Genomic DNA, 71,025 nt, shown 5'->3' with positions numbered 1-71,025 from the left:
TTTTCCTTCAGGTTGTGAATTGGATGGAGATATTATTTCTTGCAAACTTGTTTAGAAAACATTAGTTGCTTATAGTGTAAGACCCCTTATGAATTGGTTTGTAAGTTGAATTTGTCTCCTTCTCTGTGATTTTAGAGGATACATTCCCCATGCTCTCTCCTTTGAGAATCTAGATACAAGATATTTTCACTAATTTGTGCTGTGAAAAGAGAAAGTATGTTCTGGTAACCAATTAAAATGGTTACTGTTTCCTTTTCTATCCTTGATTTGGTATCTACTTCAACAAAATTCTTCTGGAAGTAAGTTGGCATCCAATGTTTGTATATGACCATAATTTTTAAGTGCAATATTTTTTTAACCTCTCGTGTCCTCTTTTCCCAAAATATATCTAGGCTTTATGTATTTTGAATGGACATGTCTTACTCAGGAAAATAGACAAACCTCTTATTTCTTTTTCTCTCAAGCATATTCTTAATGCCAGGAAAAAACTGGGGGAAAAATCATTTATCGAGTTGGTGGTGTTGTTTATCTTTTCCGGGGCCGAAACTATAACTACCGTACTCGTCCACAGTATCCAGTGATGCTTTGGAAACCAGCTGCTCCAGTCTATCCAAAACTTATCCAAGAAGCTCCTGAAGGATTGACAAAAGCTGAAGCGGATGTGTTGCGGAAGAAAGGGAAATCTCTTCTGCCTATATGTAAACTAGGTAAATCAACCATTACTCATTTTGGGATGCATTACTGGCAATCTTGTAGATTTATTAATTGGTTTTCATGGGGGGATTTTACTAGTATGCATTTGCCTTTTCGAGAAGTAATTATTATCTTTGTTTACGTTGTAGCAAAAAATGGTGTATATGCTTCCCTGGTGAAAGATGTTAGAGACGCTTTCGAAGGAAGTCCTTTGGTGAAGATTGACTGCAAAGGGATGCATGCAAGTGACTACAAGAAAATAGGTGCTAAGCTCAAGGTCTGTAAAAATTTTTTTGCTATTCCTTAGGTCGTACAGTGTTTCTTGATTTTAATGCCTAAATTGACTAAAAATTGTTAGGGACTCATCAAGGTTAATTAACCAAAATAATCTAATACAAAGTGAAATATTCTAAGAATGATTAATCTGGCAGTAGTTTAACATTGGTGTCATGCAAACATGGCCCTTATCAGGGATCTTGAGTTGATCCTAGTAGATTTGACGTTGTAATAAAAGACTATATATAATGATAATGCTAGCTGAGGGACTGATAAAATGTTGATCTATATTCTAGTACATCTTTGAATTAAATAATATAGCTTAATTGAAGTATTCATCTAGCTAGTATGAAAAGTTGAATTTTGATGTTTGTCATTGGCTTTTTTATTCTTACTAAGATATTATCTTTGATGCCGATTTGTATTAGTCCCGAATTAGGCAAGAACACAGCTTGGGGCTGGATATAAAGTTTTGTGGTTTATTCAACAGCATGCCTGAATGAGGGACCTGGTTTGCTAGTTGATGTAGTGTTCAATAGGTACAGATCCAGAGATCGGTTAGGAGAACTTGAGGGGGGATGACCATTCTCACAATTCTCCAGAGGTTCTTTAGGAAAACTTGAGGGGATGAGCATTCTCACAGTTTTCTGTTTCCCACGCTTATGAAACCACAACTATTTGCTTTCTTGCAGGATAGTTAAATCTCTGATTTCAGTGATGAATTAATTTCTCCATGTAATGTTCTGATTGAATCTTCTGAACAGGTTGCTTAAGGGATGTGATTTATTGTTCTTTTTTTTCACTTATCTTTTGATGTAAGCCAGAAAGCTTTTGAACTGGATGTTTGCTTAAAAGGATTTAAGGCATTAAAGAGTTGAGATCTCTTATTTTGGTTGAATTTTACTGAACATATGCTCCTATAAGGCAGCCAAGCTAAAATTAGTGGAGCCCTCCAAGAGTAGTTAGCTCAGGTGAAGCCAGTTTGAGAGCCTTCGAAAATGTTCCCCTTATATCTGGTGCTTGGTTGAGCACCAAATATACAGAGAAGATACAAGTCCGGATCTCCACAATAATATCTGTTATACATGTTTGTTGGTCATTTTACTAATTTCTTTATGAGTTGCCCTGGTAATTGTGGCTAGTCTCTTTGTCTTCTAACCTTTCTTCTTCTTCTTTTTTGGCAGGAATTGGTTCCTTGTGTGCTATTATCTTTTGATGATGAACAAATTTTGACGTGGAGGGGACAGGATTGGAAGTCAATGTACCCAGAAGCTCCTTCAACCTTACTTCCTGCTAAAGCTGGCATTTCAAGTGGTTTAGATGATTCAGGTATGCATTAGAGAGAGTATTAGGATACATTTTTATTAGTTTTCTTTCAAAAGCTTAATTTAGAGTGCAATTGAGAGTGCATAGTGTGGTGATAAAATCTTTTAATCTTTGGTCCAGTAAGTTATCATACAATATATTTCTATACATTGTAAAATGGAGATGGTAAGGATTTTGACCCAGATAATTTTGTGATTGTTACAAATTCCTAAGAGATTATTTTGGTTACTTGGTTCTAGAATCAAGATATTCAGATGAAACTTTGTAATTGTGGCTTCTAGATAATGCTGAGGTGGGATATATCATAGGCTTACATGTAGGGCCTACCACAAACAGTGTCATGAATGGTAAATATACAGTTGTAAAGAATGGTTGATGATGCCCATTATTTTTAGCTGTTTTAGTGTTTATGTGTTTCAAACAAATTCATGGAAGATTCTGTTGGCCATTATGTGTCAGGGAAGCATAACTCTACTGGCATTCAAAGTTAAGTAGACAATTATTGGGGACAAAATTAGCTAACCGGACAGTTTGTTTGGATTTTGGGTAAAGGCAACAAGTACAACCTACTAGGGAGGAAAATCTGTGATGGTGCATATTAGATGTGGCAAGGACGGGAGTTTCCTAGAAAGTGTGTTGTCGACTGTCCTTGCTCCATATTTTGTCCTTTTGTTTTTTTTTTCTCTTCCTTTTTCCCTTCATTTTCTTCTTTTTGAATTTTGAGATTGATGTAGACATAGTTAGCTTTTACCATGTGGAGAGGGTTAATAGTATTGTGTAGACTGGTGGTTCTCACTAGTGGCCACCTTTTTTTCTAGTTTTCCTTAGTAATTTGCTTGATTGTGCAGTTTTGATCCATTTTGTTGCAGCTTTTGGAATTTTTTGGTCAACAATGCAGCTTTGTTGGTTTTTAATGAGGTTTATTTGGTGCACTGCAGCCAAGTCTGCTGATGATTGTCATACACCAGACATCAAAAATGTTATATCAAGCCCGAAAATGATGTCCCTTTGGAATAATGCGATCGAGTCAAACAAGGCATTGTTGCTGGATGAGATTGCTCTTGGTCCTGATGCTCTTCTGGAGAAGGTGGAGGAATTCGAAGGCATTTCTCTAGTCACAGAGCATTCCTGTGAAGCATTAGTCTTGTCCAGTGAAGATGGTTCTGGTAGTGCCATGGCAGAGTCAGAAGCTGGTTCTTGCAGTGAGGATTTTGGTGGTGAAAATGAGATTTACAGCGATGATGACATCATTAATGATGAATATTATGATGTTGAAGAGGTGAATTCATCTATCCCGCTAGGGTCATTACCTGTTGACAAGATAGCAGAAAGGCTCAGACGGGAATCAAAATGAAGGGTCAATCTGCTGGGCTGCAATTTCTCTAGTCACCTATTTATTTTCACCATCACAAGCTGGGTAGAATGAGATGTATGATCATGTTATATTGTTGTCTTCTTTTCTTGCTCTAAATGGCAATGGAAACGTCTGTGTCATCCTCTTCATCTTCTCGCAACCCGCCTAGCTTTTCATATTGTACAGCTGTAGCTTTAAATGTAATATTTACATGCGTACGTATATGGTCCTTAATTTCTTATAAATCGTAATTTATTCTTTGAAGCATATATTTAACGTTTACTAGGTTTTCCATCATGAGAAAATGGACGCATCCATGCAGAAGTGTACAATTGACGGTTATGGCTGGCCTCGCTTAGTACTAATTTCGCTTATCATTGTCTCCTGTTAAAAAAAAAGAAGACAAGGAAAATTCAGTATTCTTTGATATTTATATTATTTTATCTACTAATAATAACTAAATTTTCTACGATTTATTTCTTGTGGTTGGTAGTTGCCCAGTTTGGAAACGTGTCTTGTTTCTCAGATATCTTTGTAGTCGACAAGTCTTGGCTTTCACTCTCGTATTCAACTTCCCTAAGCCTAACGAAAATTGATTGGTTTTTTTTTCTACAAATCGCCTCCTTTGTCCCAATCCCACCAAATCCATCCCACCCTCCAAACAAACCCATTACCTTTTTCCTAAATAAAAAAACAGGGAAACTTCTGTTTAAGAATGTATCCATCTTACTAACTGATGAACAAAAAGCGTTAGCAGCCAAGCCATTCTCTAGAGACTGAAGAAACAGAGGGAAAGACAATAAAGTCCCCTGCCTGCCTTGCTCTCTGCGTCGCCTCATTAACTAATTCCCTCGAGACAAAGGTAAACCGTACTGCTTTTTTTTCCTTGCTATGAAAAAGAAAACTACGATACAAAGAAGAAGCAAAGCATATTCTGTTTTCAACGTGGAGTCTTCTGTTCAGTAGAATCCTCAGCATTCTTATTCGTTAAGTGTGAGCGCCTTAAAACCCGTCTTTCTTTTTCAACGATATCGACCCTTCTCTCATCCATTTTTTTGTCCCATTTTTAATGTGATCATATCTTTATGGGAAGAACCCATCTAAAGTAAGGAATCTCTGTTTTTCTTTTTTTCGTTCTAAATTTATGTTATGATGTTTAGTTCTCTAGTATTCCTTCCTTTGCGTTTGCTTTCCAGTGTTTCCCTGAAAAATTCTATAAACATTAGCCCAATGATCATATATATGTGACTGACTTTGGGGATTCGGCTTCTTAATTGTTTTAGTTCTTTTTAAATATATTCGTCTGATTTTTCCCCTTGATCAAATGGAAGAAGTGTTCTACCAATCAAATAGTATACCCCATTGTTTTTTAAAAGAAAGAACTTCTTTATTATTTTTTCTTGTTGAAGAAATTATTCTATTGGTCGCTGAAAATTAGTTCTTTGCCTTAAGCTGTTTGGTTCTCAATTTTTATTTGATTTTAAGAATTACCCTTTTTGAACTTTTATGTTGGTAGTTAGTTAAGCTGAATTTTTGGGTAGAGAGACTTGCATTTGTCATCTGAACATTGTGCATTGGAATACAAATAAGAAATTATGATAACCAGTGGGGCAAGTAGGAGTAATTTCTTGAGTTTCTTAACAGGATCCTCAACACATACCTGGCAGCCCGTCATGACTACCGATACTGCCACCTTAAGTTACTGGTTGAACTGGAGGTTCTTACTCTGTGCACTATTCATCTTAACCTCTATGGTTGTGTCAGCAATTATAATTTGGAAATTTGAAGGTCGGAAAAAATCAGAACATCAGGACAGAGAAAATCAGAAGGAAGCACCAGGGTTTTTATACGAGGATGAAGCTTGGAACACATGTCTTAAATCCATTCACCCTGCTTGGCTGCTTAGTTTTAGAGTATTTGCCTTCATCATACTTTTGGCATTGCTCATGGCCAATGTTGTTATTGATGGAGGTGGCATATTTTACTTTTATACACAGTGAGTGATATATCTCTACAGCTTTCTCTTTTTATTTTATGTTTATTTACATTTTTCAATAGAAAGTAAACTTGGTTGTATTTAAGGTGATTGCTTGAATCATGCACTTGACATTGAACAGACACTCCTACAACTTGATGATGGTTTGTCTGTGCATCATATTGTTCCAACTTTATATACTCTGCATTGATTCTAGTTTTACCATTGTGGATGTACGAGATGATATTTGTCTAAAAATGTTCCCACTTAGTTATTTTTAGGTTCGTTCCAGAAGCCATTGTGATTTCAGCATGCTTAAAATAACTAACTATGTAGTGCCCTATATTATAAGTAAGCATGGTTTTAACCTATGCATAATAATGCTATGTTTTTTCTATTTTTGTAAAGAAAGTTCTCCATTTAGAGGTTAAAACAGCTTGGAATTATTTGACCTGCTTGATTGCATGAAAGTTTCAAGTTTCCTACCTATGAGAAAGATTAAAAAAAATAAGTAAAAAATAGTTTAAGGTGATTTGTTGTTAATCAAGATGCTATCTTTGTGACCAGATTTCCGATGATCTTAATGTTTGGTTTGTATTTTGTTATAACAGATTTGTTTCTTTTCCCTAACAGGTGGACATTTACTTTGGTCACAATCTACTTTGGGGTATGTCTCTTGTACGATTTTTGTCATCTTTTTTTGTTTTTTGGAAGTATGCTTCTCCCTCTGTTTCAAATTACTAGGATTGCGTTTTTTCATAACTTGTTGATATTCTCAACCACAATTGTAGGTTGGATCTGCAATCTCCATAAATGGATGTTGCAAACACTGGGGAAAGGTTGGTGGTGATAGGGCTGATCATGTAAGTTTAGATTCTGAGCAAGGCACCTACATACCTCCCACTCTTGGGGAAACTGCAGATGCGACCAACCAGTCGAAACATTTGGATACCCATGAAGCTCCTTATCATCCTTCCAAAGCAGGTGCATGGACTTATGCCTTTCAAATTATTTATCAGGTAAGTTTTCTCCTAAAATCCACTTCCATAGTTGAACTTCTACATTTTACTTATCTGACTCCTGCTCTCTGTTTTGTCTTCCATTGGTCATTACTTTGTTATATTCTTTGTACTTCTGTTTCTTTAGCAAAATCTGGGATGTAACTAGTAAAATAAGTCTTGAAGAAAGAAAGATGACTATCAATACTGTAACAGAAAGTCTTGTGAACTTTGTTCAAGGGAACATGAAGTAATTATTATATAGTGAAGTGAAGGAAGTATGTTTAAAAGCCTAGATGCATAGATGCGGTTATTTTGGTGGGCCTATTGATTATGTGGCCTTGATTGTGCAGATCCTGGGTGAATTGACTGTATGATTTCTGTTTTACCTTGAATGATGCACTTCTGGGATTCTAGTGCTATCTGCTGTTGATTTTATCCTAGTTATTTAGGTCACAATATAACTGCCTATGACCTGATTTTTTATTCTTTTGCTGCCTACCAATAGACTTGTGCAGGTGCAGTAATGCTTACTGATTCTGTATTTTGGCTCATTCTTTTTCCATTCCTAACATCCAAAGATTACGGTCTGAATTTTGTAAGTATGAGGCTACAAAATTTATTCTCCTGGTTTTGCTTCTTTTTTTAATTGGAATTGATTTTGCTGTACGTATGGTCAAACCCCTTTGCTCTATTAACTGTATCATAACTCGTCAAAATGAAGGTGATCTTACCTAAGCTAATTGGATAAATGGAGGTAGTGTAATTTGAGAAGGGTTTTATCTATCTTATTTTCTTTTAAGTTGAAAAATATTTTGTAACACAGATTGTCTTAGCAGTGCATTGCATTTTGAAGTTTACCATTGTGCCTAAATTTCTTCACCACAATGCAGTGTAAACTTGGGAAGGTGATCGAAGAGCTTTGTGGCTAGTGCTGTCAACTTCTTAATCTCATTCATACTTTCTTCTTCTTTTGTGTGCATGTGTGCATGTGTGCATGGTGGGCTAGTAAACCAGCACTGAAACTATGAACTGCAACCTTTATTTGTGTTCTCAATATGAGCACAGAAATCCATGAATAAAGCTTTTGTTTGTTGACTGTCTTGAACCCTTGTGAGAGTGTAACTTAAAATTTTGTCAAAATATTTGGTTAGATGTCATTAGATTCCGCCGCTTATGAGCAATTACCATCACATGCCTTATGTAGTAGTAGTGCCTCAATCTATTTGTTTTACTATGAAGTAACTTGGGCTATAAAAGGTGGAAAGACTTTGCTGTGTTTTGACTTGTTGCCATTTGGATTATCATTTAAGACCAGTTGAATTGCTCCTCTGTTATTTATACACATCTTTTATCCGGGATTTATGTCTACCCTTTTGACTGCAGCTGATTGTCTGTATGCACTCAATCAATGCTGTTTTCCTACTCGTTGACACAATTTTGAATTGCATAGTAAGTTTATTTTTTTGATAGTCCCGGTGGCATTTCATTTGCTGTACCTTCCCAAAAATTGCAGATATAAACTAATGTTTCCCTTGCAGCGGTTCCCTTTGTTCCGGATTGCATATTTTGTTTTATGGACGGGCACATTTGTTGTTTTCCAATGGATCATCCATGCTTGTGTTAATCTTTGGTAAAGTTATATTTACATTTTACAGTTTTACCTACTAGTTCAGATATTTTGTTTTATTGTCTAGCTCTCTCTCTCTTTTCAAAAGGCGTTATTCTAATAATGTGACACCCCTCTGTTTGCAGGTGGCCATATCCATTTCTTGACTTGTCATCCACATATGCTCCCTTATGGTACACGTTTAATCTTTTATGAGATATCTTTGTGGTTATGGTTTTTTCGGAAGCGCACACACACACACACACACACATATTACAAAACTTTTGTTTTAGAAATTTAAGAAACCAATTGAAGGCAATTCTTTGAATGGCTGAATTAACGAACATTTAGAAATTTTGGGCCCTTGATATTTCAAAAAGGATTTTAGTAGGCGACAGTTTTTTTTCCAAAATTATTAGAAGCGAAGGCTTTATTTGAGACTTGTGTCATCCTAAAGTTATTTGCAGCCACCCTTTGTTGCTAGCATATCTCTGAAACCTAAAGCACATGCATTTTTAGTTTGGTGCTGCACGATGATTTAATACTTAAATATTATAATATTTACATTAAAATTTTATTTTTTTAGTGATAAAAATAATTCTGCTGTAAATAAGTAATGATAAATGGTTTTTAGTATAAAACATATTGTATGGATAATTACTTACATTTGTTAATGATTAAACTAAATTAAAGTTCATTTAGGTCCATGGTATATACAATATGTTCCAGGAAGAGAAGCATTTAATGTATCTTTGAAAAGTTTATTTATTTATTTTTTTGAGCATTGTACTATGTAACTAATTAATAATAGTACCAACAAATGTGAAAAAGATCTTTTTATGAAAACAAATTTATAATCAAACTAATAGTTTAGATTAATTTGATTATATGCTTAACTTATATTAATAAGTAGGGTGATGATCAAGTTTGTGAATCATGATAGTTAATATTTATTCAAATCAATATTTATTTTAGTAAGGATTTGGATTAATCTTAGTGAATAAATTAATTAAAATGAGTCAATATTATAATTTAATAAAAAGATCATTTATGAAAGAAAAAATAATTAATTTAATAAATTATCAAAGATATATATATATATTAATTATTTGGATGTGTAGCCGGTAAGTTGTGGTGAAACTGATTAGCATGTGGTGCGGGTGTGCTTACCATCTGTGTTGCAAACATGGCCTGAACAGGTACCTGGGCGTAGGACTGATGCACGTTCCGTGCTATGGCATCTTTGCTTTAATAATTAAATTCAAAGACTTTTCATTGTCAAGGTCTGTCCCGGAGTCTTATCGAAAATGGAGGTAGAAGACAGATTGCTTTGCTGGGGTTGAGATTGGAATTGGGCCGCCACTGCATTCTATCAGATAGCATAGCCGGAAGATTACTAAAATCAGGTGTCTTCTTACTAATTGTCGTTGAACCGGAATCTACAGAGTCCAGTCCAAGGTAGCTCAGTTAAATCAATAAATGATTGAATTTGTATAGAAGCTATTTAGGACATGGTAGATATACAACATTCTTCACTTAAATTCCAACTGTCCAACATTGCCCTGCTCGCATAGTGTAAGTACATAATAATTGAAACACCCTAGACTTTACGACTTACTGATAATAAGTAGCCAGTGGGAGGCCTTAACTGCTACGAGAAAACACCGTCAATAAACGTAAGTGCCCCAAAGAAGTAAAAGAAGCACCATACTTGGATTGGTCCCATTGGAAATTGCCCCTGAAATTTAACTTGGGACATTGTCAACGACGTTACAGAAATGGCCCTCTTGGTCACCGCCCGAGCAAAGTGACAATGTACCCTGATTGGTGACGTTGGCTAAACGGGTCGACCAAAACTCTTACCACCTAGGAAAAGAAGGCGTGCACCTGTTGCTAATATCTTACACAAATATTCTTAACAAATGTAAACAAAGCGTATATCATCCCAACCCAAGTATGAATGCTGAACATTGACTCGGCCATTTGAGGGATAGTAATACCAAAAAAACTAGGTAGTACAAAAAAGATGACTTTGATCATATGTAATTCTCAACTCTCCAAACTTGGAAATACAGTCCGTTGAATGGAAGAAATTAAAGCAAACAAAGGTCAATACTGTCTGCCCATGAAACCCAAAAACAATTTTCCAAAGCAAAGGCTTAGAAATGTGCCATGCTTCACGGGGTTGGCAATGACTCGTGACTTGTGTGCTATGCAAAGCCTTATTGAATATTTTGTTTATTGATGGCTCCGTGGAACTCAGGGTGTTTCTCGGCAAAGATTTACCAAGCAACTTGCAAAACCAAGTCAACCAGAGAGACAGAGCAGCTGTCCAGTGTTGACTGGGGGTTTTGGCTTCATCATGTGTCAAACAATGCTCTCTATCTTCATTCTTGACTGAGGGTTGGTTGGTGAGGTTCCAAATCCCATTTTTTTTAAAAAAAAAATAAAAAATAAAAAAACATGGCAGATTGATTGTTTTCAGCGATCATTTTGGTTGTCCGATCTGAAAACAAAATGAATTTGTTTCGGCTATTCTGTTTATAGCTAATTCTACTCTGCATGATGTTTGCATGCCCACATTTATATGACAGAAAGTGATATTCATGTTCCCTTCTCAATGAATTCTTCATTCCCTGGCAAAAACAAAAATAAAATGGGATCTGAATCCAGGTCCTTGATAGAGCAAGCCATATTCCTCCAAGTAATGGGGTTTAAATTTAGAATAGACAATTTCGAAAAAGAATATGTTTATTCAAGTAATAATCAGTAATAACGAGTCAATTCATACAATTCATGATTTAATTATATTAAATACCAAATTGATTAGGTTTGACTATTTCGTTACTTGCATTAATTAATTTTGCCTTGTTTAATATTTGGCCAAGTGTCCTTTGTATCCAATCTTTTCTGGCCAAACCTTTTCTTAAGGAATTAGGCAGCTCTCTATTACACAATAAAAAGAAGGTTAATTAACCAACTTAGGCAGCTTGTCATCTCTACTACCTAAAGATGGTACTACAACCAACTCATAATTCACAAGCCATATACACACACGCCCGCAACAAAGAGAAAGTCTACCAACGACACGTTTAATGTAATAATAATAATAATAATAAAAGGATATACATTTATAGGATGAAAGTTTTCATAATAAGCAATTGCTATTTTTTTTTCTTTTCTTTTTGCCTCAGCCATAAGCAGTAGTTGATTTTTGTGCAATATTTGATCATTAATTTAATACTAATTAAGTATATATAGTTGGACTTTAGTCTAAACAAGTTAGCAATTCAAATTAAACTTTGTATAATATAATCTTAATATACATGGGTCAAAATGATAGCCGATCAACTTGGAGTTTTTATAGAAATATGTCAAAAGCTAAGTGTATATAAACAAGCATCTCTCTTCTTTTTTTTTCCCCACAAATTTTTACTAATTAAACTTTCTTTTGGAAGTTTGACTAATTTGACACATTCAATCCGTTTTACTATATGTATAATATTAAAATCAACATGTAAAATACTACTACTAAATAATAAACAATAAAAAAGATTTAAAAATTTTAAAAAATGAAAATAAAATTATCAAGCACTAAACATGTAAAATATGCATCCGAATATTTTACTCATTAACTAATATATTATCTCCTTACTTAATAAATAAGGTTTGAATTTTTTTTCTTTCTTAATTATAAAAAAATAAACATGTAAAATGTGAATAACAACAATTTTGATAATGTGAGTGGCCAGGGTTTCAACCAAACTGTCCATCTAAACTTCTCACATTTGGACGGGTGCAGCAGCCGCCTTGGCCTTTGAGAAAAGTGGTACTGCACATAAATCAACTGTGACTAACTGCACTTGATCTTGTACATTCAATCAGCCGGAGATCCACTGAATCTCATCCACCAATAAACTTCCAAAAACAGTTTTTCGTTAATTTATTACTTTTGTTGTTGTACCAGTTGAAGCGTTGGTCTGGATCGGTTAGGTACCCACATGTGTTCATTTCCAATAAGTTCCCGCGGATTAATTAGTAATTTGGAAATGATCTGCTAAATATTTTGAAATATTAATACTCCCAAAAAGTAATATTGTGAATAAATATTCATAAATATATAATGTTTTAGGTGTGAATATGATTTCTGAACAATGAGTTAAGACAAAATAGCAATACTTTAGATATTCTATTTATATTTTTTTCATTTTTGGAAATCAAAGTTTGAAAAAATATAAAAAAAGGAAAAAAAAAACCAAATTCACAGCTATAAATACGCCAAAGAAATATAAGATGACATAGCACACTTTCAAGTTTCATTGGTAATAGCTCCAACTACCTCAGCGTGCCTCGTATTTGGACAACCGTCCACTTCGCTTGTCTTTCAACGGTACTTATTTCCCATTTTTCTCCACATTTTTATTAGATTTTGTTTAGATCTGAATCGAAAAGGTTTCTCTAATTTGTTTCGAAAGTTTTGATTTGGTTGCAAATTTCCAGTGAAAGAAAAAAATAATGGCGCGCAAGAAGATCAGAGAGTACGATTCCAAGAGATTGTTGAAGGAGCATTTCAAGAGGCTTTGCGGCAAAGAATTGCCAATCAAATCTGCGCAAGTCAGTTCAAATTTCTCCTTCTAGATCTCGATTTTCGTTTCGATGAGCATCAATATTTCCCTGTCTGGATTTGGAATTTGCGGATCTACTTTTGTTTGCTTTAATTAGTCACTAGTTTTGTTTCTCCTCGTTTTATGAAAAAAAAAATCTTTCTAGATCGAAATATGAACATGAATTTAAGATGTTGATCCTCCATGATTGGTTGATTAATGATTACTTCAATGATTTGTTTGGTCGCGTTGCTGATTTCAGGTTACGGAGTCGACTGATTTTAATGAGCTAGTACTGAAGGAGCCATGGCTTTCGTCGCAGAAACTGGTTGTTAAACCTGACATGTTGTTCGGAAAGCGTGGAAAGAGTGGTTTGGTTGGCTTAAATCTGGATTTCGCTCAAGTTATTACTTTTGTGAATGAGCGCCTCGGCAAAGAGGTTCACTTTCTATTTTTGTTCCTCTTTTTACAGCCTTTATTTGACATTAATAAGGTTGAGGCTTCGGCGTTATGTTTACCTCTCTCGACTTACAGGTGGAAATGGGTGGATGTAAAGGACCTGTTACAACATTCATCGTTGAACCTTTCATCCCTCACAATGAAGAGTTCTACCTTAACATTGTCTCTGAGCGACTTGGTTGCAGCATCAGCTTCTCAGAGTGTGGAGGAATTGAAATTGAAGAGAACTGGGATAAGGTACACTTAGATAACTAACACTCCTTGTCAGTTCACCTTTGTTTCTTGTGTTATCTTGCGTTATAGTTCCATAACTAAGATGGTGTTATACTTTATATAGGTCAAGACCATATTTGTCCCAACCGGGTCATCTTTCACATCAGAAACTTGTGCTCCACTTTTTGCAACCCTTCCCTTGGAGGTAATTTTTCCCAATCGTGAAGTGTTTTTGCTTCTTAAATCTTGATTGTAGTTTCACTAGAATTTTTATGTCAGCAATTTAATTAGAATTAGATTTTCCTTTTCATAACTTGAACACATTCCTTCATCTTTCAACAGACAAGTTCATTTGATGGATTTGCCTAATTCATCAGAAAATTAATATATATGCATACAGTAATCTTTGACGCAATGTATGTTGCTTTATCTTAGGTCAAAGGAGAAATTGAAGAGTTCGTCAAAGTGATTTTTGCTCTATTTCAAGGTTTGTCATGTATCTGTGTTGAATCTAAGACTATTATTCACATTAACATTTGCAACTTGTCATAAACTTTTTCAAGTTTCAAATGTCAGATCTTGACTTCACTTTCCTTGAGATGAACCCTTTCACACTTGTTGATGGAAAGCCTTATCCTTTGGATATGAGAGGGGAGCTGGATGACACTGCCACTTTCAAGAATTTCAAGAAGTATATCCCCTTTTATTTAGTATCCATTTTATTTATCTTTTCAATGCAATTTTAGTAGGGATGAACATCATCTGATGCCATTTGTTTTTTCTGCAGGTGGGGTAGTATTGAATTTCCAATGCCATTCGGAAGAGTAATGAGTGCAACTGAAAGATATATTCATGGGCTAGATGAGAAGGTACGCTAGATTTGATAGATGGTTGGCCTTGTGTCCGAAATCTTATTTTGACTAGATTATCACCCAGTTGCAGGGGAAACTTAAGCTGTATATGAGTTTTCTTTTATCATTTTTTTAAGAAGAAATATTGAGGCAGATAAGAGATTTTTTTTATTAGTCACCACGTCATACATGTTGTCTTTAAGTAAACCTGAATGTTCAATTCATTTTCCATGATTGGTTAACTATCCATTTTACAACCTAGGAACTCTTCTTCGATAAAAAAAGGGTAAACTACATTGCATTTCGTGTACTAGCTTCATCCACAAATATGGTATTAACTTTAGAAAAAAAAAAATCTTGCAGACAAGTGCATCTTTGAAATTTACAGTGTTGAACCCTAAGGGACGCATTTGGACAATGGTAGCTGGAGGAGGTGCAAGTGTCATCTATGCTGATACGGTTGGTTCTCCTTTTTCCACACTCAGGGTTTTCTTTAGAGGACAAAAACCCTGTAATTTTGAATTATTGGTCATGCTCTTCGAATTTACTTTTAAGTACAATTTATTACCCAATCAGGTTGGAGATCTTGGCTTTGCTTCTGAGCTTGGGAACTATGCAGAATATAGTGGAGCACCCAATGAAGAGGAAGTGTTGCAATATGCCAGAGTAGTAATTGATGTAAGGACTCTGGCCCTCCATTCTCATTAAAATGTTATTAGAGTAGAAGCCTTGGTATTGTATATGACCAACTAGTGCTGTCTTTAATTTTTGTTGAAGATCCTATGAAACATTTGCCAAGTAATTCCAGAGAGAAAAATAGCTGTGCATTAATAAGCATTATGGGCACAGTTTCAGTGCTCACTCACACACATTTTCAAACTGGTTTGAGTATTTGATTTAGGCTGTACAAATAATTTCATTATTCCTGTACAGTGTGCAACTGCAGACCCTGATGGTCAGAAAAGGGCTCTTGTAATTGGTGGAGGAATAGCTAACTTTACTGATGTGGGTGCTACATTTAACGGCATAATTCGAGCCTTGAAGGAGAAGGTAAGCTCAACTATAGTGGCGTTTGCTTTACATCTTGTCCTTGTTTATTTCTTAAGAATAACTGGACATGCAAATACATGCAGGAATCAAAGCTTAAAGCCGCGCAGATGCACATATATGTGAGGAGAGGAGGTCCAAATTACCAGAGGGGTCTTGCAAGAATGCGGGCACTTGGAGAGGATATTGGTATCCCTATTGAGGTATATATTATAGAACTGTATATAAACCACATGTAAATGATGATTACTCTGTATAGTTAAAGAAGAAACAATGAATTAAAGAAACGTGCTCCCCAAAAACAAAAATTTGGCTGATATTTTTTATTCCTGTTTTGGTGCTTCTCTCATAGGTTTATGGTCCTGAAGCAACAATGACCGGTATATGCCAGCAGGCAATCCAGTACATCACTGCAGCTGCATAAGTTGTTTGGTTCTTGAGTTAAACCTCCGATTGTGTTACCTTTTCTAGTGGGGCATGTTCATTAGGTTTCCATTTCAATTGTATTAGAAACCTCACAAAGTAATGTTAGATAATATTAATGAACCATCTACAATTGTTTGCTGAGAAAGAACATGAGATCTCGGGTAGATGGCATTGTCAGCAATAAAGAGCTTCTTAGAATGTTCTACATCTCTGTCCCCTCGCCTTAATTTTCTTAATGCCATTAATAAACTTTCCATGAGCTTGATGTACATTTACCCATCTTATTAATGCTCACTGCTTTCACCTGACCGCTTTAATTGTCTAAAATATGCGTAGACATAGCTTATAAATACTGTCGTAACAGAACATGAGCCTCTTGTCTTGTCTTTGAAGGAGTATTCTAGTATGGTTTGTTCACACTTGGAATCAACTCTGCCAACATACTGTTAGACCTTGTTTGTTCTGATATCTACTTTGAGTTCTTGTTAATGTCCATTTCATTTCTTAATTTCTGCAATAAACCTTAGGGTTATTCAGTCCTATTCATCTAATTCTGAGACTTGAATACTATCTTTTAAACTTTGTCCCCTTGTGTAATAATAAAGTTAGGTAATTAGAAATGCTTGTTTCTTTTTTACATCTCATGTTAAACACGTCAGCTCTCAAAACATAAGGACTACATTAATCAATTTTAAAGTTAAGAGATTAAATTAACGAAAACTTTAAAAGTACAAGAATTTACTAGGTACTTGGACCAAATTTTGAAATGCAAACTGAAAAAATTAGGCGAACATAAACTTTGGTGAGGCCCAATTTTGCCTATGAAAGAAGTAGGTTTTGTCACTGAAATTGGGCCTACAGGAGGCCCAACGTGTCACTTGTGTTCATATGCATGGTGTGATAACAAGGCTAGCCGGTCACAAATTAAAGAGGATTAGTTGACTGAATTATCGAAGTTTGGTGGAGGGAAACATCGGTAGGGGCAGACCATGGCATCCAGATGAGCTGGAGATAACGAGATGCTTACGTTACCCTTTGTACTGACGGAGGAAGTTCCATCTGCCCAACAGTAACTCAACACCCCTCACCTCCATCACTAATAAATCTTTCCAAATGGTTCCCCCTCAAGAACCCAACTTGGCTTAATTACTACTCCCATGGGAAGACAGATGACAATCTTTCAATTGTTATCGGTTAGTACTAATCTATTATATACCCTTTCAGACAACTGTACTTACATGTTACTTTGAGTTTGTATAGGAATGTTTTCACAATATTCATCAAAGGCAGCTTCATTTCATTTTAGTTAATCAATTTCGTTATATTAAAAATGTCATATCATTTGCTATGAGTGTAAAAAAAATCAGTTGATTATTAACCTAACAACTATTAAAATCGCAAGTATAGTAGGATATTTTTCTCATGGTATGAAGATTTATGGATTTGTTTAGATATAATTTAAAAAAAATAAAGATTGATTGGTTGGCTGGAAACTGAGTTGATCTATTTATTTTTTAGTAGCTTTTATTATCCGCTGAAATCCAATGAAATGGCTTCATTTTTGGTTCGGTGGTCGGTGAGCGGTCCATAACTGGTAAAAGCGTCTTCTACTTCTTCAAAAATCAGGGAGGTTGGTGGCGGTGGGTCCCCAGTTTTGGTTTTACAATCAAATATCTAAATTCTTCGACTGTTGCAATTTGGGAAAGTCAACATCAAAGTTAAGCTAATTGCATGTTAAGTGGCCAAAGGCATTCTACTGGGTAACCGTATGTCTAGGGAATGGTCCACTGACTCTTAACAATCTCTATTAATGTAATGAATTCTGGATAAATTTATAAAGATCCATTTCAAGTTTCCAGGAGTTGATCTACAACTTATGGTTTGAATCCAAAAGATAGGACACATATGGCTCAAAATCAAAGCTGTGGAGCCACTTATTCATTGCTGTTTATGTCAAAAAAATGGACGCATACTTTGACTGAGTTTTTCTTTTCCTTCCAATGATATATCATACTGTTATAAGAATATAATATAAGATAATAAATAAAACGAATTCAAATTATTTAAACTTGAGAAGCTACGTGCCAGAATGATTTTTTCACAGTTGCTTAACAATCTGATCACCCTGAAATGCTAAAATTGGTGCTTAATTGAATTGGTCCAACTCCATCAGTATTATTATATTAAGGGTATTCCCCTTGTCAAGAGGTAGAAAAGAAGGGGAATGCACTTGATGACTTGACTAGACGAACTCTCGTCAATCTAAGCATCAACAAATAGGAAAATGAAAAAACACCAACTGTTTCCAGGTTGTTGAGACTTATCTTATTCTTAGTCGTAGGCCAATCTGCTTATGTATACCCGGCGAAATCGTCAATGTTCGAACCAAGTCCAAAGCGGCTGCTGGGAGGGTAAAAAACTGATCAAATTCTGTTTCCTCAGAGACCAGGATGGTCCACTCTGCGCTTCCTACGCTCACCTGCTTCTTAGTTAGGCCTGTGCCTTGTCCTATTTAATTTCACACACCAAATATGGAACATTGAGCTTTGGCACCCTGGTCTAACAAGGTTCTAATTCCACTCTTCTCTTAATAGCTACAACGTGCACACCATTGCACCCCAAAAAACCATACAAAATTATTATAAAACAGAAAAATGAAAATCACTTATCTAACAATAACCCAAATTCTCTCAAAAAATAATATTAAAAAAAAATTTAGTCTAGCCTTTTCAATGTTATAAAATTGCGTTGACATAATTACATTCAACGAAGCCACTGATAGGTTGACCGCCATAACATTAAAGGATAATAAATCCCTATATGCAAGGATGCATCACAAAATTTATTTAGGGGTCATAATTTTTTATTTCCTTTAATTCTAATTATAAAAAAAAATTTATATTTTTTTTCATAGTTGGTTTTTTTTTCTATCCCTAACATAGTTGTCCTTATTTATTTTATATTATAAAGTTTCAATAGTCAACTTTTTATTTTTATTTTTTTTTTAAAAATTATCCATAAGATGCAATTATAAATGTTATTATTTTAAATTGATGCATTTAAAATACCTTCATTTTAAAATTATTTAAAATTTCACCCTTAGAGAAATGATGTTTTCGTGTCGTCCCGCTTACTCAGGAGCACAGTGATGTAATTTATCGCAAACTTAAATATAATTAAAATTTTCTTTTATTGATTTCTTTTACAAAAAAAAATAAATACAAAAGGCAAAACACAAAATGTAAATAGAAATTAAAAAAACAATAGACAATAAAAAAAAGAAGAAGCATAAATCAAATGAAACCTTCGTGAATGAGTAACGAATTTATGGAAGATAAATGGCAGAACGTGGAATAATTAGCATATGCGATATGGTTTACAAATTAAATAAAAAAAGAAATGAAGCCCTGACCCTTAAAGAACGCCATTATTCTCTTCCAACACTCAACAGGGTCCCATTCCCATGCCCTTATAAATTGCCCAACCTTCTGCCTACGCCTCTGGACAAATACGACTATTCAAACGCTTTCACCAATGACGATGACCGAAGAACAAAAGCTGAGGAAAACAGAAGAAGCGGGTGATATTCGAGGCGATGTCTTAGAATCCATTCTATGTCTTGTTCCTCTCATCCATCTCCTTCCAGCCACTCAGGTGTCTAAATCATGGAACCACGCCGTTTTCTCATCCCTTCACCATTTCAACAAGCCCAAACCTTGGCTCCTTGTCCATGCTCAGAGCTCACGTCCCCCTTACGCCACCACAGCCCTTGCTTACGACCCACGCTCCAACCTTTGGCTCCGGATCAACCAAAACCCACCCATCGAATACGTCTCCGCTCTCCGTTCTTCCAACTCGACGCTCCTCTACATGCTCTCTCTCTCTAAATTCTCCTTCTCCTTCGATCCTCTCCACCTATCGTGGCATCACGTGGACCCACCCCTCGTCTGGCGCACCGACCCCATCGTCGTCGTCGTTGGCGGCCATGTGGTCGTCGCTGGAGGCGCGTGCGACTTCGAGGATGATCCACTCTCGGTTGAAATCTACAACCTCGACACACGCAGTTGGACCACGTGTGAGTCCATGCCAGCAATCCTCAAAGATTCAGCAGCTTCTACGTGGCTTTCTGTCGCAGCCAATGCTAAAAAGTTGTACGCCATGGACCAAGTTACTGGTGTTACGTACTCTTTTGACCCGAGTTCCAGGATTTGGTCTGAACCATTCCATCTGCGTCATGACCAGAACATTTACTTTTCTGCGATTGGATATTACGGGGATAGCTTGATCATGGTGGGGTTACTTGGAAATTCCGAGAATGTTAAAGATGTCAAAATCTGGGAACTAAAGGGCGAGTCCTTTGAGTTTTGTAAAGAAATGGGGGTGATGCCGAAGGAGTTGGTGGTGAAGCTGAAAGGGGAACAGACAAATTTATTTTCAATAAGAGTAAGTTTAATGGGTGAATTTTTGTATATATATAATCCTGGAGAGCCCGAGGAATTGGTGGTGTGTGAGATCGACGGCGAAGGGCTTTGCCGGTGGCGAAGTTTGAAGAACGCGGCGGTGAGTGATGGGAGCAGGGTGGCGAAGAGGATGGTGCTTACGTGTGCCGATGTGGGGTTGGGCGATTTAGGTAAAGCGGTGGGTTCGGGGAAAGGAAGTTTCAGTATTGTTGATAGTGGGAATTTACAGCGATTTTGAGATCGTTTTTATTAAAACTTCATGAATTGAACAGTTTGACTTGACTCATGAGTCATAGTGAATATGGGGAGCTGCTTTTGCCCGTTCCTACTTTGCTTTTATCTCCACATTACCTTTCTACACTTACAATTTGACTATTTTTCTTCATTTCAGTTATACTCATCAAACAAAGAAAGATTTTCCTGCAGGATGCATGTGTTCACATTAATAAAACTAATAATGAAGTTAGCAGATTGGGTTTAGGGACCAAACGACGTTGTTTTGGCCCTTATTTTCCTATGATCAGTTTTTATGTTTTTTTGGAGAAACATTGGCATAAGCACCAATTCATGAAGAAGAAGTCCAAAAATCTTTGAAGAAGAATTGTAAGTCGATAATAAAAAAATCCATGAAGAAGCGTGTTAAGCATCAGAAACAAAACCAAAAATACTTACATAAGCCTAAGGGATTTGGTCAGCTGCTGTGGAAGAATAAATCATCGGCGCTGGTGGAAATTCTGTGAGAGATGGGTCTGACAGTTGAAAGAAACTAAGCATTGAGTTGGGAAAATTGTTTGGGCATTGAGTGGAAATAAATACATATATGTATTAAATTAAATTAGTTTTTTATAATTAATAATTAATTAATTATATTAATAAATATTATTTATTATTTTATATTTATATAAAATTAATGTAAAAAGTAAAAAATATTATATCATCGTATTAATTAATTATTCAAAATTAATTTATAAAAATTTAATTAAATATAATAAAAAAATATTTTTTAATGTTTTAAATAATTTAAAAACTTTTTTAAAGTTAACCCGATCTTTCTTTTATTCCCATTTTCGGAAACTACGCGCTGGTTTCTGGTTTTTTATTCTTCAGCGGTTGGTAAGCAGTATGATAATGTCTCTTTTCTTTTCTCAAAAGTATGATTATGTATGTATGTTATGTTTAATTAAATCCTGATAGTCCATCCAATCCAATCTCATCCTCAGCATATATAAGTTGGTGTCGGTTGTTACGCGGTGGCTTTACCCCTGCGGCACTCCAAAGCTTTCCCAGGAATTACCAAAGTATTTCTAATTCTAACAATAACATAATCTTTCATTACACACAAACAAAAAAAAAAAAACAAACACACAATACTTCACCATAATATAATAATTATGCTTACATCTATATGGTTTTTTCCAAGCATAATAATTATTAATTACTGAAAAATGAATAAATAAATTCATTTTTATTAATTGGGAGAAAGGCTTACCCACCTATGGTAAATGGTTCAATATTCACTCCATCTTTCCGACTTTCTCAGTGGAAAATAAAGGAAAGAACAATTTCAATGGCAGATGGGCAACGTAATGTTCAAAATTACATCCCATATATCTAAAAGCACAAGTAATTGGAAAATACTAAGGTTGAAAAATAGGCTTGCCAAAAAGAAAGCAATCAAGTGGTGTCATTGAGATTTGATGTAATTGCCAATGACGATTTCTTGGGTAATGGGTTAATGGGGTTGGCTACATTATATGACTATGAACAGATAATGTCCACCTCACAATGTCATTGGCAGTTAAAAATAATTTCACATAACTTCTTCTTTTATCCTCAACAATTGAGACGTCGTCTCATCTTTAATCCATCGTAATCATTTGATTCCAACATTACGCTGTCTAACGCTCGACCCTGGCCGCTGTTGCACTATTTTAATGAATCACATGCAGTAAAATCCCTTGACTTTTGAAATGTAATTAAAAAAAAAAAACAGGAAAAAGGAGATCGTAACCATTTATCCAGGAGATTAATGCTACATCAACGGAAACACAAGGACACAAACTCCTCCTTCAAGCAACAATTTACTCTATTTTCCATATCTTTTTTGTTATTCCAAATTACTATTTTAGTAGTCATGGGCCCAAAAAGCTGAGCCACATTGGTTTACTGATTGAATTCTAGATTTCATTGACTTTTCACTACCTGTGCTGGGTGGGTTGGTGAGTAGAAAGGGGGCTCTGGATTCATTATTCATTCTCTTTGGTGCAAGGTATTGACATGTCAACCCCCTCTGTCTCTCCTACTTTTTCCTTTTTTTCCTTAATTTATGTTGTTTGTTGTCAATACTTATATTAAGCATGGTTTGATAATCAAAAAATATTTTATTAAAAAAATAAATTTTACTTTGTAAAATATATTATCAATAATTTTAATATTTTTTATTGTTTGGATTAACTCTGGAAAATTTTTTACATTGCTTGAATCATTCAAAAAAAATATATTCTCATCGTAATCCATTTTTAAAACTTTTTTCATCTCCAATAATTTTCTACAATAACACTATAAAAATATCAAAAATATTTTTCTCAACATTAAAAATATTGTATATATATATAAGATTTAACCTTTTTCATTAATTTATTTCTCATCAAATTGTTATACTAGTTAGTTTGTCATATATTAGAAATTAAATGAAATGAGAGATTTTCATGTGTAAAAAGTTTATTTCCTATTTCATATAAAAAATTTTGTAATTAACTTTAATCATTTTTTATTATATTAAAAATTATAACACGTTAAAAAAATAATTACAATGACATAATTCTTATGAAATAATTGAATAAAAATAATTATAGCAACAAGTTTGGCCTTATTTCCCTTTCCCTCTCTAGCTTCGTAATTCTTATTTCGTCTTTGTTTCTTTCTCCTTTTTTTTTCTTTCCAAAGTGCCCCAGTGTTTATAAAATGATTAAAGTATCTTTTAAAAAAGGATAAAACCCCAACCATGTCCCTTTTTTCAGGTGTCAACATAGGTTTTCTCTGTAAATTAATATTCATTGTCCTTACTATTTTGAAAAAAAAAATCAAGATCTCTTGCAATTGGATTTCTCCACCTGAGGGTTCCATGAAATTTAATGTGGATGGTGCTGTTAGAGGATGCCCAAGCTAGTCAAGAATGGGAGGTGCGTTGCTTGATAGCAATGGCTCTAAATCTTTGCCTCATTCGGCAAATCAACAATCTGAACACCAAAGTTGCTAGATGGAGAATCAATCGTTTTCCAAGATCTAGTAATGCCCTTATTGACATTCTTGCCAAAGATGGAATGGGCAGGTTGGAAAACCTTCTAGTTGTCACTCCTTAGGCCCTGTTGTTGTTTGGTTTATGGCGTTTCTCTTCTCTCGACTTGACACTCTTTTTTTGATGTTGTTGTTTCTCTCTATTGCTGTTGTTTGTTTCTTGGTGATCATTCAAGTTCTCTTCCTATTAGGGTTTTGGCTTGCTCTTCCTAGTCCTTTGTGTTTTTCCTAGGATTTTCCTTTTTTGGCCTTTGTGTTCTTCATTATTCTATGTGGTTGTTCTTCTTCTGATTTTTCTGGTCTCTTGTATTTCCTACTGCAAATGCCAATAATATAAATGTTTCCTTGTGGAGAATAATTTAGCTAATGTGGTTTATATTATTAATTCTTCAAATGCTGTGTCTATGTGCTGCCGAAATAAATGAAAGTATGAAAAATCAAGACTTTGAACTTAAAATTTCTGTAAACGTTTTAGATTAGAGAAACTTAGCTAAATAGAAAATCCTGTCTTAGTCAAGATCTGTTTATTGTTTTAAAAACTAATTAAACTCATTGGAGGATAAGAAATGACTTAATATTCTTTTAGTCACTAATTGTATTATTTTTCTAAAGACCAACATTAATTATATTACTTTTCTTTCCAATACTTACTATTTTGTTTCAAAATATTTTTTTGATAAGGAAATACTTTTACCCATGTTGTCCATATCAAAGACTTTGATGGCACAGGAGGGTGGCATTACATAGGTTGCAAAATATGTATGAAGACATTGCAATAGATAAGAGACAGTTTCTAGTTTCCAACACCGCATTTATGGTAGAAATAATTATAATAAAATATAATAAAAATTAAAAAATCTTTAAAATACTGTTTTCTACATTTAATAAAATTTTTATTTTTCTTTGTTTCATTAGTTACAAAATTAATTATCATTGTAGAAGACAACACTGGTAGTACAATATTTGTGATTTTTGGTGATGATAGTGAGAAAGTAGTTGATGCATCAATTACCAAACTAGCTTTGCTGAACCAGTTAGATAGATGCGTTCTTCCTCAACCTATCTCAAGGTTAATTGATGATCAAAAGCTTTTCACTGTCGCCTTGGTTACCAAATCATTGGAGAGTGGAGAATTATCATTCAGAGTGATAAATGGTAGAAATGTTGATGGTCTGCCTAAGCTGCCATTGAATTTGAAACAGTCATCTGTAAGAGGTGATTATGGAAAACGAGGAATAAGAGGAAGTCTGAGGTGTGAGATCACTGTCCTTAAGGATAATTTTCGTCCCTTGAGAGTATGAAACTCTGTGTAAAAGGACTGTAGCGGTTATCCTCCAAGATTCAACAGACTCTTCCTTAATAGTTTGCACAACTATTAAGGGATGAACAGGAACAGCAAAAAAAAAAAAACCCAGGTATCGAATGAAAGAGGCGAAGAAGGAAGCAAAGAAAGCTTAAAAGCTGATAAGCTTTTTGATGTGTGTTGAAAGTGAAGGTGTGAGACTGTATTTATAGGTATGGAGTGAGGTGAACGTTGCACCAAATAAGGTGCACGTTAAACCAGATTAGGGAGTTGAGAAAAACATTTAAGAGTTAGAGAAAAACTTGGTCACCTTATTAACTAAGTTAGACAGACGTTGGAGCATATCCAGGTAAGGTAAGTAGAGTTTTAGAATAATTCAATCAATGCACGTTAAACCAAATTAGGGAGTTGAGAAAAACACTCAAGAGTTGGAGAAAAACTTGGTCACCCTATTAACTATGTCAGATAGACGTTGGAGCATATCCAGGTAGTACAAAAGTTCAAGTGGGCACAGCCCACGTGTATATTCGCGCGACCTGGAGTATAAGGTAGGTAGAGTTTTAGAATAATTCAATCAAGTCACGTTAAACCAGATTATGGAGTTGAGAAAAACACTCAAGAGTTGGAGAAAAACTTGGTCACCCTATTAACTAAGTCAGATAGACCCAGGTAGTACAAAAGTTCAAGTGGGCACAGCCCACATGTATATTCGTGCGACCTGGAGTGTACTACACTACCTGAGAAAACAGAGTGGACTCGCGCACACACAAGGTTGGGCCAAATCTGGTTAGATTTGTGTGTGCGCGAGTCCACTCCGTTTTCCTTGCTTGCAACAAGCCCATGAAGTGTTTTCATATATAATGCCTTCACCTTTTAAGTATCTTGGCAATGTGGGATGTTTGAACCTTATGAAATACTCTATTTTCTAACATCATCTGTCAATAATCCAATAGCAAAGTTGGATCATGATGATATAGATCAATTACTGTACAAGAATGTCCTCCTTCCTTTGCAGCAACAACAATTCAGAACGATCTCTTCCCAAAAGAGTCTGCCAACAAAAAAAAACCTCAAAAACAGGTAATTAAGCATTAAATTTCAACCATTGCTCTTCATTTATGATTGTTGATAGTCATCCAATTTTATGCTATGATGTTTTACCCAACGAAAGGCTAACCAGATTTGACTATCTGATGTCAATATTATCAGTTTAATTTCTGTTAAGGTAAGAGCTTTTAGTAATATTTCCAAAAACTTTGGTTATCTATTGTTGTTCCTTATCGTGGATTTATTGTTCTTTCTTGATGCCTTTTTATGTGTGTTCAACATGATTTGTTCTTTTTGTTCACTATTGGACTTGATTATTGTAAATTATAGTACATGATGATTATTGCATTGATTATTGTTTGTCTTTTGTATTCTATTTGTTTTTATACTTTCAAATTTGTAGCATGTAATTTCCTTTTCTTACTTATTTTGTAAAATGAGCTTTGCTACTCTTCTGTTGATATATTATATACTCGGTTTATTGTTCATTTTGCCATTAAGCAAAGTATAAAACGTTGTTGTTGAGTGAGACATTTTTGTGAATGTGTAAATTTTTAAACACCTTAGAAAAGTTTTTACATTGATTATTCTCCCTTTTAGTAATCCCTCCAGCTTTCCATTTTCACTCATGATGATATATACATTATCTTACAGAGTTGACTATGTACAGACAAAATATTGATAAGTATAGCAACCTGTTGCTAGCAGTGGAGTTTTCTAGAGATATATGTGATGCTAGCAGTTCAATTCTTATTAAAAATTGTGTGGCATAACTTGTTGGCAATGTTGGTATGAGGAGTATGGTTTTGATGTTGTTGTTTGCAATTGCTAGCTGTTGAGAACTGAAATATTTTTCAAAAACTTCAGCAAATGCTACCAGTTCCTTTTCTGTCATGTGATGTGTAACGTACAAACACTTCTCTCATATATATTTTTTTTGTATGATGATTCACTCTTAGCTACTAAAGTGTTGATTATGGCCCACCTATTTTTTACATAAAATTCTGTTCTTTATGATCATTTTAGGATAAAATACCCAAACATTTACAAATTTTAATCAAAATTATTTAAAGATTTATTAATTTTTAGAATAGATGTTCGGCTCTAAACATCTAAACAACATTAATGTTAAAAAAATATCTAAAATGCCTATTTTCTTTTTTCCATTATTTTCATTCTTTAAGGCCGACCAATGGTGTCTCTTTCAGCGGTAAACAACCCATCTCTACCATGTGCTCCTCTGGAGAGCACCGAAGCTCTCAAACGAGCACTAGAACCCTTGGGAGTCTCAATCAGGCTCTCCAAGGGAGTCTCAAATCGAGCACCTCTAAAGAGCCCCAAAAAAGCACCGAAGCTCCCAAGGGAGCATTGGATCTGCCTACAAAGCACCGGATCTAGCGCTCCCTTGGGAACTTTGATAAGGCTCCCCAAGGGAGTATGGATGCTTCCCTGGGAGTTTTGATTTGCTCCCTTAGGGTGCTTGACCTCCAGTCGCAGGAGGTCAAAATTTTTTTAAAAAAAATAAAAATTGTAATTTATTTAATAGTATTTTTTAAAATTAATCAAAGATAAAATTATTTTAAAAATATTACCACACCATCAAAATAATAGAATTATTGATGGTTGACTGATAATAGGACTTATGTGTCAAGCGAAAATATTTTTTTAAGACGAAATGTTTATTTTGAAAATTAATGAACTTTCATGTAATTTTAATCAAAACATAAAAGTGTTTAAGTATTTTAACATAATTTTTATATGTTTGTTGACAAATATAATTTTTACATGTAAACCCACTACGTAGCGCAAGTAATCATCTAGTTTAATATGATTTTACTTAACAATTGTTAATTAATTACTAGACTTTATTATCTAACAACTAAGACTTTAGCTTTAATTATATTTTATTAAAAAAAGATTTAAGATTTGAATTCTCTTTTTTCTATATTGCACTCTCATATATATAAAAAAGAATTAACTAATAAAATTATGGTACCACTTGAAATTCAAATAATATTTTATATAAAATATCAAAATAACCAGATTTTAAATATTGAGAAATTAATACTTTCAAATGTTTCCATTCAGATAACAATTTTTAAAATATTAATGTATTAATTCCTAGGTTTTTTCCTTTGTTAAGCATAATTTCCTTGGCATGATACAACGAAACTATTGAAATAAAAAATATGAATAATATATTGTCCATATCTTTGACAAACTACTAGTAATATGTAACATTATAAATTACTTGAATAATATTTTGTTTAAGTCGGCTTGTATAGTATATTGTGTTGAAACGTTATGTTGGATTTATTCATTATTTGATGTAAGTTGGAGGCAATAATGGAGCCAAGATTTCGTGTTTGGGGAGATGAAGAGTCGAAGATAATGTCTATAAAATAATCATACTAAAAGTTCAATAGTTAACAAAAATATCAAGCAACTTAGATGAAAAAAGTTGATATGAAAATTATACAAATAAATTTTGAAAATTATTAAAACAATCAATTTTAATAATTTACTTAAAAGAATTAACTAGTATAATCATAAATAATATAATAATGACAATGACCCCAACTTTTAGATAAACTTAACAACAAACAAAAATTAATATATATATATATAATAACAAAATTCTTAATGGGAAATAATCATTTAAAAAATATTAAAGGCTATTAATAAAGAATTCAGCAGGAAGCAATTTTTTAAAATTAATTATAAAATTAAATACAATATCAATAAACAATTCAATGAGGAAACAATCTCAAATTAAAAAACTTAATCTCTCACAAGAATACGAGAAAAAAAAGCATGAAGAATTTGTAAGAAAGGAATCAAGCAATCCCTAAATAAACAAGCAATAACTAAGCTTAAGTACTTAATCAAATCCTTATTTTGTTGCTTTCAATAAAATATAGCTAGGACAGTAAATCCTAAATTAAAATTACCAAGTAGAAATTATTAAATAAAAAATTTAAAGTTGAAAATATTAAAAATAAAATAAGTAAATAAACTAAATTTAACATTATCATGATATAAAAATTGAGTTACAAATTAGAGGTTTTCTGCATATAGAATGGTGGTAAGCAAAAAGATGTAAAAAATTATTTTTTTTTTGTTTCTATAGTATTTGGTAAAAAAAAAAGAGAGGTTGTGAAGTTTTGAAATAGTGACTTTAAGAATAATTCTATTATAATAGGTTTTATTTTAGTCTTATTAAAATTAATTGTTGACTAATTGTTATGTATATCTCACCAAATAAAAAATTATTGTAGAGACAAAATTATAAAATTTCAAAAAACTAAAAATATGTTAAAAAAATTTTGAAACTTTTGTAAGGGTGAAATTATAAGATTTCAAAAAAATAAAGATAAGTAATAAAAAATTTAAAATTGTTGGGGCGGTCCCCTACTAGCCCCGCTCCCCTCTGCCTCTAGTTGGAGGGATACTTTTCTCCTATTTAATTGATGAACAATATTTGTAGGTTGAATTTAATTTGATTAAAATACGAAGATGAGTAATTTTACTTATCTTTTTCTTGAAAAATATTATTAAAATTGTTGAAAAAAATGTTAAAAAATAGTTAAACTTGTCAATTATCAAATTAAATAGATTTCGATTAGTTTTTATTTTTTATTATAATTCAATCAATTTTGATTATTTTTCAAGAAAATTTAATTAATTTAATTTTTAAAATTTAAAATTAAACCAATAAAATGCCCATGCTTAAAAAAGATGTGTAAAGGAAAGGAGAGGGAAAAGAGCATTTTCCTTTTTGGGTATGATGGAAATGTAGCTAAGAGTAGAAAGTGGATGAAATCATGACTCGGAGCACCCCTAAAATGCAATCTGTTGAAATTGGGCGGCAAATGAAACTAAGGAAGTAAGTCATAATTTTTAGAGTAAAATATCTTAACTCTTTTAAGTTTTGATTACAATTTCACACGAATCTATTAATATTTGAAGTAAACAGTCCATTCCAAAAGCATATATTTTACTAGACACATAAATCTAACTATTAGTCAATTGTTAATGTTTCTGTTAATTTGATAATGTAGCAATATTTCTCAAATAATTTTATCTTTCATTAATTTTAAAAATTACTACACTATATAAATTTTAAATTTTCATTTTTAAAATTTTTTCCCTCTTATTAAAAAAAAAACCAATCTCCCCACCTTACCTTTGGCATTCTTACGGTAAGAGCGCCAGATTCAGTTCCAGTTGGATCTCCCCAAAGAAAACAAGAGATAAAGAGTGTCAATCTCACACTGCCCTTAGAGAGATCCAACTGGATCTGACTGTAATCGGTTAAAACTGTCTGTAATCAGTTAATCGAACTTTATCTGCTCATTTGAATTTAAGTCTTAAAGGATAAAATAACAGCTAGAATGGCATCGGAGTTGTCTTTAACAATTAGAAACTGTCAAGAACAGAAAAATTTGACTCTCAAAGTTAAAAAGAAGCTCCAACAATCAAAGAAAGTAGAATGAAAGAGAATAGAGCCATTTTAAGCAAAAAGCCAAATATCTTGCACCAAAAAACACTTGTTCTTCATTCTTATTCCCAAAAAAGTGTTTGAGCTTGCTTGTAATCTTTTCAGATTTGGAAAGACTTTTAGTTGTACTTCTTTTTCTTCTTTTTCTAGGGAAAGTAGAATGTGAAAAATAATCTAAAAGCTTATTGTAAAGGAATAGGACTTGAGTTATAAGCTCACCTTGTAAAAGTTTTGTAGAAGCTATTAAATCCACTTATATAATAAAATTGGGTTAAAAATTCTTAATTAGGAAATCAAGGTAGTAGATGTAGATAGAGAGGACCGAACCATTATAAATACTCTTACATTATTCATTTCTCTCTACCCCTTCTTAATTGGTGTCTTGTAATACTAATAAGCTCTAGACCTTCCTACCATCTAGTTGATTAAGAGCCTTACAAGCTCTAAAGGGTTGACCAAAATTTTGAGTGCTCTTTACTCCCCTCTAGCACTCCAACAGGACCAACACATAATTATCTGTTTTCAACAAATATAATTGTTTGCTTTTCAATATAATTATTTGAAAATTTTTAATTATTTGAATAAATATAATTATTGAATAATCATGTTTGTTCAAATGTTTATTTCCCCAACGGACACAATTGTTTGTTTCCAACAACTATAATTGTTTGTTTCCCAACATAATAATTTGAACAAACTTAATTGTTTAAACAAACATAACTCTTGAACAATCATAATTGTTGAAATGACTTTCTTCCTTTCATTGTTTTATTATTATTATTATTGAAAATGTCTAACATATATTTATTTTAATTTTGTGTGAATGAAAAGAGATATTTGTTTTTGAATTATTAAATTTTGTATAAAATTATTGAGCTTAACAGAAATTAAGAAACTTATATATTAGTTTGATAGATATTAATTTATAATAAAGCTATTAAAGTGTATGAGGGTAAAATGGTCATATTTTATTTTGATGAATTTCTTTTTTTTTTTTCTATATTCTTTCATTCCTACCAAAAATGAGGAAGGCCAAATAAATTTCTTTCCCCTAGTCTTATCCTTTCTTCCCTTTTTCTTTTGTTTGTAGCAAACACAGCGTGAAAATGACTAGGGCCTCGCTAACAAGAGCTGATGGCAACTGAAAAGAGGTGGCTCATGCCTCCATATCCGTACTCGCTGAAGCTGTAAGCGATCGATGGTCCATGCCTCTAACTCATTCAATGATTTCTATTGGATAATGTTTAGAGTAAAATTCCGAACCAAAAAAGGAAGAAAAAACATCTAGCGTTTGGGGACAAGAAAAAAAGGCTGTAGTGCTCAGTTGGCATCGACAGAAGTGGGAGGCAGTTGTAAATCACAACATTTAAGGACATGGAAGGAATATAGCTAAAAACAATAATAATGATTTCCATAAATCACATATAGTATACGAATAATTAAGTCTAAAATTTATTAAGTGGATATTCTTCTCATTAAAAATGCCCCCTTCTAGCCACTCTCACATTATGCTAGTGTCTGTCCATCCACCTTATCCTCCAACATAACAAAGCCTAAACCCCAAAATAGTGAAAGAAAGGCAAGGAGAAAGGGATTTCATTTCATGATGACTGAAGAGCACGAGGTTGAGGCGGAAGCAGGAGCACAAGTTGCAATTCATGCAGATGTCTTGGAAACCATTTTCTCTTACCTTCCTCTCATTCATCTTCTCCCAGCCAGCAGAGTCTCCAAATCATGGAAAGCCGCGGCTTTCTCCTCCCTTCGCTTCAACAAGACCAAACCCTGGCTCATTGTCCACACTCAGAGCATCCGCGCTCCTCACGCCACCACCGCCTTCGCTTACGACCCTCGCTCCGAGGTCTGCCTCCAAATTCACCCAAATCTGCCCACTAGCCACGTTTCAGCCCTACGTTCCTCCAACTCCACGCTCCTCTACGTTCTGATCCACTCCAAGTTCTCCTTCTCCATCGACCCTTTCCATCTGACGTGGCGCCATGTGAAACCACCCACAGTCTGGCGCACCGACCCCGTCGTCGCCATGGTCGGTCACCGCATTGTCGTCGCCGGCGGAGCCTGAGACTTCGAGGATGATCCTTTGGCTGTCGAAATCTACGACATCAACACTCGCACTTGGGAAAAAAGCGAGTCCATGCCTGCCACCCTAAAGGGCTCGGCAGCCTCGACGTGGCTCTCCGTTGCCGCCAATACAAAAACAATGTCCGTAATGCAGAAAATGTTCGGTGTTACGCACTCTTTTAATCCCAGTTCTAAGATCTGGTCTGGACCGTACAATCTGCGTCCTGATCGGAACATTTACTTTTCCGTGATAAGGTTTCGTGGGGACAGCTTGATTATGTTGGAGTTACTCGGAGATCCCGAGAATCCGAATGGTATGAAAGTCTGGGAACTAAGCGGGGAATCGTTGGAGTTTTGTCAAGAAATAGGGATGACGCCAGAGGAGCTGGTGGAGAAACTGAAAGGAGAGGGACCAAGCTTTAGTTCGATAATAGTAAATTCCATGGCGGATATTTTCTACATATATAATCCTGGAGAGCCAGGGGAATTGGTGGTGTTTGAGGTTGGCCACGAAGGGCTGTGTCGGTGGGGGAGTTTGAAAAATGCGGCGGCGAGTGATCGAAGCATGGTGGCGGAGAGGATGGTGCTTACGTGCTCCGACGTGGGGCTGGGTGATCTAGGAAGAGCGGTGTGGTCCGGGCGGGGAAGTTTCACTCTTGTTTAAATGTTAATGATTGGCTTTTACATTTTAACAGCTGTTATGTGATGTTCTGAACTTTTGATATTAATCAATTTGGGGGCAGTGGATTTTGTATAGAATCAATAATCTACGTCTTCATTAATAAGGGCTTGCAAATCTAGTATTTATTTACTGTAATAAAAAGTTTGTTGGATTATTTGATGCATAGTTTATATGTTTAACTACTTGTTTCTTTCAAGACAATGAACACATGGGAGGAGACAACAGATTAAATTAAACCGCACCTTGGTAGTTTATTGATTTTGATAGAGGATGGCATTATCTTCATTTTCCTTTAAAAAAATTAACTTAAAGTTGAAAAATGAGTATTTCTTGACACTTTGCTCCTATAACTCGGATGTTACGCTTTAATCCCAAACTACAACAGACGTCACACACCTGTAAGATATAATCTTATAGATATGCAAAGTTCAAATACATAAATCATATAACTAACTAAAATCGCAATATATCTAAAAAATATACTAGTTCATAAAAGCTAAAGTTGTCAACAAATTTAAAGGGTCATAATTGGACAATGTTTGTAACTAAGTTTCCAATACTATGAGGTTAACATGTCGAGATAAAGGTTTGAATAACTAATTAAAAATAGTTCAAAATTCATAATATTTAAACCACCCTAAAAACAAATCCAAATTCATATACTAGATTACGGAACATCACTCCTCGAAATTCCTATGCAATTGATCAAATCACAACCTGTAGAAATGTGAAAGGAGTAAGTACAATGACTCAACAAGTAATTGACATCCCTTCAGTAAGATTAAACATGTTCAAAACATTTAAGTCAAAATTGCTAATACTTATATAGATATCAAAATAGAATTTTTGGTAATCTTACTCAAAATCATATTATTCCAAAATCTTCATATAATAAAACAAAACATGATTTCATAATAACTTTCAAATTTTATTAGTCTTTTGTAACATATTACAACCACAATTAACCTCTACGGCATAAGTCAAAAATAAAACCACAATTAATCTCAGTGGCATGGGTCAAAATCAAAACCACAATTAACCTCAGTGGCATGAGTTAGAAGTATATCAAAAGCAATCATTGGCTGCACTAAATAGATATCACAAATAACACTATTCTATAACCAGTGGTGCAGTTCGAAGATCGATCTCTAATCACAAAATATGTATCGACATAGCCAACATTTAACCCCCATTGGCAAGGTTAGAACACAGTCATACAAGGGGGCAAAACAAAACTTATATTCTTAGATTACGTAGTTTCACAAAATAGTATATCCATTTTTCCAAAACATATCTAATATACATCAAAAGCATATTCATTTTAGACTAAATGTTTTACGTTTGTATTCATAAAAACATCTATGCACACATTCATCAACAATCACATTCGAAAAACAAAATCAAAATCATATTTCAAAATCAACATGAAAATCATATTTACTTATATATTAGCATGCTTACCCGATTTAACAAACCATAGGACAAAATATTATATCCAAGTACAAAAATCACATTGAGGCTAATTTTAGGGTGTGAAAACATTGAAGGAATATCAGTTACTTACCTAACTCGCTAAACTAAAACCAAAAGATAAAGAATCTATATAGTCTTGAAGCCTGTTAATTCAAAATACGTGGAATTAGAAACTAACACTACTTACTTATCAAAACAAACTATAACTCCCAACTAGTCATTCTAAGGTATTTGAGATGTAGTACTTCTTTCGCTAACCAAAACTAATTTTACTTAAAAATTAAAATTGGTTTTCTTTAATAATGTATAAATAGATAAAACATTCAAAACTTGGAAACTCATAGGTTAAAATAGAAAATCAGTAACAAATATAAAGTTTGATGGAAATGCTTCAAATGCTAATTAAAACTTGACTCTTGAATATTGTTAACGAATTTTTTTTGGAAATATGCTAATTCAAAAATAATTTTTTAAAATAAATATTTATTCATAAAAAATTGAATAAAATTTAAATAACTTAAATTTCTAAAGTTTCTTTCAAAATATGACGAATATAGATCAAAAATAATTTTTGAAATAATTAAAAATGAATTTTCACAAACTTTGAAATTGTAGATTTTCATGACTATTGAACTTATTTCAAGCACTTATAACTTACAACCTAAGTTGAAGCCAAAGGTGTACTAAATATTAAATTGAACCTTATTACAACCTAAGTTGAAACCAAAGGTGTACTAAGTATTAAATTGAACTTTATATAACATACTTTAAAGCCCAAATTCGTTTTAGAAACAAAGGTTGTCAGAAATGCAAAGTTACAAAAAATCATCACAGAAATATCCAAATTTTTAGGTTTTTTGATTCAACAAGCCTACTTTGAGGCTTCAATTCTTTTAACACGTAAAGCTCCTAATTGAGCCATAAACACCAAACTAAACAGCACATTTCATATTACAAAAACCCTTAAAGAAATGACTCAAAATGTTAATGGAATGTGGAGTTTTGATTACCCAAAGTTGGGTTGTCAACACTATTGAAAATGGGTTTCTAATTCATATCTTCTTAACCACAAAGCCAAACAAGATGCCACAAAAACCATTAGAAAGATCTTTTCAAAACATTTCCATTAGTACCCATCATACCACCTGAAAGTCACCAAAAAGTCACTAGAACAATATTGGATTTGAATGAAAATTAAAGAAATACAGAATAACTTTAGGTTTTTATGCTCAAACTAAGAAAAATATAAGACCTAATCATATCTTAATTAGCACTTCCTTAAATACTTCTCTTCTTTCTCTGTCTTTCTTCTTCTCTTCCTTCTTTTGATTGCCTTTCTCTTAAACTTGATGATATAAAATTAAGTTAACTTCTATTGATTTTTTTTTCAATTGACTATTTTTTTTAAGTGTGTTAAGATAAAATTGATTCTTTTTTTAAAAAAATTATACAATTAACTGACTAATTTTTTTTAAATGTGTTAAGATAAAACTGACTTATTTTCTTTTTAAAATATGATAAGGTAAAACTGACTTTTTTTTTAAAATGTGATAACATAATCTGACACAAATTAAAATAAATCTACTCTATTTTCTACAAAGTCCTTTCTTCTTTCCTCTCTTCATTAATAACCCTAAGGCCATATTTGTGATTATCAAATTAAATGATATTTATTTTTTAAAAAACATAATTAAGTTTTTTTTTTGTGAGGGGTATTATGTCCTCTTTTCCTCAAATGAGTTTAATCCTTTAAACTCTTACCTTGGTCCTCAAAAAAGTGGGACATATTTCTTTGATTTTTTTTTCAAATACCAAGTTGCTTCTCGTGCTATGTGATTACTCCACTAAACTTTAACATAAGGGATAGTCCACCTTCTCAGAACTTGCTCCTTCCTATCCACAATGCATATAAGATGCTCATCAAAAAATAAATCTTCTCTAAGTCTCAAAAGAGCTAACTTCACCACATGACTAGGATTTGTAACATATTTCCTCAATAAGGAAACATGACACACATTACGCATTCCAGATAGAGCAGGTGGGAAGTGTCATTCTATAAGCCACATCACCAACCTTGTCCAAAATCTTAAACAGACCTACATAACAAGGACTAAGTTTTCCTCGAATCCTAAATTGCATAACTCCCCTTGTAGGGGAAACTAGCAAAAATATGTGATCTCCAACCTCAAACTCTAACCTCTTTCTTCTATTGTCCTTATAACTTTTCTATCTACTTTGAGCCAAACGAAGATGATCTCTACTTAATTGAACTATCTCAACTGCCTATTGAATAAGATCTATAGCCAATAACTATCTTTTACCTATATCATCCTAATGAAGAAAATACCTGGATTTCCTACCACATAAAGCTTCAAATGGAGCCATTTGAATATTAAACTGATAGATGTTACTGTAAGCAAATTTTGCCAATGACAAGTGTCGATCCTTAGAACCTCCAAAATTTATAACACAAGCTCTCAACATGTCCATAAGGATTTGATTAGTTCTTTCAGACTGACCATCTATTTGAGGATAAAAAGCAGTACTAAAACTGAGTTTGGTACCCATAGCTTTGTGCAAACTCTCCCAAAATTTTGTCACAAATTGAGAATCTTGATCAGATACAATGGACACCCTTGCAATCTCACAATCTATTCCACATATACCTCTACTAACTTTTCCAATGACATTCCTGTACACATAGCTAAGAAGTGAGCAGACTTTGTTAATCTATCCACAATCACCCAAATGTCATCATTACCTTTCGAGCTCTTAAGTAAACTAAATATAAAGTCCATTGTAATTTGTTCTCATTTCCATTATGGAATAAGGAAGAGTTGCAATAACCTTGTTAGCTTCTGATGTTCAGCCTTGACTTGTTGACATGTCATACATTTGGCTACAAACTACGCAATTTCTCTTTTCATATTATTCCACTAAAAAGTCTTCTTCAAATCCATATACATCTTGGTACCACCAAGATAGATTGTATAATTACTATAATGAGCTTCTTCCAGAATTTCTCTCGTCAATTCTACATCATTCAAAAAACAAATTCTATCACCAAACCTCAAAGAGTCATCACTATGAATCCTAAAGTCTAGTTTTGAACCAGATTCAACCTTAAGTTTGATGTGTTAGAGTCAAGGATCATTTGCCCAAGCTATCTAAATCTTGTGAATTAAAGTTTGGTTGTACTCGTATGTTAGTTAATAATGCTCCAAAACCATGCATATGTACACCAATATCCATCCTCTTCAAGCCCTCTAAAATCTGTTTTTGAGAAGTAACCATTGCAGCCATGTTCCCCAAAGCCTTTCTGCTTAAAGCATCAGCAACTCTATTCACCTTACCTAAGTAAAACTGATGGTCAAGTCATAGTTCTTTAACAATTCTAACCATCTTCTCTATCACATATTCAACTTCTTTTGCATGAAAAGATACTTCGAACTTTTATGATCTGTAAAGACCTCATAAGAATCACTATACAGATAATGTTGCCAAATTTTTAATGCGAAAACTACTACTTGCAACTTTAAATCATGAATAGGATAATTGTCCTTACAAGGTTTCAATTGCCTAAAAGCATAGGTGACCTTATCATTTTGCAAAAGACACACCCAAGTCCTTTCTTAGAAGCATCACTATAAACAACGAAACCCTTACCATTATCAAGTATGATTAAAATAGGGGTGGATACTAATCTTCTCTTTAACTCCTCAAAACTCCTTTCACAGTAATTTGACCACTCAAAGCAAATCCCTTTCCGTATTAATCGAGTCGAAGACAAGGCATTATGAGAAAAGTCTGTCATAAATCGTCCATAGTATCCAACTAAACCTAAAAAACTATGAATCGTATAAACATAATTCGGTCCCTTCCAATTCATCACTACTTTAGTTTTCTTTGAGTACACCAAAATCCCATCCTCCAACACCACATACCCAAAAAAAGAAACATTAGAAAGCCAAAACTCACATTTTTTCAATTTAGCAAACAACTACTTCTGCCTTAAAGTTTCCAAAACAATTCTTAGATGTTCTTCATGATTTGTTGAGCTAGGGGAATAAACCAAAATATCATCAATAAAAACAATTACAAACTTATCCAAATAAGGTCTAGTAAAACATTAAGAACATATTTAAATAAGCAAAACTATACACATTCATAGTAAATAAAAAAGAAACGAATATTCAGATTATATCTTAAAATCCAACACAATCCTAGAAAGATAGTTTAGCTCATAATATCTAAATAAAATAATATCTAAAGAATTTAGCCATGAATCCAAGTCAAAGAAAATAAGAAAAACATAAAAGTAGAGAAAGAAACAAATTATTAAAGCTTTACAATCTCAATTCTCTCTCAAATTCTCTTGTTTTCTTGCTTTGTTCTTAGTTCCAAATCTCCATAATAGTTGCTTGCTACCTCCCCCTTTAGACCTTTGAAAACGATCCCTTAAATATGCTTCAAGTAACCTAATTTTCAAAATTCAATCAAATTTTTATTTTTTGAAACTCAGGGTAGCATTGTGGCCATGATTTCTTGGTGCTGTGGTACCAAAACTGTCTTTGGTAGCTCCGCGGTGCTACTTCTTCAGCATTGTGGCACTGTGCTCTTAGGTTTTTATATGATACTCCCAGGATTCTCAACGCCACAGTGCTCGTGCCATGCTGCTTCAAGTGCAAAACTGCATTTGTCTATCAACTTCAAACACGATTTTCACCTCACTCTGATATGAACTAGATAAAGTGGTAAACATGAATGTTTTATATGTGTCTCTTAACTTTCCAATGACCTAAGAATTGTGTCAATTCAACTTCTGGATTTAAAAGATATGCTCCAAATACTGCATCATGTTCAATCTATGCATACTACAGTAGAGCTCCAAATTAGACAAATATTTTGACCAAGATTCGATTAGGACTAGACAAAGTAGTAAACATAAAAGTTGTGCCCCTTCCTCTTGGCATTCTAATGGTCTAAGAATCACTTCATTTGGAGTTTTGTATAGAGAGATATAATCAAAATACCATAATATATATAAATAGAGCTATCACCATACTTGCACAAATTTTCTTCAAATAAGCCTTTTTTTTATCAAATTTTCTACAAAAGCAATAAGCGAAATAGCAATAACTACTTTTAAAATAATTTCAAACAAAATAACATAAAAATTAACTAAAATAACTTAAATTAACTACTCAACATGTAACCAAACTTAAACTAAAAAAACACCTAAAATGCTACAATCAAATCTAAAATCCCAAAGATCTAGCTACTTAAGCCCCTAAAATTTATCAAAATAACTTTGTATGATAGAGTTATCAGTAGTCCAGTGAATATGTTTAGAGGCTGTTGAATCACCTCAAAGAAAGTTGTTAAAACACTTTCCAATTTTTTCAATTACACATAACAGTGATTTAAGAACTTGTAACAATTATATCGACATTGAAAATAAGATGTTCCTCAACAAAGTAACTCGTCTTCCTAGTGTGAGAATTTTATTCTCCCATGTCGAATACGATCTCTAATTTTAGTTATTAGAAAGTCAAATAAAAATGATTTTATCGTATCTTTATACAATAGAGCTCCCAAGTAGGTAATTAGCATCATTTTCTAAATAAAATCCATAGTTGATTGAATTATCTGATTTATGGAATTAGTAGCTTTATTACCGGTGATAAAGCAACTCTTCCATTGATTTATTTTCTGCCTAGATACCCATTCTCACTCTTTCAAAAAATTTAGTATTTTTCTCAATGCCCAACTGTTGCCGTTAGTAAAAATAATAATATCATATTTAAATGATAAGTAACTAATAACTATAGGACATCTTGAAGAGTAACACAATGATATATAGCATTCATAAAGGGCATTCAATCCCCTAGAAAGATATTCGGCAACTAAAATAAAAAGAACAGGGAATATGGAGTCACCTTGCCACAACCTTCTTTCAGATTTGGAGTATCCCATCAAAATGCCATTAAGGAGAAGTGAAAACTAGCAATTCGAGATGCTTTTGCATATCGTATCAATCCACTGCTCATTAAATCCAAAATGTCGCATCATAACATACAAGAACTCCCAATTTAGTCTATCATATGCCTTCATCATGTTACACTTCAAGGCTACATTCTCACCTTGGAGTTTATGATCAATCCTGTTTATTAATGCTTGACCAAGGAGGATACTGTCACCAATTAGCCTTCCACTAACAAAACCGCTTTGATTATCTAAAATAATACTTGGCAAAGCTTTGATAAACGATTAGTATGGAGTTTAGTTATTGTCTTGTTAGAGATAGTGTATAAGCTAATAGGTGGAAGATCACGCCAATACGAAGGATTACAATGCTTGGGCAACAAAACTAGTGTAGTAGAATGTTACACCCTAGGGCAGTGCTGCACCTCGGAAAAAATCAATTACCACATCCAATAAATCAATTATGTTCCAGCAGTGTTGATAAAATAGCAAAGAAAAACCATCGACGCTATCTTTATCGATATCAAATACTGTTTCTCTAATTTCCTACAAGGTTGGAATTGCATGAAAAAAATTATTGTCATTCATGAAAATTATAAATGGAATTAAAGAAGCATTAAACATTGAAATATCATGTTCCTCCAACTTCATGAGATTAGAGAAAAAATCCACGGCTGAATTTTGAATAAATGAAGGATCTTCAATTATATTTCCATCACTATCTCAAATTTTGAAGATATGATTCCAAATCCATTCTTTCCGCATCATCATATGAAAAAATTTTATTAGAGAAATCTCGTTACCCCACACGTTTTGAGAAGCAAATGCATTAGTGTACTCGTTAAGATATGTTGGTGTGGATAGGATTGACATGCCTACTATATGTGGGTGATCTTGAGTGGCTGTCTTCATCCTCTCACATCACTGTTCACTTTATCAAATATGTTGTACGTGTGTTGGCTGTGTCTGATTAATGTTCTTATAAGCGTATGGACGGTTTCCATGGTTGCTCTAATTTTATTCTACTTTGTATTCTATGGAGTCATCAGGCGATTTTATTGCGAGGCGCGGAGGCCTGTGTGCCTATTTTAGTAAGGTGCTTGTGGTATTTCTAACGCACTGCTACTTCCTATTGCTCTGGTTTCGTCAGACCATGGGAACCATGTTTTATGATGATTAATAAATTCTCTTATTGGCAGAGAAAACATGGAAAGGGAAAAGCCAACTAAATCCATTCCCTTTGTGATTACAAGGCAGCAGCAAATAAACAAATTCGGACCCCAAAAGTTGTAACGTTTGGTGCGATGCAGTCTTTTTATTAAAGATACTCGTTGGAGAATTTATTGTTTTCTTCTTTTTTTCTTCTTCCTTGGGGTTGAATTTCCTTCTCTTTTCTGACTACTTATATTGTCCGTGCCACATAAATTGATAGGCATAATTGGGAAGGTTGGTCGGGGAATCTTGTTGTAACTATTGCGTATGTGACTTTGTTGTAATTATTACGTAGGTGACTTGTTTAGGACCAGACCAATGGTTGTCTAAGTCCAAAGCAGATCACCTTAAGACACGTTCCGGATATTGCTACTGTGTTGAATAATTCAAATACGATATCCACAGAATTGATTCCAAGAACCATTATTCTGACCCAAAACTAGGAATTTTGATCGCTTTACTCAACAAAGCAAATATCAAAATGACAATGAAAACGGCCCAAAATCTAACTCTGCAGATAGCTTTGGAGAAGGATCTTGCTGTATAGTGACTTTACAAGGCTTAGAAAGCAAAATCTGTACTCTATAATGCAATAAGAAAAAGGGAGCGGCGCCAGTAGGTCGGATGGTGATGACCTATTTTCCTCTATGCTCTGCGAATTGAACGTGATGTTGTTGTAATCTCTTCATTCTTGCAATTGCTTAAAAGGCTTCGCTAGGTAGTTGGGGCATCATTTTCTTGATGGAAACTTCTCCAATTTACAAACCATCAGGCAGTACAAAGGGGTACAAGAATTCTAGTTTTTCTTTCCCCCCCTTCCTCCTCATCCTCTTCAGGTGCTGGAATACAACTTTTCAATCCAAAGACTTCATATTAAAATCATGCTTGATAATGAGTGATCTTCGTTTGGCAATATTGCCTGCCTTAAACCGCCTATAATGACTTTGTTTACTTGTCTTTATTGCATAAGTTTAATAATATTTTCCTTTCAAAAGCAAGAACAAGTTGCGGATAGCTTAATCCGGCCTTAATCCTTATCCACTCTAACAGAAACACATGCTCCACATAATAATTAATTGAAGAGAGGTCTAAACAACTGAAAATGCACCTTTCCCTAATGTGTTTGGCAGAAAGAAGAAAAAAACAAGACTGAAAAGTTGTTATCCTATAACTAAACTAAGCATAGTTACATTTTTTTTTTCTTTTAAATTCATGACTTGTGGAAAATGAGGAAATGATTTTTATCCTTTCTGCCGAACATTTCCCATCAAGCATCACACTGCAATTAAAGGTAAAAATAAGACAAGATCTTGGTCAAAAAATGTCACAAATCCTATACTAATAAAAAATAAAATTGATCTTGAGCTTATTAAATAAAAATCGTTTTCATCAAATAAACATGTATTTTAAATTAAGAAGATGTACCCCTTTATGCAACTCAAGTTTTTACAACATTTATATGGTGTACCAAGGAGAATGGGGGTATTGCTTTTCAAAAAAAGGAGAATGGGGGTATTATTGACCCATTTGACAAACACAACTCTACTTCATTACAAAGGGCACATCTCACTTTTTGATTGACTAGCAACTGTCATGTTAGTTATTAAAACATGTAGGTCCGAAAACTCAAGTGCTCAATGCAAATAAGAAGTCGTTATCAATTATTTTTATTTAAGCGTAATTCATGGTTTAATTAAATTTAACTTTTTTAATGAAATTCTAAACTCAACTTAAATTCATTCAATGGAATCAATTATAGTCAATTCGGCATTAACATCATCACAAATCTTTTTAGAGTTATTAATTCAAGGTTAAAATGAATGATTTATTACTATATATGATATTGGTGTGATTTAATATTTTCTACTATAGATAATTGATTAGGTTTTTCATAGTCTACAATTTGATACATTCCTTCATTCAAATTTGAAAATAAATTGGATAAAAAATTGGAGGCTTCAAAGATGAGAATTTGAGATTTCATTTTGAAATTGAAGTTTAAATTCAAAGGTTTAGACAAGAGTTGGAAGAATGTTATCTTCCTTCATGTGACTTAACTCCTTACAAGAATCCATGTCAAGTGGGCTTGGCTAGGCATGGATTGGCCTTTGAGCTTTGCAAATCATATAGGGCCGAAGCATGTTGGTGTCGAGCTTACTAGTAGGCCTCTCCCAAACCAGAAATATCACAACTAAAATGAAATGGTCCCTCTAAAACAGGCTTCAATTTTAATATGTTCCTCTCAAGTCTCACACAAGAGCTTGGGATTGTTTTGTGATTAGAAATTAATATGATTAAATTATTTCATATCTGTGTTAGAAAGCCATATAGGGCAAATTTCAAACATGAAACACTTAACTAGCATTATGAAAACAGATGGATTTACTCTAAAATTTTAATCAACCAAAGATGCCATATAAGGTTCCCATCTCAATTACTTGCAAAGAGCACATTGTCTTCTACGACTCAATGTAGGTAAATCATTGCACGGAGGTTAATTAGGGTTAAAATTGTGACAAATTAATAAAAAAAATGAACACATTAATAAATGAAGTTAATGGTGTTAAGTTGGTATTTACTTGAACATATGTGTACAATAATGAGCAATAACGTGTGTTAGGGTCTATAGATGATGGTGAGTTGAAAGGAATGTTGTTCCTTATTCAATATATGTGCACAGTAGATAAATTACATAATAATGACACCAAAAACGTGAGGAACCATCGCTATCAACACCAATGTCACACTTGTTGAGTTAGTTGGGGAAAATCACATAAGATGGATTTTTAAATGCATACACCATGCCTTTAGTCGGTCTGGGTTGTTGGTCCACAACCATGGAAATCATGACCCGTAAAATGAATAAACAAATTAAATAAACAAGCCAAAGTCACTTAGAATGGGGCCCATGCGAAATCATCCTCCACAACTAAGAAAATAATAAAAGCTGAATTTCAAGTTCCTAGTTTCTACCACCGTGGCTTGCAGCACCAAAGATTGTCAAACAAACAATTCGCAGAATTTTCCAACCCTCCCTGCCTACTTTGAAATTGAATTGTTTCTCGATAATTTAAAAGCAAAGGTGGTATGCTTTTTCCATTGCCCTTTTTGTTTATTTTTATATGTTTAGGAAAAAGGTTTGACAAGAATGATGTTAATTGCTAGGGCAACCTCTACTAATCCAATCCGCAGTTGCCACGTCCAGAATGGAGTACCTTACAATTGTTATCAACGTCAATTTCACTCTAATCGTCTTGGGTTTGGTGTTTGGTCGGGCCCCATACACTTTCTGTCTTTTTGATAACCCTTTTTCTTTATGAGTTTATGAAAGCACACACGTCAAAGATCTTGTTCTGTGAATTTTGCTGAGGGTTTGCAAACTGAAGACCCAAAATCCAATTTTGGTCAGTAAGTGAGGCATATGCCTTTTCCCCCCTCTGCTACTCGGTGGCACTACCCACAAAGGATTTGGATTCAATCTTGACTTGATATTGGTAGGAATCCCAAAGATTATTAAAAAAAACTAGGTTGGTTGGCTGGTTTGGGTGGGGCTGTTGGAAGCCCTTGCCAATTCTCCAACTATCTTATTTTACTTAAAACAAGATGTTGCTTTGAATTTGATTGCTCTCTTATTTCCTTTTTATACCTTTTGCCTACTTATCAATAAGGTGTGTTTTGTAAATTAAAAAAAAAACGATAAAAGGTCAATATTGACGTTTTTCAATTGAAACCTAACTTCAATGACCAGATGGCCAACGCTTTCGCTCTTTTCTTTTTGGAAAAAAAAACCAAACAAAGAGAGAGAGAAAATCGAGAGAACCACAGATTTGGAAGGAGGGCCCCTCGTCGTCTCAATGATTACAGTCGAATAATTGGGGATGCTATCTCATGATTTTCATTTGAAAAGAAAACTGTTTGCTTCTCTTTTGATGTACATCTTTTTACTTTTACCAGTACTACTATCTTGCAATTTACTTATGAATTTCCCATAAAAATTGCACTTTTGTTTTAATTAAAATCTAAAGCTCTAAATAGATGTATTGTGGGATACCGGGATTGGTCTCTCTGTGTTACGAAAGAAAGAGAGAAATCGACAGTGAAATACTGACATGAGGAAGCAGCCCCAGTGCAAAGCGCGAGTGGTTGCAGAGAATAAACAATAGCACCCCAAAAAATGAAGAGAAAAATAATCAACGCAATTTGTATCTGTCCATACTTTAAATCACTTTTCTAGCTTATATAGAATTAGATAATAAGAAGATTGTTAGAGAAAAGAAAAGAAAAATACATGAAACTGCTTCTAGTTACAAAAAAAAAATTTCACCCAATAGTATGTTGATAGAATTTATCTTCTCCATGTAAATAGTTATGATTTTGGGTTTTATCTGTGACTTGTATTAATACTATCCATTAGGAAAAGTAATTATCGATACGTGTCATAATTATAACTTGAAGATTGAAATACCTAGCTTGAATTTTTTATTAGCCACCAAAAGAAACAAAAAAATCTTCTCTTGATTTTGTATTTAAATGAAATGATTTCAGTTTTGATGGTTAAAATATCAACCAAAAGTCCAAAACATATGGATATTGCGCATGTGAGCTTAAAATTTTTCTTATTAAACTATTTAAGAAGTTTAGAGTTAAGCTACTCCAAGAGAAGCATACATAAGATTTCTTTAGTTATGTTAAAGATCTGTGATTAAATTGTATATTTGTGAAAAAAAAAATAGTAAATGGTAGTAGTAATTGTACATAGTTCCTCTTAAAAAAGTAGTAAAAGGCAGATAAAAATAGGCACTGGGGACCCCAAAACGACCAAAATACCATAGGCATCGGAGTTTGGGGTCTCGAGCATCGTTACCTGGAATTCCCTTTCCAACCCAATGTGTATTGCCTATTGCGTAGGTAGAGAAAGCTCCAGTGAACATACTCTCCCTCTATCTACACATTTCTTACTCTTAAATCAATTCCACCTTTCCCAATGCGACAAAAGTGCTCTTGGGCTTCTCTACCTTCACCTTTAACATTGAGCACCTCAAGGCATTAGTATCTTTACAATAATATTACTAATCTTACACTGACTCTAAATATCCATGATTAAATGCCACTTTTACCCTTCTACTCTTACTGATTTATGCCTTGACAGTAGGGTAATAATGCCCCACGAATGTTTGGTGTTCATTAGTAATATATTTTTACTCTAGAAATATTCTAATAAAGTAAAAACGAAATTGTAAGAAATAACCCTATTTATAAATTCATTTTAAAAAATAATCTTTAACTATTTTTAGTTAATTTTAATAATGAGATAACAAAAATACTCTTAAAATTATTTCAAACAAATTAAATGTTTTTCAAATTTTCTATCTCGTCATTCGTTTGCTTTACTCTCTATTTTGATTTGCTCTTCATTTTTCACTCTCGTCATTTAACTTTTTCTAATTTTATCACTATCGCTATCTCTTGTTATCTCATTGTCAATTTACATACCACAAAGCATAACATTGAAGGTAATAATATATTATTGGGTTCTTCAGTTTATATTCACAAACCCTCTCTCTGTCTATCTCCCACCGCATGGTATGGTGAGGAACAACGAATTCTTGAGTTTATAGGTGTTAAGTTTTTTAGTAATTCAAATCTGTTAAAACATGTCTTAGTGTGTAAAAAAGTAATTCATACCTTGACATATAACATAAGTAAGAAAAAAGAAAATTTGGCGTGTAATATACCATCTACTATTAGTCATCATGTCATGTTTTTTGATATGTAAATCGACAATAAGATAATAAGAGATAAATAAAGAGAGAGTTTTGTAAATATAAATCAATAAATTAAAAAATATGTTATTATTTTTTATATCATACTCTTTAATCATATGACCAGATAAGATAGACGAAAAGATAGTTATGGTGGTCAAGTTAAGAAAAATTAGATGATGAAAGAGAAAAATGAAGAGCAAAGTAGTCGAATGATATGAGAGAAAATTTGAAAACACTTGAATATGAAAAAATTTATTAAGAACAATTTAAAAAAAAATTAACTAAAAATAATTAAAATTAAAAATTTTTATTTTTTAAAATACTCCATCTTTTAAAATTAATTTGTTTAAAATTATTTTGTATAATTTAAATTCTTTCAACTTTAGTAAGTAAAATTTTTACATGGTTGGTTGCGTGACATCTGAACTAAAATTCGTGTTATTTTTTTATGTTTAAAAAGAACATAAAACGAAATTAAGCCACTAATATAGGTTTTGGGACAGAGCTGCTGTCGGTGAAGTGGATAACGGCATGGCCGCGTTGGTGAATACGTGGAGTGGAGGTGGCTCAAACTCAAAAGTAACAAGGCGTAGGCATGGGGTTCGAGGGCTTGGGTGGGCGGATGTTAGAGATTCTCTCTCACGGTATCCAACAAAGAATAACAAAATGGTACAAAAACTTGGCACGCACCTCCACCACTAAGTACACTACTCACTACTGTTTTTTTTTACTTTTAAATAAAAAATAACAATTATTTAGTTAAAATCCAAAAATACTTGCTAGCTAAAAACTAAAAAGCCAATAGCCAAATCCCATATCACAAAGCAAATGGCCCCGCCCATCCTGCAAAGTTACTGCAAAGCAGCCAAGACGAGGATTGATCGTGACCGTTGATGAGACCATCTGATCTAAAGGCAATCATTCGTCCACTGGTTTCGCCCTGCTTCCCTTCCCAACACTGTTTTAAGCACCGGTAGAGTACTACTGCTGCGTCAGGTACTATGTATCGACGTATATGCGTCATTAATTGGCAAAACATAAAACAATTAATTAATTAATTAATTAATAAAGCTGAGCGAGCCCTTTTTCCTTGACATTTTTAAATATAATTAAGAGTTTAACACAAATATATCTAATTAACAAGCATTCATTATATTTAAATAATTTTATTTTTAAAATTAATGTTATTAAAACATCCAACTATTTAATTTATTAGTTGTTATATAACTTTCCTGTTTAAAGAACGAAATTCAAAATTTTTTCCTAAAATAAAAAAACAACTCAGTATTTAATACATTAACCAAATTATACAAAATCAAATACCTCATTAAAATAATAACTGTATATATTGGGGTGGGATGTGAAGAAATGAATAATCCCGGTTAAACATTCTTTTAAAGCATCCTGCGTATTTTAGCAAGGTGGGCCAATCCGGCAAAAACTTTAACAGAATATAAATATTTAAATTAAATAAAAAAAATGGAATTTAAGCCGAAAACCAACAAAGGCCAGGACAATCCAAGCACGTGACCTGTCAAAAAACTTACCTGCAACAACAACAAAAAAATATATAAAATTTTATTTATTTCTTTAATTTTGTTCCCTTTGGCCATAGACATCCCAATGTTCTCTGTCTGCTAAAAATCCCAGGCATCTCTCCAGTCCAATAACCGAATTTTTAACAAACCCCTCTAAAGAAAAAAGGAAAATCCAAAATTCATAAAATTGTTTGAAAAAAAGTTAAAATAGATGTTTGATTTTCACTGTTTTTAAAAAAGAAAAGAAAAAAGGCTGGAAAAGAACACTGTTTTTGTTACGGTGTGTGCATCTGTATCTGTGTCGACTTTGGCATTTTGTTTTGGCCTCTGCTTGTTTGGTTCTTTCTTCCTTTCATTCATCTTTTTGCTTTGTGTTTTAGAGGGAATTCAAAAGAGAAAAAAGGGGTTGCCAAAAGATAATGGTAGTGGAATCAACAGTGAAGAGCAAGGCTGAGCTAGAAACCAAGAGCAAAACCACATGGCATTTGTGGGGATCAACCCAAAACATATAGAAATCAAACACCGGCACTCTCAGATCTCTAGGATCTCAGAATTTCAGGAAAAAAATGGCTGCTTGTTTCTCGAGAAAATTCTCTTTTTTTAGCTCTTTGTCCTAGCTCATTTGGTGCTCATTCTACTGCTTACCTTTTGGTTCGTATTCTCTCCATCTCAGCTTCAGTCGTTTTGCAAGACTAAAGTCTTTTTAGCATCTGGGTATTAATCAAGATGCAGTTTTGATATTGTTTTAGAAGTGAAAAGGTTCCAAAAAAAGAAGAATAAGTTCCTTTAAGGGTAATGGTCGGTTCAGTTTATGTGGTTCTGAGTCTGAAAAGGACGTCTTTTGCTTGGATAAGGCAAGGAAAGAGAATTCGGCTTCATTTGAAGAATGGCTGGTCATGGTTGTGTTGATCAGAGGATATTGGTTTTTCAGAGAAAGTAAAGTTTGAATGAGCTGAGGGACTGTAAACTATGGACGGAAAGAGTTTGATGCTGTTTAGACTGGGCTTACTGGTTTTGGCATTGATGGGGATTTCCTCTGCTACTCTTTCTCCCACTGGTATAAACTTTGAAGGTTAGTTTCTTTTAAAAATTCTCTCTCTCTCTCTCTCTCTGCATCCAATTTACAGGTAAAGTTTTTCACTTTGTCATCTGCCTGTAAATTTGAATTATTTTTTGTTCCTTCTTAAGTAGTGTAGTGAAATTCAGTAATCACTTTTCTTCGTTTTGTAGTACTTCTTAAAGTGATTGATAATTTCCAATTTCATGGGTTCTTTTGTTTTTTTTGGAGTAAATGCTTTGATGGTCTGCAAGAATGTCTGAACGGCCCTTAACCGACATACCAGTATAACTACATATTGACACATTGCTGTTTAAGTCTTTTCTAATTTGACAGCTTTCGCTTAAAAATCCTTGTTTTCCAAAGTTTTACCGCAATTTCGCTTAATTAGAAAAGAGGTTTAATTCGCATTTTTATCTTCTCTCGGTTTTTGATGAATTTTTGAGCAGTGGTTGCTTTAATGGCCATTAAATATAATCTACACGACCCATATAATGTTCTGGAGAATTGGGATATGAATTCTGTCGATCCATGTAGTTGGAGGATGGTTACTTGCTCTCCAGATGGCTATGTTTCTGCTTTGTAAGTTTTCTTCTTCTCTTTCATATCTTGCCTCTTTCAAACAGGTTTCGGTAATAGAAAACTGAACTGAGAATCTACCATAGGCCGTTCATTTTATCTTTGGCGCATAATATTAATGAAGACTCTTATTTCACTTCAACAGGGGACTTCCCAGTCAGAGCTTATCTGGGACCTTATCTCCATCAATTGGAAATCTTAGCAACTTGCAGTCAGTGTAAGTTATTGCCTCTGCGTAACTAAAGTTGCATATAATTTTTAACAAGTTTTTATCTGTGTATTGTTGGGTTTCCCTCATCTTGAGACCCAGAGTTGCTGCATTTTTTTTGAAGTTATTGACATGTGCGTTCGTTTTCTGTTGTAGGTTGCTTCAAAATAATGCTATTTCAGGTCCAATTCCATCTACCATTGGGAAGTTAGAGAAGCTTGAGACCCTTGATCTCTCCAACAATACTTTCAGCGGTGAAATACCCACTTCCTTGGGAGACCTAAAAAACCTAAACTATTTGTAAGTTTTCAAAAACTCTTACTGCTTTTGCATCTTGCATCTACTGTTTCTATTTCTTACATGTTTTATTTTACTTGCTGGACAAGTCAGGCGGTTAAACAACAATAGCCTTACCGGAGCCTGCCCAGATTCTTTGTCAAACATTGGAGGTCTCACTCTTGTGTATGCGTCTGGACTTGTGTATCTCATATTTTGATGTTCTTGAAAATGCTATTTTGAAAACCTTATAAGTAGATGATATTTTGTTACATTATTTTGCATGTACATTTACTTGCTGGTGTGTATAAATTCTGTAATAGGGACTTGTCTTATAATAATCTGAGTGGTTCCCTGCCAAAAATATCAGCAAGGACATTCAAGTGAGCTAATCTTTCCCCTGTTACTGTTAATGCTTTTAAATGCATGTTATTATGGTGTCTTTGTTATAAACTATGGTTCTTGTACACTTTCAGAGTTATTGGCAACCCTTTAATTTGTGGACCTAAAGCAGGCAATAACTGTTCTGCTGTCTTTCCGGAGCCTCTTTCTCTCCCACCAGATGGTCTAAAAGGTGTCTATTACTGTGCTATACATGCATTTTTTAATAAATCTTTTTGACATTTTTTTTCTGCGTTACAGTTTGATTACATGTTTGAATATCTGGATCTCTGATTTCTTAGCTCAATCGGACTATGGATCAAAAGGTCATCGTGTGGCTGTTGCTTTTGGTGCAAGCTTTGGTGCTGCTTTTTTCATCATACTATTTATAGGATTACTTGTTTGGTGGCGATATAGACACAACCAGCAGATTTTCTTTGATGTCAATGGTAAGCTTCTTAAACATTCCTGATCTTACTATTATTTATTTTGACTTTATATTCTTACCAGTGCTACTAGTTCTGATATATAAGTTTTCTGCATGCATAGATATGAGAGATTATGGTACCTCTTATGTTTTATTAATATTTATTGTCAGCAAGGACTCCTAATTCACATGTGTATGCTACTGCTAGGCAATTATTGTTGCAGTTATGCTATGATTAATTCCATTAGTTTTAGGAGCTCTGCATGCGGAGGAACAAAAGTTTCTTTGCACATGGCATTGTCTTTCATGAGAATAAGGTTCATGGTAGGGAAAAGCTTTTTCCTAAATGTTCTCATGTATTATCCATGTTTTCTCTGAAATCTTGCCAAAATCAACAATCATGTGGTCATGTAGCTGATATTCTTTGCAATATTTGCAATGAAACACATTTTAATATGAAGTTACGGTTTTCGATACTATATGTTAAGCAAGTTCTTGTAATTGCTCATTGTAAAGCTTTTAAGTACAGTGTGTCTAGAAGCGTTATTTGCAGATATATGAAGTAAAGCTTCATTTTTGTAATTTTGCATTTTGATAAATGTACTTGGGTAAGATGAGAGAGAAAAGTTGAATGCCTTGAAAGAGGCAGAAACGAATTTGGAAGCACAAGTGAGGACTTTGTAACCTATCTTGTTGGATGCATAAAAGATAATGTTTTCTTTCTCTGTTATCCTCTAATTCTTATCCTTTTACATGTTGCATGGCAGAACAATATGACCCGGAAGTATGCTTGGGCCATTTGAAAAGGTATACATTTAAAGAACTTAGGGCTGCAACTGACCATTTCAACTCCAAGAACATTCTAGGGAGAGGTGGATTTGGGATAGTGTACAAGGGATGCTTGAATGATGGGACTCTGGTGGCTGTTAAAAGGCTGAAGGACCATAACATAGCTGGTGGAGAAATCCAATTTCAGACAGAAGTAGAGACAATAAGTTTAGCTGTCCATCGCAATCTACTCAGGCTATCTGGATTCTGCACAACTGAGAATGAAAGGCTCCTGGTTTACCCCTATATGCCAAATGGAAGTGTAGCTTCTAGACTAAGAGGTTAGTTTACTGAGTTTCGGTCGTTATTTCTCATTCCTATTTTTGTTTAAGACCTTCAGATATGCTACTAGGTTCATCAAAAGCTATGGCTGGCAGCACCATGACATCGCTGCCTCCTGCAGAACTGCTGTTTTTGAATTTTGAGTCAGTGTTACATCTGTACATTCCATATTGCACCGCTATGCTGCTTCTTGAAACTGTACTTATGATGTGTCCAGCTTTAGGCAGCATATAGGTTTGGATGATAATTGGCACATCTTCATTTTAACTCAAACATACAGGGTATGGTGTGGTCTTGAAAGGGAAACAATTTTCAACTTCTTCGGATCATGTAGACTGGCATTCGTCACTATTATAATAGATCCCTGTGTAAAATATAGTCTCCTTAAAGTGGTCCAGAATTAACAACAGAAGGCAATTTCAGGGAATAGAATTTAGCCAACCTTGTAGCATAAGAGGCTGCTTCATTCAACCATGTGTGTAAATCACCCCTTGTATTTGTTGACTGCTTGAGCCATGCTGGGTTTTCTTTCAATATTTTAATTTTTCTAAGTTAGTCGTTCAACTTGGAAATTAAATGAAGATTGAATCCTCCTGTGTGCCTTTAATTACATTTTGAAGTGATAAATCTTGCTAGAATTTGGCATCTGGTCCATTATAATAGTTTTCCCTTTTTATCAAATTTGGGATGTCCTATCAGATCACATACATGGTCGGCCAGCTTTAGACTGGGCAAGGCGGAAGAGGATAGCCTTAGGTACAGCCAGGGGGCTTGTTTATTTGCATGAACAGTGTGACCCAAAAATTATTCACCGTGATGTCAAAGCTGCCAACATTTTGTTGGATGAAGACTTTGAGGCAGTTGTTGGAGATTTTGGGTTGGCAAAGCTTTTAGATCACCGAGATTCTCATGTTACTACTGCTGTTCGTGGTACTGTTGGTCACATTGCTCCTGAGTATTTATCAACAGGTCAGTCATCAGAGAAGACAGATGTATTTGGGTTTGGGATCCTGCTCCTTGAGCTAATCACAGGTCAGAAGGCCTTGGATTTTGGACGAGCAGCAAACCAGAAGGGAGTAATGCTTGATTGGGTACTCTCTCTCTCTCTCTGTTTGCTTGCAGAGTTTTGTTAAAATTTACAGTTTAGGTGCATTGAGAAATGCATGCAATTGAAATTTAAATTGACGTGGAATAAATATTAACTAGTATTTCTTGTTATTTAAGGATGTTGCATGTGTAGTGCAAATGATGAATATAACTGCATGAATAATTTTGCTCCCTTCTTTTTGGTCCCTATATGCATACTATTTTCAACAAAACATTGGAAGACATCTGATTAAGGTGATTGTTAACATCAGTCTTTAGATGAGATTCTAGCCTTGCAACGTTACTCAACATTCTGTTGTTAACCATGCTAAAACTAAGAGGACTAAACTTCTACATTAGTTTCCCTCCCATCACCTTCCTTGTAATTTGTCTTCTTCCTGGGAAATGTTCTCTTAATTGGTTGACTTTGCTTGCAGGTGAAGAAGCTACATCAGGAAGGTAAACTGAGCCTGCTGGTGGATAAGGATCTAAAGGGCAATTTTGACAGAGTTGAGTTGGAAGAAATGGTTCAAGTTGCCCTCTTATGCACTCAATTCAATCCTTCACACCGTCCAAGGATGTCTGAAGTATTAAGGATGCTAGAGGGTGATGGCTTAGCCGAGAAATGGGAGGCCTCACAGAAGGTTGAGACACCAAGGTTCCGATCATGTGATAACCCTCCGCAAAGATACTCAGATTTTATAGAAGAATCTTCACTCGTGATAGAAGCCATGGAGCTTTCTGGCCCTAGGTGACAAATGGTTGCCTTGAACTTTGGTGCCTATTCAGTTGCAGAGCTTTGAAATGCAAAAAAATTGTGATTGGTGTTGATAGTTGTTGAATGCTTGTATTCATCTGTAAAAAGGGAACAAAAAAAAAAAAGAAAAGAAAAAAGTCATGCATAAGCTTCTTGTTCCTTACTGGAAAATTAGCTGAGTCGATTGAGCTTCTGTCAAGAAATTTTGGAAAATATGTTAGAAATATATAGCATGTAGTTTCTCCATCTGCTCTCGCAGTTTGGTCTTCTATCCCAATCAATCTGGTAGGGTGTATTTTCTCTTCACTATTAGACCATATACAATACTATGATATTCCATTTTCTCATATACTATATGATAGACTAAACCGTTTATTTGTATAAAGCCAGGGGATGTAGATTTAGCGATTTGCTTTTCTTTATACGGTTTAATACAAAAGAACTGGAAAGGAAAAAGACGCCCAGTAGGGTTGGGGTTGGCTCCATCGACCCCTGGTGCGGATGAGCACCCCATTATGCCTGCACCTGCAGTGTGGTCGGCGAAGCCCAATCTTGTTGCACATAGCCTAACAGCAAGCCTACGAGACGGTTGGCATATAATGAGGATGCCGAACATGACTTTGGTCTACAATTAACATTTCAGACGGTTCAATAATCTGGAAGATCTAAAGTTAAATATTTAAATAATTTGTTATTAAAATTAAAAAAATAATATTTTTAATTAAATTTATAATTTAATAAATAAGTTATTATATAAAATAGAGATAATATAATAATATAATATAAATTTGAAATTAAAATAAAAAAATTATAAAAATTAAAATAATAATACTTAATTATTGAATTTTTATTACAAACCGCAAATAAGACTAATGGCTTTACGAAGTTAATAGCGTAGTAGACTTTTTATGTATTTTTTAAAAGAAAATTGAAAGTAAAAGAAAATAGAACAAATGAGGAAAAAAATTCAAATGTGGATATTATATATTGAATAAAAAAGATAATAGATTTTATATATAAAAAAAATAACTGTTAGAGATAATTGAATACATAATTAAAAAAATAAAAAAAAATATTATTTTATTAATTATTTTGACTTTTATATAAAAAATGAGTTAAAGAGTTGAGAATCAATAAAAATATAAAAAAGAGAGAAAATAAATATTTACTAAGCTTGAGAGATAGGTAAATATTTTAATAATTATCATAATTTTTATATATTTTTAATATAATTAATTATATTATTATTATAAAATTAGATGACCTACTAAAAATTTCAGACTTAAAGCCAACTTTTATCCTTGAGCCGGAACTGCAACCTTTAAATCAGCTTGAACATGCAAGATGGAAGCCCCGTTAGGGAGCTTCATTGTGTGCCGCGCAATGGTGTTCCGCGAAGCTTGGTGCACTATGGTTGGTTCACTCCAACCGCACAACAGGTATGGTGGGACGCCTAACAAGCGGTCCCCATGGGGTAAGTGGTCCAGGCTCCGAACGCACTAGACACTTTCTTTTTTATTTTTATTTTTTAAAAATATGCTAATATTTTTAATTTTTAATCATAATTACATATAAATTTATTAATTTTTAAAATAAATATTTTATATTAAAAAAATATTTTTATCGGACATATAAGTCTTATCGTTAGTTAATCGTTAATATTTTTATTAGTTTAATGATATAATAATATTTTTAAAATAATTTTACTATTTATTAATTTTAAAAATTATTATTATATAAATTATAATTTTTAATTTTTTAATTTTTTTAGTTTTTTTTTACTACCCACAATCAACGGGAACATTCTGTTTCAAAATGAGTCTGGAGAGATGAGTGACCGATCAATATAAGAGAACGTTGTTGGTCACCTTAAAAGAAAAGAAAGAATGAAAAAAAGAAAACAAAGACATTTTAAAATTTTCATATTTAAGCATTAACATTATTTATATATTTAGAACGGAGTGTTTATTTTAAAAATTAGTAAACGGTGTAAAATTATGATTAAAAGTTGAATATGCTAGTGAATTCCATCATCCATGTACTAACTATGATTGATTCAAGCCATTCCATGGGAAGTGCAGATTCGGCACATCTATAAGGAGGGTAATATAGAAGCTGATCATATGGCTAATGAGGGATTTCCTTTTTTGAGGAAAATTTTGTAGTATATAAGAGTCCACTAGTTAATGTGAGACAGTTATTGACAAACAATGTAATGGGGATTTTGTTCCCGTTTGATCTAGCAATAAAATCTTACTTTTTCCCCATACACATATATATAAAAGTAACAAAGTATTATTTTATTAAATTTGAATGCGTAAAATGTAAGAATATCATTATTGTTATTATAAAAGTAATTTATTACTTTCATAAATTTTAATTTCTAAGGAATTACAAATTAAAATTGTGCATTAATATACCAATTTTAACTAATATCCTTTAATAGTTATATTTTGCCCTCTCAACATTGTCATTATTTTTTTGGCCAGCACATTTTATTTCATCCTTAGAGTATCAACTTCATGGTTATCGTTATTTTCAATCTCATCGAAATATAAAAATGCTACAGATTTGATTTAGAGGAACAGACATAGAATACTTACTATTATACTATAAAGCGAGCTATGAAGAAGACAGAAGTATGGGCATTGTGCGAGTTTAGACTACAAATTATAGATCGAAAAGAATGGGCCAAAAATCTTACTGTCATTTTGGGGTTACGTCCAAATCGCCGTTGGAATATATTTGCCAATTGCCAGTTTCATGGTTTAAGCAACTCCACACACTTGCACATCTTCACCACCATTATTATTGTCCCTTCTGCAACAAATTAAAAAATAAAGGAGACACTCTAAGACAAAAGCTCGTCTTTTGTTGACGGATTGATCCCATCAGCCTCTCGACAAACTAGGCAAGTCGGCAGGTTTTGCTGTAATCTCGATTCTATACTCTATGTATGATTTGGCTTTTGCCAAAAATGTGTCAAGTGGGCCTGTTAACTTGATCAATCAGGGTATGGGCTGCCTTGTAATTGACATCTGTAATCTCCATTGAACCCAGGCTCGCAATATTTGGGGTCCATCGTTCTCTGCATGCTTATCGGTATCAAGTATGAACCCATGTTCACAGCTAGTCGCACCCTAATCTAGGTTGACAACTTTCCTAAATACAGGCCTGTCATTTAGAGTAACATGCATACTATCCTTATCCTCTTTAATTTCACGTCTTAAAATTGTTACAATTCAATTCGACGGTCCTTAGTCTTATCTCTTACATAGGTCATAGCAATCAGGCTCCCTCTCCACTCAGCTAAATAATTTTTTAGGTCAAAACAAGCGATAAGAATTGATAGGTTTTTCTTTTAAATCGTTGTAAAATAATTAATTATTGTAGGAGTAGGCGAACCCTTTTTGCAACCTCTCCATCTCCTCGGACTTGAAATGCCAAAAACCATATCCTTTTATGTTTTTTCAATAACAGATTGTTTAGCAATTCTACCAAGCCCCGATTCATAGAGCAACTACGCAAATCCCTATAAGAATCCACCCCACATAATTAAGAAAACAAATAATAGAGGAACTCGGAGGACAGGACAAGCCCAAATCTCAAAACTGGGTTTCTTCAACACCATGCTTAATGATTAAGAGAAGATAAATAAACCCAAAAAGAAAATTGAAAATAAGGGACAGAAAGTACAGTAGAATGCAGAGATACACTGAGAGAGAAAGAACGACAAGGGTAAAACCTCTAGGAATTCATTGATTTAGGACTTTCCTTCCTTTCATTAACAGATTCTTCCTTTGAAGGATGATTCACAAAATCATTTTGTAGGACACAAGGCGTTAATGTAGAGTGGGTTTAGTCCTTTCATGCAAACGTCGTCGGTTTTCTCTCGGATCTTGTAAATTGTCGCTTCCATTGCACGAATTTTCCTTTCCTTTTTCGTGGAAGTAGAAATCTGTAAAGAACAAAGACAGAAAAAGATTTGAGTGTGCACCTGCAAGGCTGCAACCGGAATGATCACTGTCCGACAAATGCGGGAATCCATCCTCGATTGTGACACGTGTAAAAGTGCGCAAGGGATGTGGTTGGCGGTGCACGTATCTCTGTTCACGCACCTGCGGGCGTGCAAACCAACCTCACAACGCTCAAACCATTGTAACTGTAGCTGTCCCACGTGTCAGCATCTAAGTATCGGCGGGAAAATATGTTCCGGGTTTTCAGTCTTTTGACGGTTAACAATCATAGATTTCAGGATTTTGACAAAACTACCCTTGTCTGCATGGCAAAAATTACAGGAGTCCATGGACTCATTCTGTTTGACAAAGCCTTGTTTGTGTAATGCAGTAGTACTAGTAATTTGTTTGTTCGATAATGAGCTGAGCAACAATGATACGCTCAGTGTGGTGGGGATGGAAATTGCAAGGACAAATGGGTATGGAATACTAATTCCAATCAATGTCATACTAGTTGCTAAAATCATGGGGTGTTGGTAATGATTTAATCTGTTGATGGAAAGTGTAAAACCCTTTTTATTAATTAACTTCCTTATACATTTGGAAAAAGATTCTTCTGCAGATACAGCGAGACCCTATTTGCTCGAAGGAGAAAAAGGGGTTTTCCTTCCAGAATTAAAATGGCCTTCTCCCTGTAAATTCCTCAATTCACCATTTGGCACAAAAGCCAAACGCAACGGTTGCAAGTAGAAACCTTTCCAGCTCTGTTTCACCCATCTCATTGCCCATCACTCTTTTACGCGGTTCCCCCTCATTAACTCTTGCTCACATTCTCTTAGCATTTTCGAAACAACACTAAAAAGGAATGTCACTACCTGTCCGAATATAGACCCGTTCTTCACTTGCAAACCATGCCCATTCCCTATTTTCTTCGCCATCTCCGGACCACTATATCCTTCCTCTCTTCTTTCGCACCTAACATCACTGCATCTCTTCCTCGCTCGTTTCTTTTCTGTCTCTGAGGTGAAGTGAACCATTCGCTCTTCGCTCTTCGCTCTTCGCTCTTCTTCCTTCCAAGTGATATGGATGTAAAGAAACATGTTTTATTAGAGCAATTGTCACCAAGGGGAAAGGTCTTTTCTAGGCTGGGGTGGGGGTTGGTAGCCTCCCTTATTGTAATCACGGGACTCTTGCTTAACAACTCTCTTAAGGGTCCTGTTGTGGGGTCTTTGTTTCAAGGCTCTTACAGTGTTAGCAATGCCACCGTTTCACTTCATTCCTCTTTTCCACTTTCTACTTCTCCTGCTCCTCCTCCTTCTGTTGCCCTTACTAATGCCACTGAGGAACTGCAGAAGCCTGTGGATACTGAGAAAACTATTGAAACTTACAATAGGGCAAAGGTTGGTGAAAAGCAAGATTTTTCCGAGGAGAACGAAGATGATGGGGTGGATATTGATATAGAGGAAACCCAGTTGGGGAATGCTGATGAGGGGGCTGAAAATAGAAACTTTGACGCTGAAGGAGGAGGAAGGATTCAAACGGCAGCCCAAGATGCAAATGGCTCGGTTGTTCCTGAAAATGGAAACCTTCTAGGTTCAAATGGAGATGAAGTGATATTGGATAAGACCCAGTTGGGGAATTTCTCTGAGACAGTAAATAATGTAACTTTGGTTGGTGAAAACGTGAACGCCAATAAAGTTATTGAAGGGGAATTTGTTGATAATCCCGGTGATGCTAATAATGTGAACGCAGAATACAACAATGTGGACAATTTGTCAAATAATGGGGAAGTTGTTGGGCTTTCTGTTGGAGAAGACAAGGATATGGAACTGAATGATCAAGGAAATTTGGTTGTGGAAAATAAAACCATAAACTCCCCCAATGCTGATCCTCAAGTTGTGGAAGGACCTAATGGTTCTTTTGAGACTTGTGATCTCTTTGATGGTAGGTGGGTTAGGGATGATCGTTTGAAGCCATATTATCGTCCAGGTTCTTGTCCTTACATTGATAGAGATTTTAATTGTCAGCGCAATGGAAGGCCTGATAATGGCTACATTAAATGGAGATGGCGGCCAAACAAATGTGACATACCAAGGTAAGATCTAGATTGATGTGCGTTTATCTTTGGTTATAGGTTTCTCCCTTCTTTTCAACCATGATACAAGGAACATAAAGATATGCTCTGTAACTTCTGTAAAGAATTTTGTTATTGGGTGATATAGAAGTATGGTTTATACCTACCAAAGGTTGTTTTCAAATTAGTATCAAGATTTCATTGTAGTTTGCATTTTATAATAATAACAAGACAAGATGCTGATACTGTTGAAGAACTTGCTTAAGTCTAGTTCAATTGTGAAGCTTGAGAGAATGCTAAAATGTGCTCCCCTGGCAAGTCCTAATAGTTGAACAGTTCTTAAATTGAAATGTAAATATTGTATTTGTGGAGGCATTAATGGGTAAATGACCTAATGTTCCATGATTTTATTAAGGGTGTCACATTGGAAATGTTTCACCGATGAATTTCCAAATACCAGCATCTTGAATGGAATTTTGCATATTTTCAGTGTACTTGTGCATAACAACTCTTTTAACTCTTTCTTCATCCATTCAGGCTGAATGCAACTGATTTTCTGGAGAGACTGAGAGGAAAGAGGCTAGTTTTTATCGGGGATTCCCTGAATAGGAACATGTGGGAGTCTATGGTATGTATTCTTCGCCGTAGCATCAAGAAAAGGAAAAGAGTTTATGAAATTTCTGGAAGGAGCGATTTCAAAAAGAAGGGTTTTTATGCTTTCAGGTTTGAGGCAAGTCTCTGCAGATCCTTGTGTTGTCATTACTATATCTGTACTTATTGTAGATGCATCTCTCAGTGGAACATGAATTTGATGCCTTATAGGATTATAATTGCTCGGTGGACTTTGTTGCTGCCCCATTTCTTGTTGAAGAATCATCTTTCAAGCGAGAAAATAGATCAATTGAGACACTCAGATTGGATTTGATGGATCCAGCAACTTCAATGTATCATGATGCTGAACTCATGGTCTTCAATACAGGTCATTGGTGGACCCATGAGAAAACTTCCAAAGGGTGAGTACCAGTAACTCCATTTGTTGAGTACTTGCAACCATACTTCAACATCTGATGTTTCAAAGCTATGTGATTATTATGAGGCTATTTGTTTCTTTCATCAATCTGTGAGGAAAAGCAAATGAAACCTTTATTAGAAGGATTTTTTGTGGCATCAGTTTGAATGTTTCTGCGTAACATCATACCCTTTTTTAATAAAACAAGCAAACAAATAAAATCAGAGAGTTATGCTGCCAGCAAATAATTGAAGTTGTTTCTAAAGATTTGTGCATTTTCTGGTCGTTCAGAGAAGACTATTACCAAGAAGGTGACTATGTTTACCCACGACTGAAAGTCCTGAAAGCTTATCAAAAGGCACTCACCACCTGGTCCAGATGGATAGACAAGAACATTGATAGCAGTCGAACTCAGATTTTCTTCAGGGGATATTCAGTCACCCATTTCTGGTAGGGGTCCTTTTTCTTTAAATATATATATTAACCATGTGTCATGTTTTGTGGCTGTGTATGATGTATATCAGTTTGCTTTACCTTCAATCCTTCATGACTGAACACTGTGTTACGCTTGGTTTGACTCTGATGTTTGCCTTTCTGGATAACAATTATGAAAAAGTCAAGATTTTATTGCTTAAAAAATGTTTTGCACATTTCAGGCTTTAGAAAACCCGATGCTTATGTATGCTGAGTTCCATCTGAAATTGTACCCAACATTAGCCATTAGCCACGCTTGCTGTGGCATTTTCCTTGAATTAAGCCCTTATTTGTAGAAGCTGAGTGTTAAACATGGCTTAGGCTACACCTTGGAAGCATGAGATTCGCTATTTAGACAACTTGAAATATTGGAAATGTATAGTCTGCTAAACGGCAAAAGTTAATACATACATATGTATATATGAAACAAATAATCTTTTCCAGTGGAGTGAAAACTCAAAATTGACTTATACTGGAAATTAGGATCTTCCCCCTTGCTTCTCGAGCTCTTACCATGTCCAAAAATTAGAAAATAGCAGACTCCAATCAAGCTAGTTTGAAAACAGTTATACAGGAGTAGGTCCTTCCACCTGGCCTATAATCTTGAGATGATTCTATATCTCAGTCGTTGGAATAGCCTAAAGCTAACTCATGTCAATTTATTAGTAATTACAAACCTTCATGCAGTTTTTGAAAGCCACTTGTCAAGTAAGCCAACACTTTCAATTGAACCTTCATGGTTCTTTTGATCTTGGCTTTTCAAGCAAACCAAAACTTTCAACTGACCTGCCAAAACCAGAATTGAAGCGTGCCAAACTTTAATTTTATTTTCATGTAGGGGCATCCAATATGCCATTGAGAAGAAATTTCTAAAGAGTTTAAATGTGGTTGCAGGGGAGGCCAGTGGAACTCTGGTGGAAAATGTCACCAGGAAACAGAGCCCATCTTTAATGAAACTTACTTGACAAAGTACCCTTCCAAAATGAGAGCTGTAGAACTTGTGCTTCAAAATTCCAAAACTCCAGTTATATATCTGAACATAAGCAGGCTTACAGACTACAGAAAAGATGCGCATCCTTCTATTTACAGAAGAGAATATAAGACAGAAGAAGAAAGGAATGCTGCAGTGGGAGTTCAAGATTGCAGTCATTGGTGCTTGCCTGGAGTACCTGACGCTTGGAATGAGTTGCTATATGCGTCACTGCTGAAGGCTGGAAGTGGAACTTCGGGAAAGTGAGCAATGTCCACTGCTGAAAGCTGGAAGGGAAATTTGGAGAAGGAGAGCAATGTTTGCATAAAAGCCAGAGGACCCAAAATGCTATTCTTTTAGAAATATCCTATAATTTGGATGTATTCTAAGGCTTTAGTATGTTCAGGATAGCATATTGAGTTTGTGTGAAGAAGGCAAATGCAAAGTCCCTAATCAGTATCTAGATTGGCATTTCAAGTTTGAAACAGTAAAGTTTTTTAATCCTTTTTTGTCTTGGTCTGAAAGCAAAAACCTTGAATTCTACCAGACCGCAGCTGAAAACCATTATTTTAGTGGAAATCCCCATTTGCGACTCTGTTTGTTCTCTACTTCAATCACTGAATCATCGTTTCCCTCCACACTTCTCAATTAGATTTAGAGCTTTGCCTTTTAATTTTTGGCAGTTTAGATCCAAAAAGTTTGAGGAACTCAAAATAATGACTTGGAATGATGAGAGAGTATAGTGGACATGCACGTGTCTGTGCAACTTGCAAACTTTTCAAAATCATGCATAAATAAAAGAGATAATATAGAGAGACAGATGATCAAATTATTATTCCATTCATTGGCAACGCCTGACTGCAAATTGCAAAACGAGAACACTCACATAGCTGAGGGTGAGGTTCTGCTCCATGCACACAACAACCATAAAAACAAATATAATACGAGAAAACAAGAGATATAGCCATTAAAGGACTTATGATCGAGTCCATTGCCGTTCTGTGACTTGCCGGTTTGCCTGTGCATTAGCCAAAAGCCTCGGCTAGGTAGCTACTCTATAGGATCCTCCTGCATGCGCACAGTGTTACTGTTTAGCTGAGCCATTGGCTAAGCACAGGCAAACAGTTTAATTCTTGGAGGAAGGTGAGGAATCCCAACCTCCATCCCCCCATTCTTTATGAAGACCCCATGGATGGATTCTTCTCTTCCCAAAAGAAACCAAACCTATCAAATTACCAGAAATCGATAGGTTGGTTTTTTATGTACTATCTGATATCCAATGGGCTGTCTCAAAAGCTAGTGGGCAGTTTGCCTCTTGCTAGTGCGCTATAAATAGCCGATGATTTGGGAAGTAGAAGTTGATAAGTCAATCTGTTCATTGTCCAAAGCTGCCCTTACCTTTTTCTTAAGTATTTTACCATGAAAAGTTGCTGTGTGTTTGGAAAGCTTCCAAATTTTTTGTGCCTTGCTGTTATTGGATGACTATCTTACCCTTCACCCATCTCCTGAAATTGCAGATGTCTCAACAAATTGTGTTGAATAACGCGATTTCAATCAGCAATCTTGAATCTTTTCTGGTCTCCAAGAGGCTTCCATATAGATTCTGTTAGATTCTAAAACCATCCTACTGATAAGGGCTTTGTTAGTAAAACAACCTTGATGATAATTCACATTGCTTTTCTAGTGAAAATCTTGTGACCATCGAGGCTATTAAGGTAAACATGTACGCTAAAGGTAAATAGTGAAACTGCTTTTCCTGGGTGCATTGATTATTGGAGTCTTCTTTCTTTTGGGTTGCATCGATATTTCCACTAACTCATGCTCATCTTCATACTTTTTCAACTCGATCCGTATCCTCCTAATTGCCCACTAATCCCATTTTTTGTGGCAGTCGAGCCATTTGCTTTTGAGCCATGGGCATCTTCTTAACTCACAGTAATCCAACAATAAAATACTCGTCTTCTTACAAAGCTGGAAAAACAAATTAAAACAAGCAAGAGTGGTTCGACTATTTTAATTGGCGACATTAATGATTATATATTTTTTTTTCTTTTTGTGGATTATATTAAGGATTAGACATTGCAGGGTTAAGGACCCCTTGTGCATATGGACTCTATAAACCAAACTTGTACCCTAAGCCAGCTGAAACCGATTCAAGCCGAAGCTAACGATCTTTTTCAGAGATTTTTCTATTATCTTATGGGGATTCACCCACTGTTCCCATTAACTAGAAACTATGGCGTCGTGTCATTGCCTATGTAGTTATCTATTTCGAAGTGGAAAAGTGCAGTTCATGGCTTGAACCTACGATTCCCTGTGATTTTCTCTTTTTATTGTATCTTCAACTTTCCCCCATAATTTTATGCAAAAGGACAGTGATCTCCCCCTCAGAAATGCACCCAATTATAGCGATTAGACCATCCACTCATGATTTAATTTGATTTGCCCTTTTCTTTAATACTAACAAACAACTGCGCTTAACTTTTGTGTTCCTCTTAAAAGTATATATCAACTTTGCCAGTATATATGTTCTTCTTTCTTTTTTTTTTAATTTCTATTTGTCATATTTGATGCTAACATCACACTTTATAGACCTTGTATATTCTAGACATTTGCGTTATTGAGATGGCTTTTTGAACAATGCTTGGGATCCATTTTTTTCAAGGAACAACACTTCGGGTAAGTTGGGCAAAAGGGTTAAATGATGAGGACCTCAAAGCTATTCCCTCTCAAATAGCTAAAAAAGGGTCACAATCGATCAGACTCATTGGTTAATGACTCTAGTTTCGCTGAAAAGACGTTTCAGTTTAGTATCATTTGATTCAATTTAGGATAATTGCTCTTGAATTTGGTCATCAGGGTTATCATCAGCCACTTGCCATTGGTCATGGAAAGCCTGCTCAAAACTTATACCTACTTTGAATTAGTTTTCAATTCAAAATCAAAATCTGGGGCCCCTGGCTCTTCACACATCCAATGAAAACTTAACAGCTCTTCATAAACTGGGTTCCCAAATGCCTTGGTGAACATGTACAACACTATTCTTTATACGGAATTCTTCTTTCATCCACCAGGAGTAACGTGTTGGTGCTTTGCAGATTTTTTGATGGATTTTATGCTGAGAAGCCTGAGATGATTTCATGACTGAGAGTTACAAGCCCACAATTTGTTACTTGTCAGCATGCTTTTCTACTTCACCGCCAAACTGGTCATGTAAAAATCCAAAAGCGCAATGTTTTCTCCGTCAAGAAAAGGCCGCACAGATCACGCCAACTCGCCCAGAATAGTTCTTGGACCGGACTGTCGACGCTGGAAGCCTATAAAGGGGAGCCAAGGCCCATCATCTTCCACTTTTTGTTTTGGTATTTATCTGATACAAAAGAACAGCTTTATGTGAAGTTCTTTCATGAACCTGATGTTAAAAGATATAAGAACGGAATTAAACTATTTTTTTATTTTAAAAAATAAGATTAAATTACACTTTTTGGTATTAAAAAAAAACCATACATGGATTATTGAAGCAAATATTCAAGTCGAAGTGAGTTTAATTTCTCTCAATCTCGAAATTTGAGCTCAGAATTGTTTGGTAAAATAAGCAAATATGTATAATAAGCCAAACTTAAACTAGTTGTTGCGAAGCAGTTGAGTGAACCTGACTTTATAATTTTCATTTTAATTTGAGAAATATTATTATGTAAAGTGAAGCACAACTCAGAACGCCCCACCCCCCGGGGGGCCATTTTAAAAATGGGATTATACTCCTCGTAATTATTTAATCATATCTTGATTAGGTGTAAAGGCAATGGGACCATTAGGAATTTTAGGTGATGATTGATTTGAGATAAACATGTACCAACACTTTCCAACTTCCAAGTAATTGCAGTTCCACTTTTGTCTCCTTGGAATAATGCTGTGGAAAAAAAGAAAAACTTTCTCCCAAAAATGGCTAAGGCAAATACACAATCTTTTCCGCTTTTGACCGCAAACAGTCTTTACGACATTGTTTGGGCTTTTTCAGGTGATTAGATCTACAACAACTGGTACAGAAATAGGGCTGCCGCTTTCCACTGGGCTGCACTCTGTCTTGTTTTCAACCTTTTCTTTCCACCTCTGTAGTCTTCCCCTTCAATAAAAAAGAAAATTTTAGTATTACAATTCTCAATAAATATGGTTTTACAATTATTCAATTCAATATCAAAAAAATTAATTAATAAATCAACAGAAAATGAAACCAAACTCATGATAAACAATTTTACAATCAACGTCTCCTTGTTTACTCTTCAAGTCACAATAAATACCATTAACACAACAAGTTAAAATTTAATATTCTCATGCTTTGTGGATCTCAACCCTTCTTTACTTGGGTTTAGGGTTTAGCATTACTGAGAAAAATTAACTTTTGCCTTACTTTAACTGTATGCTTAGTTTATTGTAGCCTACCATTAGCATTTAGCGTAAAGCCGTCCAAGTTTCATAAGACGTCTAAAGCAGAATCTCATCATTAGTTCCGGGAATCTATTCTCTTTGTTGACCGTTCGCTTAATTTGCACGTTGCACTTGAGATAATTTAACAAATGTAAAAGAAGTACTAAATAATTGCAACAGAAAAATCATATTTTAGTAAAAGGTAAAGTCGCAGATAAATCATGACATCATTAATTATTTATCTTTTCGTAATGTTTTTATTTTTATCAATAACTTAAAATTTTTAATTTTATTTTTTTACATTTTTAATCTAAATTCATCCCATTATTAATAGGGTAATGGACATGCTCATGATAAATTTTATCTGATTTTAACGTTGGATTGATAGATAAAAGAAATTTGAAAAAATTCAAATTCTATAAAATTACCAACAAAATTTTCATTTTGCAAAAAAAAAAAAAAAGAGTGAAGAATTAACCACGAAATTTTACTTCTGAAGGGGCAGTAATGCAAAAGACAGAAGACAAGATAAAGAACGAAAGAAAAAAAAAGGAAGAGGATGGAGAGTCGAAAGCATAAAAAAAACTTTGTTCCTTTGAGGCATTGACTATTCTCCTCCCATGTCAACTCATTTCCTCCAATCTACTTAATCCTTTTTGACTAATATAAACATAAATTCCAAAGTCAAGGAACATTGGAACAGATAGGAGCACTATTTTTTTTTTCCCATAATGTCGTGCTTTAATTAGACAAATTCTCAAAAAGCTTAAAAGACAGCACTCAAAAAAAAAAAAAACGATCTCTCGAAAACCAAGCAAATGGTTATGTTTGTAGCTGTATTATTAACTATGATTATTATCATGACTGTCGGCTATTTTATTCAATTTTTACATGCTTAGTGACCCTAATAACCCAATCGTTAGCTAACATGGAAATGATATAAAAACCAGCACAAACATTGTGTTGGGTTAACTAAGGTATCTCTTTTAATCTCGACAGACAAGAGGCATTTGAAGTGGCCAAATTTTAACTTTCTTAACTTTTCACTTTTCAGGGTGTGTGTAGCACTTTTGGAACGTGGCTTCATGTTAATCGCGATTTGTGCTAAATTACAAGTCAAATAGTATAAAATTTTGGCCTCCATTTCTTAAGACCCTTCATTACTTATAATTCACATGGCCATGGGTATCTCTTGAAAACGACTCTGGTCTATTTGGAGGTATGATTTTTTGCCACATCTGCTTCAGTCTCGGCCTTGCATTCTTCGAGATGATCACAACTTTCTAAAAAAAAATATGGCACCATTTAAGGTCGTGGTGTCATGAACCTTTTGTTGACTAATCGGAATTTAGTGCTTTGTTTTTGACTAATGGAGATGAAAAGAGATGCTGATAAATTATTTGTTGTCCCCAGCAATAAGGGTGTCATATCCAACACGTGTCCTTAATTAACTTACCCTTCTTAGCATTTCATGTCTAGTTTCTTCTTTTAGTTTATGTTATCATAATTAAGTTAAAACCCACCCAAGGTTTCTTTGGTTTGGGGCGTTGGGCTATTCTCCCTTCTATTATTTTGGAGTATTTCATTACAACAAAGGAGCCAAAAAGTTAATTCAACAATGCTATAGAGCCTAATGTTGCTGACATAATTAAAATCAAATCCTAAACGAATCTCCTTATCATGTTTCCTTCTTTTCTCTAAAAGAAACGAGTCAAACGACAGTTGGAACTTGGAAAAGCATGGTAAGAGAAACAACAGGAACAAGAAGAAAGGTGAGAAGTCTTGTTATGATTATACGAAAATAAGAAAAGAAAGGAACTAGGCTTTGCTTTTTCTTGGTACCAAAAAAGGAACTAAGTTCCTGAATTCCCCTCCCGGTTCCTCTTATCCTGACCAATTTGGCCATTTGCCTTGCTCTAACTTCTCCACGGCAGCAAAATAGGAAGGGCAAAGAGAGTCCGGGCTGTCTCACAGTCTGCGGGTGTCCGTGCGTGGTCAAGTCAAAGCATAACAATAAACCTGAAGACTCAAGACAAGGGGAGGGGCCAAACTGTTTCTGCTTTATGATTTAGGACTAATTATTAATTTGTACAGGAGACACACCTTAATCTGTATTCACTCACTCCCTTCCCTTGCCACACTGGCCAGAATATTGTCCCTTGTACAGGACAACAACGCAATTTATGGACCACAACTCACGCAGACGCATGAATTTGTAAGCAAAGCAAAAATGGATCTTGGAATAACCACACGTGCAAATTTTTAACATGATATAATGGCAACACCAGATAAAAAAAGTGGAAAAAAAATTGAACTTTTTTGGTTTGACCCTGGTGAGGAACTTGGAATTCGATTTAGTAGTATTAAAAGAAGTTCTCTAGCAGAAGCTGCAAGCCCAGATATTTTTGGTCCATACAAGTTGGAACAAGGTGAATCAGAGTGCGCTGTAGCACATGTATTCTTTAATTCTTCTACTGCAACATTCATTGCTCTCGATTCTTCATGATAATTTAATAACATTGAGAAATCGAGGCAATCTCTTGTAAAGTTCTTCTTTCCAAGGCCAATTTAATTTGATCCCAAGTAATCATGGAAACTTTTTTCCAAATAAACGTGTGGGGGGTGGGACTGACTTGCTTGCTTCTTTATAAATGTATAGAACCCGAACCGAAAAATCTAAACAATGAACCAAACGGTCATTCATGATCATGCCCTTTAGTTTTCACCTCTCATTCCTCTCCTGTTTTAAACTTTGATCAACTTTAGCTACCAAAAAGCGAAAACCCTTCATCACAACCGAAAGTATACAAACGCCATCTTTCACATACTTTGTTGCTCACGTAAAAGCGGTACTAACCGATCGGTGCACCTTAATTAAGTTTCTTCTTTCTTTCTGAAATACTATCAGGAAGAAAATAGTTTAGTCGGATTTGATACTGTGGCACAGATAGCACACTGAATGGGGCTAGTTTAAACTTGGAGATAGAAAGCTCTTAGCAGAGTTAAAAGCTTCAATCACAGGTATGTACCAAAGCATTCTTTTCTCTGTTTCTTCTTTTCTACCTT

General features: G+C 34.4%; 6 protein-coding genes and 1 pseudogene across 12 annotated transcripts in view; all 7 read left to right on the top strand.

Annotated features, from left to right (window-relative positions):
* The window catches only part of CAF2 (RNA-binding CRS1 / YhbY (CRM) domain-containing protein), a 5,241-nt gene extending 1,321 nt beyond the window's left edge, over window positions 1-3,920 (top strand). The window contains exons 3-6 of one of the 2 annotated variants that reach the window (XM_021437347.2): window positions 572-707; window positions 843-970; window positions 2,154-2,298; window positions 3,234-3,920. In XM_021437347.2, the coding sequence (XP_021293022.1) occupies window positions 572-707; window positions 843-970; window positions 2,154-2,298; window positions 3,234-3,649 (825 nt within the window). In that variant the 3' untranslated portion in view covers window positions 3,650-3,920. Of the gene's footprint in view, window positions 1-481; window positions 708-842; window positions 971-2,153; window positions 2,299-3,233 lie in introns of both variants that reach the window. The other variant, XM_021437346.2, reaches the window with a different exon arrangement.
* A 298-nt stretch (window positions 3,921-4,218) lies between these two features.
* On the top strand, window positions 4,219-9,848 carry LOC110423614 (uncharacterized). 5 transcript variants are annotated; one of them, XM_021437883.2, is made up of 9 exons: window positions 4,219-4,642; window positions 5,294-5,645; window positions 6,258-6,291; window positions 6,416-6,643; window positions 7,131-7,220; window positions 8,009-8,074; window positions 8,164-8,255; window positions 8,378-8,425; window positions 9,431-9,848. In XM_021437883.2, the coding sequence occupies exons 2-9, from the start codon at window positions 5,323-5,325 to the stop codon at window positions 9,546-9,548; spliced, it is 999 nt and encodes a 332-aa protein (XP_021293558.1). In that variant the 5' UTR covers window positions 4,219-4,642; window positions 5,294-5,322; the 3' UTR covers window positions 9,549-9,848. The 5 variants fall into 5 exon arrangements, with proteins under 5 accessions (XP_021293558.1, XP_021293559.1, XP_021293560.1 ...); XM_021437884.1 differs by having other exon boundaries at window positions 4,220-4,511; XM_021437885.1 differs by lacking the exon at window positions 4,219-4,642 and adding an exon at window positions 4,649-4,754.
* Window positions 9,849-12,464: 2,616 nt separating this feature from the next.
* On the top strand, window positions 12,465-16,090 carry LOC110423128 (ATP-citrate synthase alpha chain protein 1). 2 transcript variants are annotated; one of them, XM_021437267.2, is made up of 13 exons: window positions 12,465-12,621; window positions 12,732-12,845; window positions 13,098-13,274; window positions 13,370-13,531; window positions 13,632-13,712; window positions 13,943-13,994; window positions 14,084-14,198; window positions 14,295-14,376; window positions 14,722-14,817; window positions 14,935-15,036; window positions 15,292-15,408; window positions 15,492-15,608; window positions 15,758-16,090. In XM_021437267.2, exons 2-13 carry the CDS (start codon window positions 12,747-12,749, stop codon window positions 15,827-15,829), a joined length of 1,272 nt encoding a protein of 423 aa, XP_021292942.1. In that variant the 5' UTR covers window positions 12,465-12,621; window positions 12,732-12,746; the 3' UTR covers window positions 15,830-16,090. The 2 variants fall into 2 exon arrangements, with proteins under 2 accessions (XP_021292942.1, XP_021292943.1); XM_021437268.2 differs by having other exon boundaries at window positions 12,526-12,621; window positions 12,707-12,845.
* A 3,137-nt stretch (window positions 16,091-19,227) lies between these two features.
* Window positions 19,228-20,630, top strand: LOC110423190 (F-box/kelch-repeat protein At1g23390 pseudogene; annotated as a pseudogene).
* Window positions 20,631-31,843: 11,213 nt separating this feature from the next.
* On the top strand, window positions 31,844-33,351 carry LOC110423288 (F-box/kelch-repeat protein At1g23390-like). The gene is given in 1 exon segment (XM_021437473.2): window positions 31,844-33,351. A coding segment is annotated over 1 exon segment (1,137 nt). The 5' UTR covers window positions 31,844-32,042; the 3' UTR covers window positions 33,180-33,351.
* A 15,893-nt stretch (window positions 33,352-49,244) lies between these two features.
* NIK3 (NSP-interacting kinase 3) lies at window positions 49,245-55,436 on the top strand. The gene is made up of 11 exons (XM_021436957.2): window positions 49,245-50,242; window positions 50,677-50,809; window positions 50,952-51,023; window positions 51,171-51,314; window positions 51,405-51,476; window positions 51,614-51,673; window positions 51,767-51,864; window positions 51,974-52,120; window positions 52,866-53,207; window positions 53,908-54,299; window positions 54,732-55,436. Exons 1-11 carry the CDS (start codon window positions 50,140-50,142, stop codon window positions 55,047-55,049), a joined length of 1,881 nt encoding a protein of 626 aa, XP_021292632.1. The 5' UTR covers window positions 49,245-50,139; the 3' UTR covers window positions 55,050-55,436.
* A 4,235-nt stretch (window positions 55,437-59,671) lies between these two features.
* Window positions 59,672-64,142, top strand: TBL2 (trichome birefringence-like protein (DUF828)). The gene is made up of 5 exons (XM_021437119.1): window positions 59,672-61,102; window positions 61,619-61,811; window positions 61,904-62,094; window positions 62,382-62,540; window positions 63,459-64,142. Exons 1-5 carry the CDS (start codon window positions 60,090-60,092, stop codon window positions 63,799-63,801), a joined length of 1,899 nt encoding a protein of 632 aa, XP_021292794.1. The 5' UTR covers window positions 59,672-60,089; the 3' UTR covers window positions 63,802-64,142.
* Window positions 64,143-71,025: the final 6,883 nt, after the last annotated feature.

This window comes from Theobroma umbraticum, unplaced genomic scaffold (genome assembly GCF_002168275.2).
Source record: "Theobroma umbraticum cultivar Fairchild unplaced genomic scaffold, ASM216827v3 scaffold_20.0, whole genome shotgun sequence".
Taxonomy (NCBI): domain Eukaryota; kingdom Viridiplantae; phylum Streptophyta; class Magnoliopsida; order Malvales; family Malvaceae; genus Theobroma; species Theobroma umbraticum.
The sequence above is the reverse complement of the archived record's forward strand: the minus strand, read 5'-3'. Positions and strand labels throughout refer to the sequence as shown.

Excerpts from the sequence above, each read along its gene's own strand:
- LOC110423614 (XM_021437882.1), top strand. The coding sequence starts at position 5,245 with ATGATAACCAGTGGGGCAAGTAGGAGTAATTTCTTGAGTTTCTTAACA. Across the intron at positions 5,646-6,257 it reads ATATTTTACTTTTATACACA|GTGGACATTTACTTTGGTCA; the intron begins GTGAGTGATATA and ends TTTCCCTAACAG. Across the intron at positions 7,221-8,008 it reads AAGATTACGGTCTGAATTTT|CTGATTGTCTGTATGCACTC; the intron begins GTAAGTATGAGG and ends TTTTGACTGCAG.
- LOC110423128 (XM_021437267.2), top strand. The coding sequence starts at position 12,747 with ATGGCGCGCAAGAAGATCAGAGAGTACGATTCCAAGAGATTGTTGAAG. Across the intron at positions 12,846-13,097 it reads TGCCAATCAAATCTGCGCAA|GTTACGGAGTCGACTGATTT; the intron begins GTCAGTTCAAAT and ends TGCTGATTTCAG. Across the intron at positions 13,713-13,942 it reads TTGCAACCCTTCCCTTGGAG|GTCAAAGGAGAAATTGAAGA; the intron begins GTAATTTTTCCC and ends GCTTTATCTTAG.
- NIK3 (XM_021436957.2), top strand. The coding sequence starts at position 50,140 with ATGGACGGAAAGAGTTTGATGCTGTTTAGACTGGGCTTACTGGTTTTG. Across the intron at positions 51,315-51,404 it reads CTAAAAAACCTAAACTATTT|GCGGTTAAACAACAATAGCC; the intron begins GTAAGTTTTCAA and ends TGGACAAGTCAG. Across the intron at positions 51,477-51,613 it reads ATTGGAGGTCTCACTCTTGT|GGACTTGTCTTATAATAATC; the intron begins GTATGCGTCTGG and ends ATTCTGTAATAG.
- TBL2 (XM_021437119.1), top strand. The coding sequence starts at position 60,090 with ATGGATGTAAAGAAACATGTTTTATTAGAGCAATTGTCACCAAGGGGA. Across the intron at positions 61,103-61,618 it reads AACAAATGTGACATACCAAG|GCTGAATGCAACTGATTTTC; the intron begins GTAAGATCTAGA and ends TCATCCATTCAG. Across the intron at positions 62,541-63,458 it reads TATTCAGTCACCCATTTCTG|GGGAGGCCAGTGGAACTCTG; the intron begins GTAGGGGTCCTT and ends ATGTGGTTGCAG.